Raw genomic sequence first — 72089 nt, forward strand, 5'->3', positions numbered from 1 at the left:
CTTGTAGAGCCTATGTACACTCACAAACACATTAGTCTCTTAACCTATACGTCTTCAATACATCAAAATCACTAAGGGGCACTATATACACTTACAATCTCCCCCTTTTTTGTGATTGATGACTAATAGGTTAAGTTTTTAACGGGGATAATTATATGAAGTGTAACTAGAGTGTTTGAGGAATTTGATTGCAAGATATAGACAAACTCCCCCTAAAGAAGTGCATATTAATACGTCCATTTTGCATCATGTTTTGGTACTGTTATTTATAGTGTTTTTATGCATTAGATCACTTTATGGAGTAATTATAATGCATGTTCTCTCATAATATGCAAGGTATGCACAAAGAGGGAGAATGCCTACACATGGAATTCTCGACCTGAAAAAGCTACTTGAGAGATACTTATTCTGCACATCTCCAAATGTGCTGAAACTTCACGGTGAATATTTTTAAAATAAATAAAAAGACTAGTAGAAAGAAGTATTAGAGGGGAGTTGCAAGGTGCCCACTAGGCACCAGGGTGCGCAAGCCCCCTCGCATGCCTTGGTGGGTAGTGGGCCTGTTGGTGAACGTTTCGTGGGAAACAAAAATTTTCCTACGCACACGCAAGACCCATCCATGGTGATGATCATCTATGAGAGGAGAGTTCTGATCCACATACCCATGTAGATTGCTAAGAGGAAGCGTATATAACGCACTTGATGTAGTGTAACATCTTCGCGTTCCAAATCGCAGCCGATCACGCGATCATATCACGATCTGTCCCGCGATCCCATCATGATCCATCCCGATCTAGTGCCGAACGGATGATACCTCCGCGTTTAGCACACGTATGGCTCGATGATGATCACCGCCTTCTTGATCCAGCAAGAGGGGCAGAGAGGTAGATGAGTTCTCCAGCACGACGGCGTGGTGGTGGTGAACTAATCCAGCAGGGCTTCACCAAGCTTCTGCGGAAGTAATATATAGGATTAAACGATCTAGAGGGAGAGAGGGTAGCATGTGGGTAATTAGGATTGGGGCTGCCCTCAAATCCTCTAGTATATATAAGAGGGAGGGAGGGGAGTAGGCAGCCAAAAGGCTCCTCCTTGGTTCGGCCAAAATAAGTGGAGGTGGAAGAGTCCACCTCCAATCCTACTCCAAGTAGGACCCCTCCTACTTGGAAACCTCCCATCCTTTTGGGGTTTTTTACCTCCCCCACCTCTTGGCCGCATGGGCCCCTTGGGGCTGGCTCGGACATCCCACTAAGGGCTCGTGTGCACCCCTAAGGCCTATATAGCCTCCCGACATGGGTGACCCCTCCCGATAGCCCTCCCGGCATTCCGAGTACCCTATCAAAAATACCCGAAACTATTATGGTGATCAAAATGGGACTTCCTATATATCAGCCTTTACCTCCGAACCATACCGGAGCTCCTCGTTACGTCCAGGATCTCATCCTGGACTCCAAACAACTTTCGGTTACCAACACACACAACTCAGTAATATCGAGACATCACTGAACCTTAAATGTGTAGACCGTGCGGGTTCGAGAACTATGCAGACATGACCTAAGACACTCTCTGGTCAATAACTAATAGCGGGATCTGGATGTCCATATTGTTTCATACATATAATAAGAAGATCTTTATCGATTTAACCTCTGTGTCAAGGATTCAGTTAATCTCGTATGTTGTTCCTTTTGTCCATCTGTATGTTACTTTCCCGAGATTCGATCGTCGGTATCTCTATACCTAGTTCAATCTTGTTATTGGAAAGTCTCTTTAGTTGTTCCATAATACCAGACCTCGTGACTAACTCTTTAGTCACATTGCTTATAAGGCTTGTTATGATGTTGTATTACCGAGTGGGCCCCGAGATACCTCTCCGTCACACGGAGAGACAAATCCCAGTCCTGATTCAGGCCAACCCAACAGACACCTTCATTACTACTTTGTATCTTTTGGCATTAATATTATGAACATGTGTATAACTAGAGATCGAGATTTAATAAACCATTTATATTAGGTGCATGACTATTGAAGGTTTTATTCAAGTGAAGAGAGTAACCATTATTCTCGTTAAATGAATAACCGCATTGCAAAAACACGATCCAATCATGTTCATGTTCAACGCAAACACCAATAAACATTTAGGTCAAACACTAATCTCGAAGGTAGAGGGAGCGTGCGATGGTGATCACATCAACCATGGAAACATTTCCAACATACATCGTCACCTCGCCTTTACCTAGTCTCCATTTATTCTATAGCTTTTATTTCGAGTTACTAACACTTAGCAACCGAACCGGTATCTAATACCCCGATGCTACTAGGAGTACGAATAAAGTACACATCAATATCATGTATATCCAATATACTTTTTTTGACTTTGCCAGCCTTCTCATCTACGATGTAACTAGGGTAGTTCTGCTTGAGTGACCGTTCCCCTCATAATAGAAGCACTTAGTCTCGGGTTTGGGTTCAAACTTGAGTTTCTTAACTAGAGTGGTAATTGGTTTGCCATTTCATGAAGTACCGCTTTTAAGCCTTGCTCTTCTCATAACTTTCAGATCTGAACACTAATCTCAAAGTAGTAGTGAGAGAGGTTTTTGGTCAATGGGTCTGAACCTTTCAGATCCGTGTGTGCTTTAACAATATCTATGTTATCCTGTAGATGCTCCTACCACGTGCCATTTGGAACTATTCCAAATGACTGCTCCACTAGACGAATCCGGTTTACTACTCAGAGTCATCGGGATTAGTGTCAAAGCTTGCATCGATGTTACTCACCAGGACGAACTCTTTTATCACCTCCGTAATCATGAAAAATTCCATAGTCCACTAGTTACTAAGGATAAATTTTGACCGCTGTCCAGTAATCCATTCCTAGATCACTTTTGTACCCCTACAAATATTCATGGCAAGGCACACATCAGGTGCGGTACAGAGCATATCATACTATAGAGCCTACGACTAATGCACAGGGGACGACCTTCGTCCTTTCTCTTTCTTCTGACATGGTTGGACTTTGAGTCTTAATCAAATTCACACCTTACAACGCAGCCAATAACTCATTCTTTGCCGATCTATTTTGAACTCCTTCAAAAACTTGTCAAGGCATTCATTTCATTGAAAGTTTTATCAAGTGTCTTGATCTATCTCTATAGATCTTGATGCTCATTGTTCAAGTAGCTTAATCTAGGTTTTCCTTTGAAAACACTTTTTCAGACAACCCTATATATTTTCCATAAATTCTACATTATTCCCGATCAACAATATGTCAACTACATATATTTATCAGAAATACTATAGTGCTCTGATACGTCTCAAACGTATCTATAATTTTTGATAGTTTCACGCTGTTATCTTGTCTTCTTTGGTTGTTTTATGTACCTTTTATATCTTTTTTGGGACTAACTTATTAATTCAATGCCAAGTGCGAGTTCCTGTTTTTTCCGTGTTTTTGACTCTTTTCTGTTCTGTTTTTGGAACGGAGTCCAAACAGAAGAAAAACCCCGAAATGATTTTTTCCCGAACGAAAGAAGATCAGGGGGCTTTTAGGCCAAGCTAGGTGGGCTCCAGGGAGCCCACAAGCCCCCATTCCGCCATCAGGGGGAGGCGGCGGTGGGCAGGCTTGTGGCCTCCCTGGCCTCCCCCTGAGCTAGGTCTTTTGCCTATAAATTACCAAATATTCCGCAAAAAATCACGGGAGCCTCGAAAATACTTTTCCGCCGCCGCAAGCTTCCGTTTCCGCGAGATCTCATCTGGAGACCCTTCCCGGCGCCCTGCCGGAGGGGACTTTGGAGTTGGAGGGCTTCTTCATCATCATCATCGCCCCTCCAATGACTTGTGAGTAGTTCACTTCAGACCTACACGTCCGTAGTTAGTAGCTAGATGGCTTCCTCTCTCTCTCTTGGGTCTTCAATACAAAGTTCTCCATGATCTTCATGGAGATCTATCCGATGTAATCTTCTTTGGCGGTGTGTTTGTCGAGATCCGATGAATTGTGGATTTGTGATCAGATTATCTATAATATATATTTGAGTCCTTGCTGATTTCTTATATGCATGATTTGATATCCTTGTAAGTCTCTCCGAGTCTTGGGTTTTGTTTGGCCAACTAGATCTATGACTCTTGCAATGGGAGAAATTCTTGGTTTTGGGTTCTACCATGTGGTGACCTTTCCCAGTTACAGTAGGGGCAGCAAGGCACGCATCAAGTAGTTTCCATCAAGGGTAAAAATATGGGGTTTTTATCATTGTTTTGAGATTATCCCTCTACATCATGTCATATTGCTTAAGGCGTTACTCTGTTCTTATGGACTTAATACACTAGATGCATGCTGGATAGTGGTCAACGTGTGGAGTAATAGTAGTAGATGCAGAAAGTATCGTTCTACTTGTTTTGGAGGTGATGCCTATAGATATAATCATTGCGTAGATATCGACATGACTTTGCGCAGTTCTATCAATTGCTCGACAGTAATTTGTTCACCCACCGTCTACTTGCTTTCATGAGAGAAGCCACTAGTAAACACTACGGCCCCGGGTCTATTCAGATCCATCGTTTACACCTCCGCTTTTACTTTGCTTTGTTACTTTGTTGCTTTCAGTTCTGACTTGGCTAACAATCTATAAGGGATTGACAACCCCTTCATAGCGTTGGGAGCAAGCTTTTGTGTTTGTGCTGGAGCTTGAGATACTCCTCCGCCGGATTGATACCTTGGTTCTCAAACTGAGGGAAATACTTACCACCGCTGTGCTACATCACCCTTTCCGCTTCGAGGGAACACCAACACAAGGCTCCAAGTCCACGGGGGAAATACTTTGCGTACTTGCCTAGGAAGTCCCTTAAGGCGTATCCGCAGCTGAAGGATTCCTGGTGCCGGCGACACGACTATTTCTGGTGCCGTTGGAGGGGATACACAACAAACATCAGAAGTATTTCTGGCGCCGTTGCCTGGAATCTTTTTGAGGTAGCATGCTCCCGCTCACTTCCCTTGAAATACAAGTTTCTCATAAACTTTGTATAAACCCAAAAGCTTTGATCATCTCATCAAAGCCCACATTCCAACTCTGAGATGCTTACTCCAGTCCTTAGATGGATCGCTGGAGTTTGCATACTTGTTAGCATCCTTGGGATCGACAAAACCTTCTGGTTGTATCACATACAACCTTTTGTCAAGGAAGCCGTCGAGGAAATAATGTTTTGGCATCCATCTACAAGATTTCACAATTGAAAAATGCAGCAAATCCTAACATAATTCAAACAAACTTTTAGCATCGCTACGAGTGAGAAAGTCTCATCGTAGTCAACTCCTTGAACTTGTCGAAAACCTCTTTGCAACAAGCCGAGCTATCTAAATGGTGACTTTCACCATCATTGTATGTTTTCCTTTTAAAGATCCATGTGTACTTAACAGTATTACGGCCATCAAGTAGTTCTTCCAAATCCACACTTTGTTTTCATACATGAATCCTCTCTCGTCTTTCATGGCCTCGAGCCATTTGTCGGAATCCGGGCTCACCATCGCTTCTCCATAGCTCATAGGTTCATTGTTGTCCAGGAACATGGCCTCCGAGACATGATTACTATACCACTTTGGAGTAGTATGGGTCCTTGTCGACCTACGAGGTTTTGGTAGTGACTTGATCTGAAGCTTCATGATCACCATGATCAGCTTCCACTTCAATTGGTGTAGGCTCCACACAAACAATTTCCTGCGCCCTTCTATTCTCTGGTTGAAGTGTTGGTTCAATAATCTCATCAAGTTCCACCATCCTCCCACTCACTTCTTTCGAGAGAAACTCTCTCTCGATAAAGGACCCATTTTCTAAAACAAACACTTTGCTTTCGGATCTGAGATAGGAGCGATACCTAACTATTTTGGGTATCCTATGAAGATGCATTTATCCGCTTTGGGTTCGATCTTATTAGGGAGAAGTCTTTTGACATAAGCATTGTAGCCCCAAACTTTATAAGAAACGAGAACTTAGGTTTCTCCAAACCATAGTTCATACGGTGTCATCTCAATGGAATTATGTGGTGCTCTATTTAAAGTGAATGTGGCTGTCTCGAATGCTTAACCCCAAAACGATAGTGGTAATTTGATAAGAGACGTCACCGTATGCACCATATCTAATAGGGAATGGCTATGACATTCGGACACACCATCACACTATGGTGTTCCAGGTGGCATGAGTTGTGAAACAATTTTCACATTTGTCTTAAATGTTTACCAAACTCGCTACTCAGATTTATATTTACCTCCATGATCACATCGTAGACATATTATCCTCTTGTCACGATGATCGTCACTCTGAAATTGCTTGAAATTTGCAATATTTCAGACTTCTAATTCATCAAGCAAATACACATGTATCTACTCAAATCATCAGTGAAGTAAGAACATAACGATATCCACTGCGTGCCTCAGCACTCATTCGACTGCATACATCAAAATGTATTTAATTCGAATGAGTTACTTTCTCATTCCATCTCACTGGAAAACGAATCCTTTAGTCATCTTGCTCACGTGGTATAATTTGCATGTATCAAGAGATTGAAAATCAAGTGACTCCAAACGATCCATCTGCATGGAGTTTCTTCATGCATTTTACACCAATAGGCATGGTTCGCATGTCTCAAACGTTTGAAAAATGAGTGAGTCCACAGATCCATTAGCATGGAGCTTCTTTATGCATTTTATACCAATATTACTCAAGTGGAAGTGCCACAAGTAAGTGGTACTATCATTACTACTTTGTATCTTTTGGCATTAATGTTATGAACATGTGTATCACTAGATCCCTGGTGGGTTATGCTCCCATCGGAGCTCCCCTCAGGTATGTTCCTGGCCCACTGAATGTCTTCTGGCCCAAAAAAATCCACAAAAGGTTTCGATGCGTTTGGACTCTATTTGGTATTGATTTCCTGCGATGTAAAAAAACATGCAAAAAACAGCAACTGGCACTGGGCACTATGTCAATAGGTTAGTACCAAAAAATAATATAAAATGATTTTAAAACATCCAAGAATGATAACATAACAACATAGAACAATCAAAAATTATATATACATTGGAGATGTATCAGCTACTTATGTTGATCTCCCTAAAAAGAAATGGTTTAAATATCATCCACCTACTAAAGAAATAGTTGAGGAACGAGTTAAAGTTGAAAATGAAACTATCATTTACAATGTTGACCTAGTTGTGCCCACTACTTATATCGACAAACCACCTTTTACTGTTAGGATAAAGGAACATGATAAAGCTTCAACCGTGGTTAACAAAATTTATGTTAGAGTAACTAAACCCTCTGAGAAAATCAAATTAGAACATAGTATTTCTATGGTTAAAAATCTCTTGGTCGATAATATTGATGGGATGTTATTTATTTCTGTGGTGAAGATCCTAGAATTGCCAAACCCGATACTAAAGATAAAAATAAACATATTGTTGGCATGTATGTCGTATCAGTTAAAATAGAAGATCATTGTTATCATGGTTTATGTGATATGGGTGCTAGTGTTAGTGCTATTCGTGTGACCTTATATCAAGAAATTATGCATGAGATAGCACCCCGCTTAAATGGAATACATAGATGTTACTATTGAACTTGCTAATAGAGACACCATCATATCACTTGGGATTGTCAAAGATGTTGAAGTCTAGTGTGCAAAGGTAAAATACCCTACTGAGTTTCTAATTCTTGGTTCACCACAAGATGATTTTTGTCCCATAATATTTGGTAGGCCCTTCGTGAACACTTTCAATGCTAAAATAGATTGCAAAAGGGAAATTGTCACTGTTAATTTTTGTGGTATGTCTCATGAGTTTAATTTCTCTAAGTTTAGTAAGCAATCCCATGATAAAGAATTGCCTAGTAAAGATGAAATAATTGGTTTTGCTTCTATTGCCATTCCTAGTATTGATCCATTAGAACAATATTTGCTAGACCATGAAAATGATATGCATATGCATGAAAGAAATGAAATAGATTAAATGTTCTTTGAACAACAACCTAACCTTAAACACAAGTTGCATGTTGAAACTCTAGGAGGTCCTCCTCCACCAAAGGGTGATCCTGTGTTTGAATTAAAACAATTACCTCACACTTTGAAATATGTTTATCTTGATAAAAATAAGATATATCATGTTATTATCAGTGCTAACCATACAAAGCATGAAGAAAAGAGATTGTTGAAAACTCTAAGGAAGCACCGAGATGCTATTGAGTATACTCTTGATGATCTTAAGGGAATTAATCCCACTCTTTGTTAGCACAAGATTAATATGGTACCAGATGCTAAACCAGTTATTGATTACCAACAAAGACTGAATCCCAAAATGAAAGAAGTTGTAAGAAATAAAATATTAAAGCTTCTCGAAGCAGGTATAATTTATCCTATAGCTGATAGTAGATGGGTAAGTCCCGTTCATTGTGTTCCTAAGAAAGGAGTTATTATTGTTGTTTCTAGTTATAAAAATGAAGTCATTCGACAAAAAATGTGACTAGCTATAGAATGGTAATTGATTTTAGAAAATTAAATAAAGCTACTAGAATATTTCATTGCCCTCTACCTTTCATAGATCAAATGCTAGAAAGATTATCGAAGCACACACACTTTTGCTTTCTAGATGGACATTCTGGTTTCTCTCAAATACGTGTGTCACAACCTAATCAAGATAAAACCACTTTTACTTGGACTTTTGTAATTTATGTTTATAGACATATGCTTTTTTGTTTATGCAATGCACCTTCTACCTTTCAAAGATGTATGACTGCTATATTCCCTGATTTTTGTGAAAACAATTCTGAGGTTTTCAGGGGTGATTTCTCCGTTTATGGAACTTCTATTGATGATTTCTTAAGGAACCTTGATCGAGTTTTTAGAGATGAGCCACTTTATGGTAAATGAAGGTATTGTCTTGGGTTATAAAGTTTTCGAGTGAGGTATTGAGGTGCACAAAGGTAAAGTTGATGCAATTGAGAAGATGCCATGTCCTAAAGAGATAAAAGGTATCCATAGTTTCCTTGGTCATGCTTGTTTCTGTAGAATGTTTATTAAAGACTTCTCTAAAATTTCTAGGCCTCTTACCAATTTATTATAGAAAGATGTTCCTTTTGTTTTTGATGATGATTGTGTAGAAGCCTTTGAAACACTTAAGAAAGCCTTAACTTCAGGACCTATGGTTCAACCACCTGAATGGAACTTGGCTTTTCAAATTATGTGTGATGCTAGTGACTATGTTGTTGGTACTGTTCTGGGACAAAGAGTTGATAAGAAAATAATATTAGTCATTATGCTAGTTAAACTCTAGACAGTTCCCAGAGAAATTATGCTACCACCAAAAAGGAATTTTTAGCTGTTGTGTTTGCTTGTGATAAATTCAGATCTTACATTGTTGATTCTAAAGTAATTATTCACACTAATCATGTTGTTATTAAATATATTATGGAAAGGAAAGATGCTAAACCTAGACTCATTAGGTCGGTTCTTTTGGTACAAGAATTTCACTTGCATATCATTGATAGGAAGGGAGCTGAGAACCCCGTAACTCATAACTTGTCTAGGTTAGAAAATAATCTTGATGACCCACTATCTATCGATGACGGTTACCCTAATGAAAAACTAGCTATGGTCAATGTTTCTCATAACATCCCGTGGTTTCATGATTATGCTAATTACATTGTTGCTAAATACATACCACCTAGTTTCACATATCAACAAAAGAAAAAAAATCTTATTTGATTTAAGACATTACTTTTGGAATGATCCACATCTTCATAAAGAGGGAGTAGATGGTATTATTATACATTGTATTCCTCAGCATGATCAGGAACAAATCCTTTGGAAGTGTCACTCCGAGGCGTATGGAGGACATCATGCGGGAGATAGAACTGCACACAGGCTATTACAGTCTTGATTTTATTGGCCTAATCTTTTCAAAGATGGTCGTAAGTTTGTCCTTCCTTGTGATGAATGTCAAAGAATTGGTAATATTAGTAGACATCAAGAAATGCCTATGAACTATTCACTTGTTATTGAACCATTTGATGTTTGGGGGTTTGATTTTATGGCACCCTTTCCTTCCTCTAATGGGTATACACACATTTTGGTTGTTGTTGATTATGTCACTAAGTGGGTAGAAGTTATACCAACTAGTAGTGCTGATCATAGCACCTCTATTAAAATGCTTAAGGACGTTAATTACTCATGGTGGTTCACATATTCTTCATGGTGCTTTTTGTCAGTTACTTGCTAGGGATGAGATTAAACATAGAATTGCATTGTGTACAAGATTTTGATAAGGACCTTATATAGATTTTTTGATGGTGATTTTTTGCAGGAAAGCTTCTCTCCAAATCGGAAGGACCTTATATCATCAAATAAGTTTATCAGTCTGGAGCTATTAAGATAAATAATCCCGAAGGCACTAACCCGAAGGTTGTCAATGGACAAATAATAAAGCGCTATATTTCACACACACCCATTAATGCTGAAACAAATATTATTCAAACCATGACACCACGGGAATACATAAAAGACACCTTCCACGACACTCGAGAACCCTGAAAAGGAAGAGGTATGTGATACGGTAAGTAAACGGACTCCGAAAAATTTGCAAAAATATTTTTTGTTAGTTTTGGAATATTATAAAATAGGAAATTAATAAACACACGGGAAGGCAACCGAGGTGCCCACTAGGCACGAGGGCTGGCGCGCCCTCTGGGTAGTGGGCCCCTCGGGCACCTTCCTGACTCCATTTTCTTGTGGGACACGTATTTCCTTGTATAAAAGTTCTTTATATATACTACCAGATGATTTCACCTTTGTATCATGGAGAAATCTGCTATTCTTGTTTCATGTTGTTTTTCTCGCAGATCTGAAAATATGTCGTCTCAAGATTCGGAGGGAGAGAGCTATGTTCCTGATTACCTCGCAAAATCTAAGGCCTATGGAGAGGTGGATCACTATGGTTGGACCAAGGAGGAGGAGGAAGACGAATACATGAAGGAAGAAATGGAGGATAGCTCCGAGGAAGAGTAAGATCCACTACCTCAACCGAGAGATGTGCATGTGGAATTCAAGAAGTCAACCCTCCCTAACAAAGGGAACAATCCAAGGTCCAATTTATACCTTCCCGTTTTCTATAGTAGAGCAAGGCGACATTATGCAAAAAGGTATTAAAGCTGGAATTGGAGAATGAGGATCTGAGGGAGGATGATTTTAGCTTGAGATGCAAGTTGGAGAAGAAAAATGCTACACCACCATCATCATCTTCCCCACCAAAGGAGACTTGAGTACAAGGGTATGGGCACCCCCTTGGCTTGTGCCAAGGTTGGGGGAGGTGCCCCGGTGTCGTAACACCATCACCATTTTATTATGTTTTTCCATCTTAGTTCGATCCTAGGTTATTTCATGATTTAGTCAAATAAAAATTTAGCTCGATCCATCTTTTGAGTGCTAGTTTCTTGATCTATCCATCTATGTAATCGAGTGAGAGTTATATAATAAAGTTTAGTTTGAGTTTTTGTCCTCTTTACTTTCTTGTTGCAATAAAAATAAAAGAAAATAATGAAAAAGATCATATCCTAATCTTATAGTAAGTAGTGACATTACATATTGAAAAGTATAAGTGGTAAAATTTGTTGAGGGTTGACAAACATAGTAGTGGTCAATGTTGCAACACATGAAAGAATTAAAAAGGGAAGAGAAGATTTACATACAAATACACTATAATTGACAACTTTTATGATTGTGATCCCCCATTAATTATAATATGCCAAAATTGTTGATGTTGGACAAGAAGATAACATAATGATTTATGTTTGTTCACATTCACATAGAAGTTATATTGTTTTATATCCTGTAACATGTGGTGCTTTCCAAATATCTTTGCTAGCTAAAATTCGGCACTTAGTAGAGATACTGCGTGTGTATCCAAAACCTTAAACCTAAATCCATGTTTTAATAGTCGACCCTACCTACCAATGGATTGAGTAAGATCCTTCAAGTAAATTCTCATCGGTGCAAAAAGGCAATCGAAATTGCTTCTAAACGTGTTTGATCATTTAGTGTAAGGGAACTTAAGCATTGTATGAACTTGTGATAGTGATTATAAAATCGACATACCACATCATAAAGGTTGCTATCATAAGGGGCAATATAACGTAACATTCCTTTGCACTAAGGGATTTGGCATATAACAAAAAAGTGAATGACAAGTGTTGTGGGAATGACCCTGACAATAGTACATAGGGGTAAGAACGAAGGGGCAAAGTCTAACTAGGCGCAACGAATACACTCGGCTATACGAGTTTAGGCCCCACTCGAAAGTGGTAATAGCCCTACGTCTCGAGCCCTAAGGCTGATGTTTTCTTATGGGGTATGAAAGATTACAAGGTGTTGAACCCTTGAGCTGGAGCCCGGGAGTGGCTTATATAGTACATGCCACGACCGGCCGAGATTCATTACAAGGCGAGTTAATGCTAATAAATAGGGAAGTTACTAGAAATGGCAACTATAACTCTTGGCCTTACTGGTAACGTGGGTCTTCACTGCACTTCATTTGATGGATTGAGTCCTTACACATTGCAGCCTCTTCGGTGCCTTCACCTTGCTATGGTCCGAGTGCCAGGATGCATCCGACTGATACAAGGTCATCTGAGTGAGTCCACGCAGGCCGAGTAACGGTATGCTGTACCGAGTGAGGTCGAGACTACACCCATTACTTTAAGGACACTGATGTCTATAAGGGGTCCTAGCTAGGTCTAGGGAAGCAGGTCAGTAGGCCTACCCCTAATGTACAACCCCATCAGTAGCCCCCGAATCGGTTGAGGTTTTGCAGACCAAGTGAATAACTTCCTTCAATGTCTGTGGCGTTGTGGAGATTGTTGGGCTGTAGCTCGGGGCTGCATCATTCGGACTCTCGCAAACCTCCACGTATTCAAGAGTGACGAATTCTGACTACTTGGCCATACAGGTATGCCTCTAGTCGGTAGTTGTCGACTATCTTTCAGGAAGGTAGATTCCATGAGTTGGGCGAACGAGACCTCTGAACTCTGCATGCTCAATCGATGAGTTGGGATGGATCCCCACTTGCATTGAGGCAAGGACGATAAGTTCGTCCTCACTGGTTTTCCCAAATTATTGGGGTCCCGCGGGGGGATGAGCGAACAGAACATTCGGCTCACCTCATCACACTCCATGGATACGGAATCCATTCGGGATATGATGTCGGGTTGTTTCTCGCAGCTTTTGAATTGAGGGAGCTCGCGCGGGGGTGGCGGTTTTGGTGGAGACGCGGGTAGTGGAAGTAGTGGGGTGTCGCCCTGATTTCCGTGCCTGTGATGTCGCTAACATGCTACATTGCGCGCCATCCTCGGGATACTATAGATCTTCCTTGGGCCAGCGATATACTTGATGGGGAATCTCCCCGTTGGGTATTTAAGGTGCGAGGTGGAAGGGAGGGGAAGTCGTGCCTCAGAATCAGGTCCTTTCCATCTCCATTTCCTCCTCTTGCCACCAAAGCAAAGAACCGCTGACTGCCACCGATGATTCCCAGCCCCGACTTCTCCGCCGCCTAGCATGGTGAAGGGAGTGACGACGAAGGCTGAGTGGTCCGAGAAAGGGTCGTGTGGATCTTCTTTGAGTGCCGGAGCATTCTCACGAGGATGGATCCAGGGCGACTGGATGTCATTCCGAGTCTCGGAAGGGCAGCGGGTGGAGCTGGAGGGTGAAGGCCTGGTCGCCGAGGAGAGCTCGCGACTGCCCGAAGATGGCGAGCTACAACCAACGCCTTGGAACGACGAGCGAGTGCTCCTGGTCACCGACATCGAGAGAGGTTTTTCTTTGCCTCCACATCCTTTTTTCCTTGTGTTTCTCGGTTTCTTAGGGGCTCAGCTCCACTACCTCCCCCCCAATGTTGTCTCGTATCTAGCACATTTGTGTGTGTGTGCGAGAATTTCCTCAGGTATCACCCGCATTGGGGGTTGTTCAAGCGCATGTTCACGTGTTGACTGATCACCGTGAAGAAATCCTCCTTGTCGGGGGGGGGGGACCAATGTGGCGCAGCTTTATGGTGGCTTAGGCATTTAGCTGAGGGGCAAGAGTAGCTTCCCCCATATGAGTTTCCCACACTCGATGAAGAACTGGCAGGATTCTAGGTTTTATTGCCGAGACGTCCTATTCGGCGAGGGTAATTCGGGCCTGCCGCCCTATACTATTGATAGGATCCACCTGGCTCCTACCTTGACCTTGTCCAAGGAGGAGAAGACCGGCGCACATATCTTGATGATAGCGGTGGTTGCCTTGATCCAGAAGGGTTTGAAAGGTATGGACCTCATGGAGGTCTTGGATCCAGCCTCTTTAGGCCAGAGTCCATCCAATGTGGAAATATGAAGGGCCGGATGATCTGACTCGAGTCCATCCTGAGGCGCTGGAGAATAAACTCAAGGCCATTACCCTAGTGAGATATAACCCCAGGGGCTCCAGGCAGGTGCCTCCTTTCTCTGTGGATCATCACCCGAATGAGGTGAGCTATCGAGAATCTGTACCGAGTGAATTTCTTTGTTGTTTCAACTCCCATTTGTGATTTTGCTTCCCTCATTCGGCAGGATTTTACAGGGCTAGTATGTTCCATACCGGCGGTTGACCGCTCGCCCATTGACATGGAGAGTGACACTCAAAACCAAGATATCGAGCACTCGGAGGGTTCGGAGGACTACAAAATGAAGGAGACGATGAGCAGACGAAGGAGAGCAAGGAGGAGCATGGAGACAAGGCGAAATCTTCTCCGTTTGATGAAGTTCTCGTCGAGGCCCGTTCCAAGGTGCACCACGACCCCGGAGTCCGGCAAGCGCCACAAAAACTCCAACGATGGCGAAGCCAAGTGCGTCAGCAATGTCGACTCACAGCTCTAAGCAAGGTCGGAGCAAGCCCGAGGCACTGCCAGAGCAGGCCGCAAAGCCACCCAAGGTCACGAGCTCGAAACCTCGTAAAGCCGTTCTGCCACGCATCAAGGTCAACGTGCTTGTGGCTTCGGCGTAAGTACCTTTACTGAGTGGTTCATCCCAGTTTGAGCAATGTCTTCCGAGTGATGATCGGGTTGTAGTTGTTGGAAATATGCCCTAGAGGCAATAATAAAATGGTTATTATCACATTTCCTTGTTCATGATAATCGTCTATTGTTCATGCTATAATTGTATTAACAGGAAACAGTAATACATGTGTGAATAAATAGATCACAATGTGTCCCTAGCAATCCTCTAGTTAGCTAGCTCGTTAGTCAATAGATGATCATGGTTTCCTGATCCTGGGCATTAGATGTCATCGATGACAGGATCACATCATTGGAGAATGATGTGATGGACAAGACCTAATCCTAAGCATAGCACTAGATCGTATTGTTCGTATGCTAAAGCTTTTCTAATGTCAAGTGTATTTTCCTTCGACCGTGAGATTGTGCAACTCCCGGATACCGTAGGAGTGCTTTGGTTGTATCAAACGTCACAACGTAACTGGGTGACTATAAAGGTGCACTACGGGTATCTCTGAAAGTGTGTGTTGAGTTGGTACGAATCGAGATCGGGATTTGTCACTCCGTGTGACAGAGAGGTATCTCTAGGCCCACTCGGTAGAACATCATCATGAGCTCAATGTGACTAAGGAGTTAGTCACACGATGACGTGCTACGGAACGAGTAAAGAGACTTACCGGTAACGAGATTGAACAAGGTATAGGTATACCGATGATCGAATCTCGGGCAAGTTCTATACCGACAGACAAAGGGAATCGTATACGGGATTGATTGAATCCTTGACATCGTGGTTCATCCGATGAGATCATCGTGGAGCAAGTGGGGTCCACCATGGGTATCCAGACCCAGCTGATGGTTATTGGCCGGAGAGGCGTCTCGGTCATGTCTGCCTGTCTCCCGAACCCATAGGGTCTACACACTTAAGGTTCAATGACACTAGGGTTATAGGGCATTGTTATACGAGTTTACCAAAAGTTGTTCGGAGTCCTGGATGAGATCCTGGACGTCACGAGAAGCTCCGGAATGGTCCGGAGGTAAAGATTGATATATAGGTCGAATGGTTTTGGACACCGGAAGTGTTCCGGGCGTCACCGGTAACGTACCGGGACCACCGGGACCACCGGAGGTGGCCCCGGGGGTCCACCGAAGGTGGGCAACGACCCCAAAAGGCTAGATGGGCCTAGTGCGGGAGGGAACCAGTCCCTAGGTGGGCTGGTGCGCCTCTCACACCAAGCCCAATGCGCAAGTGGTGGGGAGAGGGGGCAACCCTAGGCGTAGGTGGGCCTTAGGCCCACCAGGTGGTGCGCCACCCCCTCCCACCCTAGCCGCCGCCCCCCTTTCCCATCTGGTGGCTGCCGCACCACCTAGGGGGGAACCCTAGGGGTGGCGCACCCCCCTCCCCCTCCTCCTATAAATAGAGAGGTGTTTTGGCCCTTGGGAGACAGACTTCTCCCTCAACCTCGGCGCAGCCCTGCTCTTCTTCCTCCTCTTCTCTGCCGGTGCTTGGCGAAGCCCTGCCGGGAGACCTCATCTCTCCATCGACACCACACCGTCGTGCTGCTGGAGTTCTTCCCCAACCTCTCCCTCCTCCTTGCTGGATCAAGGTGCCGGAGACGTCACCGGGCTGCACGTGTGTTGAACGCGGAGGTGCCATAATTCGGCACTAGATCGGAATCGCTGCGAGTACGACTCCATCAACCGCGTTCTAGCAACGCTTCCGCTTAGCGGTCTTCAAAGGTATGAAGATGCACTCACCCCTCTCTCGTTGCTGGTCTCTCCAGAGGAAGATCTGAATATGCGTAGGAAAATTTTGAATTTATGCTACGTAACCCAACAATAGTTGTTTCTGTTGTAGGCATGATACTTCGACTTCTTCAGTGGATCCCAAGGCCTCTGACAAAGGTAGGGCCGACGTTGATGTCTCTTCATCTAAGGGTAACCATTGAGCTTTTCCGGTGATTCATTCAAAATTCAGGCTTTGGACATACGAGTGTCCATTTCATTGTCTTGTGGACATGTACAGAGCCGCAAGACATGGTTGAACTCGATGCCGACGTCCCCTCCGAAGTTGGAGAAGTGTTGAAGCCAGCTCTGACTCCTAGCTGAGTGAGCATCAAGGCCAAGACACCCGTGGTGCGGGAGGCCACCTTGGCTGGGGAGTCACTCGGACTTTATCCACTGACCACTTCGTCGTCTGTCCCCAAGGACCACAACATCTTCCAGCTCCACCATACCCCATAGGACAAGGAGGGGGCTGATACGTCTCAAACGTATCTATAATTTTTGATGGTTTCACGCAGTTATCTTGTCTTCTTTGGATGTTTTATGTACTTTTTATATCTTTTTTGGGACTAACTTATTAATTTAGTGCCAAGTGCTTGTTCCTATGTTTGGAACGGAGTCCAAACGGAATAAAAACCACGAAATGATTTTTTCCCGAACGGAAGAAGATCAGGGGGCCTCTGGGCCAATCCAGGTGGGCTCCAGGGAGCCCACAAGCTCCCACTCCGCCACCAGGGGGAGGCGGCGGTGTCAGGGCTTGTGGCCTCCCTAGCCCCCCCTGACCTAGATCCTTGGCCTATATATTCCCAAAAATTCAGCAAAAAATAAGGGGAGCCTCCAAAGTACTTTTCCGCCGCCGCAAGCTTCCGTTTCCGCGAGATCTCATCTGGAGACCCTTCCCGGCGCCCTGCCGGAGGGGACTTTGGAGTTGGAGGGCTTCTTCATCATCATCATCGCCCCTCCAATGACTTGTGAGTAGTTCACTTTAGACCTACGGGTCCGTAGTTAGTAGCTAGATGGCTTCTTCTCTCTCTTGGATCTTCAATACAAAGTTCTCCATGATCTTCATGGAGATCTATCCGATGTAATCTTCTTTGGCGGTGTCTTTGTCGAGATCCGATGAATTGTGGATTTTTGATTATATTATCTTTGGTATATATTTGAGTCTTTGCTGATTTCTTATATGCATGATTTGATATCCTTGTAAGTCTCTCCGAGTCTTGGGTTTTGTTTGGCCAACTAGATCTATGATTCTTGCAATGGGAGAAGTGTTTGGTTTTGGGTTCTACCATGTGGTGACCTTTCCCAGTGACAGTAGGGGTAGCAAGGCAGACATTAAGAAGTTGCCATCAAGGGTAAAAAGATGGGGTTTTCATCATTGGTTTGAGATTATCCCTCTACATCATGTCATCTTGCTTAAGGCGTTACTCTGTTCTTATGGACTTAATACACTAGATGCATGCTGGATAGCGGTCGACGTGTGGAGTAATAGTAGTAGATGCAGAAAGTATCGGCCTACTTGTTTTGGACGTGATGCTTATAGATATAATCATTGCCATAGATATCGTCACGACTTTGCGCGGTTCTATCAATTGCTCGACAGTAATTTGTTCACCCACCGTCTACTTGCTTTCATGAGAGAAGCCACTAGTAAACACTACGGCCCCCGGGTCTATTCACATCCATCGTATACACCTCCGCTTTTACTTTGCTTTGTTACTTTGTTGCTTTCAGTTCTCACTTGGCAAACAATCTATAAGGGATTCACAACCCCTTCATAGCGTTGGGAGCAAGCTTTTTGTGTTTGTGCAGGCTCTTGTGATACTCCTCCACTCGATCGATACCTTGGTTCTCAAACTAAGGGAAATACTTACCACCGCTACGCTACATCACCCTTTCCGCTTCGAGGGAACACCAACGCAAGGCTCCAAGGCCACGGGGGAAATCCTTTGCATACTTTCCTAGGAAGTCCCTTAAGGCGTAGCCGCAGCAGAAGGATCAAGTCAAGTATTCCCTCGTCAACGTGCCTATTTTTGGCGCCATTGGGAGGTCTTTTGTTGCAGTAGCAGAAGTATTTATGGGGCATGCAAGGAGGCCTTGGCTCACCTAGACGTGATGGTTGGGCTATTGACGGAGGCATACGACGAGAGTGAAGCCATGGAAAAGAACATTCAGGTAAGTCTTTACACACGTATTTGTTTCTGAGTCTGTTGTTTAGCAGGAATCCCGAGTGGGCATGCCTAGTGGCACACCCGCTAGGTGTTTGCTTTAAGTGGGAACGCGCTGAGCACACCCACTGGGTGTAGTCCCCGAGGCTACCCTCGATTATGTCAGCCGGCGGTAGTCTTTTTTTCTTTGTATGTTCGACAAAGTCCAGTAGGGTGCGGAGCCCTTTTCTTTCTTCCATCTTTCCAGTGGGGGCGTGCTGAGCGCACCCACTAGGTGTAGTTCTCGAGGCTACTTTCGACTAGAGCAAACAAAAATAGTATCGGTTTCTTTGTTTTGATTGATAGAGGTCGGTTGGGTACGGATCCCTTATCATGTGTCAATCCAATGGGGGCACGCTGAGCGCACCCACTGGGTGTAGTCCCCGAGGCTACCGTTGACTGTGTCAGTCGGCGGTAGTCTTATTCGCAACAAAATGTTATGTCATACTTGTATTTGTTGACTGCAAACTGCTTGTGGTCCGTGGGCCACGATGATGCCATGGAGAAAGAGTTGCAGGAACTCCGACTGGGCCTCGATGCTGAGAAAGCCAAGAACAAGCGACTCATGCACGAAAAGAGAACAGCTAAAGGTATGCCCTCGCCATCCGACTGATGCTCCATTAGGTTATCTTTTCTTATCTGATTGAGGCTATCTTGTTAGATCGCCTTGCTGAGAGGCTGAAGAATTCCATTTCTATAGTGACCATCAAGGAAGCCCTCAAGAAAAGGGATGGAGAACTTGCATCCTCTAGGAAAGATGCCAAGCAGAAGACCCACGGGGCTGAGGCCAAGCTCAAAACGGGTGGTACTTTGGAGGAAGAGAATCGGCTTCTGAAGCCAGTGCGGAGAAGACCGCGGCAGAGCTTGCCAAGCTTAAGAAGCATTACGTCGAGTAGGAAACCAACCTCGAGAAAGCAACTGCCAAGAAAACTGAGCTAAAGAAGTTCGTCGAGGACTTCAGCATGGATCTCTGTGAGAAGCTCAAAGGTATGTCGAGCATCCAAAACCTTCCCCATGATCATTCTGAAATTTCCGAGTGATGTTTCTCATCCTCTGTTTCTGTTGAGTGTAGCCTTTGCTGCCGATGTTGAAGAAGAGACGACGCGATTAGAGAATGAGCTTGATCCCAAGAGAGGGCTTTTCAAGGACAGCGTGATAACCCACAAGTATAGGGGATCTATCGTAGGCCTTTCGATAACTAAGAGTGTCGAACCCAACGAGGAGCAGAAGGATCTGACAAGTGGTTTTCAGCAAGGTAAAATCAAGAGGCACTGAAATTATCCGTAACAAGTAGTTGTGTGGTGAGATGATTCGTAGCAAGCAACAAGTAACAACAGTAGAAACGGTGCAGCAAAGTGGCCCAATCCCTTTTGTAGCAAGGGACAAGCCTGGACAAAGTCCTATAGGAGGGAATATGCTCCCGAGGACACACGGGAATTTCTGCCATGCCAGTTTGTATCATGTTAATATGATTCACGTTTGTTACTTTGATAGTTTGATATGTGGGTGGACCGGCGTTTGGGTACTGCCCTTACTTGGACAAGCATCCCACTTATGATTAACCCCTCTCGCAAGCATCCGCAACTACGAAGAAGAATTAAGACAAAGTCTAACCGTAGCATTAAACTAGTGGATCCAAATCAGCCCCTTACGAAGCAACACATAAACTAGGGTTTAAGCTTCTGTCACTCTAGCAACCCATCATCTACTTACTACTTCCCAATGCCTTCCTCTAGGCCCAAATAATGGTGAAGTGTTATGTAGTCGACATTAACATAACACGACTAGAGGAAAAACAACATACAACACATCAAAATATCGAACGAATACCAAATTCACATGACTACTATTAGCATGACTTATCCCATGTCCTCAGGAACAAAAGTAACTACTCACAAAGCATAATCATATTCTTGACCAGAGAGGTAATGAGTAGCATCAAGGATCTGAACATAAACTCTTCCACCAAATAATCCAACTAGCATCAACTACAAAGAGTAATTAACACTACTTGCAACCTTACAAGTACCAATCGGAGTCGTGAGACGGAGATTGGTTACAAGTGACGAACTAGGGTTTGGAGATGAGATGGTGCTGATGAAGATGTTGATGGCGATGAGTCCCCTCCGACGCGAGGAGTGTTGGTGATGACGATGGCGACGATTTCCCCCTCCAGGAGGGAAGTTTCCCCTGCAGGATCGTCCTGCCGGAGCTCTAGATGGGTTGTGCTCAAGTTCCGCTTCACGGCGCCGGCGAATCCTCCGAAAAGATCCCTTCTGATTTTTTTCCGGATGAAACCCTTCATATAGCAAAATATGAGCACCGGAGGGGCAACAGGGGGCCCACAAGCCCCCCAGGCCCGGCCAGGCGGGTAGGCCGGGCCTGGCAGGCTTGTGGCCTCCAGGTGGCGCCCCTCTAGTACTTCTTCCGCCCAGTATTTTTTATATATTCCCAAAAAATTCCATGTTGATTTTCACGGCTATTGGAGTTGCGCATAATAGGCATCTCAAACTTGCTCCTTTTTCAGGCCAGAATTCCAGCTGCCGGCATTCTCCCTCTTCATGTAAACCTTGCATAATAAGAGAGAAAAGGCATAAGTATTGTACCTCGAAGTGTAATAACAGCCGAAAAAGCAACAAATATTTAGATGAAAGCCTGATGCAAAATGGACATATCAACCCCCCAAGTTTAGATCTCGTTTGTCCTCAAGCGAAAGCCTAGATCAATAAACATGACCACATGTTTAAGGAGAGAGGTGTCGACAAAACAAGATACGAACATGCATGCATCATGATCATGATTAGAACAGCAATACCATCATATAATCTCTCATGCTAAAGTGACAATTCCTTCAGAAAGTAAAGTATGGATCAAGAACCTTACTGAGAAGTAACAACCGATAGCCTTTAGTCATTAAAGCAATTGCAATTTATCACAACATCAGAAAGAGTCATATTTTCGTTGCTACAACTCACGTGGTACTCATGAGATCAAAGTTTCAGCTGGACACAGAGAAAGATAGGGGCTTATAGTTTTGCCTCCCAACTGCTTACCTCAAGGGTAATGTCAACTATAATAATTCATGAATACTTACCACCAAGTTGCCATATGAATATGGATCTTTCCCTAGCATATGACGTTAGCCAAGATAAAGGCGAAACAAGGAATTGGTGAAGACCACCATGACTCTTTCAAGGGCAAAAAGTAAAGGTACAAGATAGGCCCTACGCAGAGGGAAGCAGAGGTTGTCATGCGCTTTTGAGGTTTGGATGCGTGTCCTCTTAGTGCGGAGGAACGTCACTTTATATTGCTTCCTGTGATAAAGAACTTTATTATGCTGTCTGTCTCTTTTATGTCTTCCTCATCACAGGTTCGTACAAAGCTTATTTTCCACACACTAATAGATCATACATATTAGGGAGCAATTTTTAGTGCTTGTACCGATGACAACTTACTTGAGGGATCTTATTCAATCCATAGGTAGTTATGGTGGACACTCATGGCAAAACTGGGTTAAAGGTTTATGGATGCACAAGTAGTATCTCTACTTGGTGCGGGAGTTTTGGCTAATATGAGGTGGAAGCAATCTCACATGCTAAGGGATCTCTAATCATATAACATTGTTCGGAACCAAGCAAACAGAATTCATTATGTTGTCTTCCTTGTCCAACATCTACTTCTAGGCATGCAATAGTTTAGTGAGTGTTCACAATCATAGATGGTGTCAAGAATGATATATTTATATGTGAACCTCTCCTTCTTTATCACTTCCTATTAATTGAAACAATGACCAAGGTCTACGTTTGTCTACCCTCAACAAGTTTCAATCATCATCCTTTTTATATGTGAAGCCATCACTTCCCATAAGATCACTACATGATCTTTCATGCTTTTGTTCATTCTTGATCTTTTGATCATGGCAAGAGGCAAAGCCCTTCAACTAAGATACTCTTTATTATATGGCTCACGAGCTCGAATACATCGGGGGTGACACAAAGCAAAACTCAAGCCTAAAACACTAAGACTTTTATTCTCCTAGAGAAAGCGAAAACTGAAAAGGAACAAACTAAAACAAATGTAAAGGCAAAAGATATGATGGTGATACGATATTGGGGCAACTCCCCCAAGCTTGGCGCAAGCCAAAGGGATTGCCCATACCCATGCCCAGTTGTCTTCCTTTGGAGGTGATGGTGGTGGAGGTGTTGCAATCTTTGATTCCAAAAGGGCCATTAATCTTTGTTTTATACCTTGGAGATGTGTGATATGTTTCTCCAGAAAAACAACTTCACGAGTGATATAAGTATTGCGAGCACAAGTGGTTTCACAAAACATCAAGAGTTCAATCAAGGATGGAGACAGTAGGTGGAGGTAGGGTTGGAGGAAATCCACTTCTTCAACTTCTTCCTTATTGAGCACAGATTGCACTTCGTCCCATGCCTGACTCTTCTCCTTAGTTTTGCCCTTGGTTCCTTTAGGTAGCCTTTCCCTGACCTCCATGAGTTCTATCCTTTTTAGATCAGCATATACTTCTCCATAGACTTGAGGGAGATTGTTCTCCCCCATAGATTCCTGAGACGACATCTTGCTCTAAATCTGCAGCAAAGAACAAGCTCGAAACGAAAACAGAGGAAATCTGCGTGATACAAAGGTCAGACCTTTCGAGAGAATATATAATGAATTTTTTCAGACCAGAAGGAGTATTCCACACGAAAACGGAGTCCGGGAGGCGCACGAGGTGTCCACAAGCCCTCCAGGCCCGACCAGGGGGGTAGGCCGGGCCTAGCAGGCTTGTCGCCTCCTCGTGCACTTTCCGGACTACTTTAAATTTTTCTATTTTTTCAAATATTCCAAAACGGAGGAAAATTGGTACGGGAAAAGTTTTGGAGTCGGTTTACTTTCCGAATCACATACCTCTTTGTGTTCGGAGTCTGAAACAGGAAGATAAATATCCCTTATGTATTCCTCCGGAGTTCTGGTATTGATAATATTGCTTTCAACATTTATGGGAGTACCCGAGATGTAATTCTTGATTCTCTGCCCATTTACATCTCTCGGACAATTACCTTTCGTGTTTTTGATCTTGATAGCACCGAAACGATATACTTCCTCAACAATATAGGGACCTTCCCATTTAGAAAGAAGCTTGCGTGCAAAAAATCTTAAAAGAGAATTATATAGCAAGACATAATCACCTACATTGAACTCACGCTTTTGTATCCTCTTATCATGCCACCTATTTACCTTTTCTTTGAACAACTTGGCATTTTCATATGCCTGAGTTCTCCATTCATCAAGCGAGCTAATGTCAAATTACCTCTTCTCACCAGCGAGTTTGAAATCAAAGTTGAGCTCTTTGATTGCCCAATAAGCTTTATGCTCTAGCTCAAGAGGTAGATGACATGCTTTACCGTACACCATTTTGTACGGAGACATGCCCATGGGATTCTTATAGGCAGTTCTATAAGCCCACAGTGCATCATCGAGCTTCTTAGACCAATTCTTTCTAGACCTGTTGATAGTATTTTGCAGAATCAGTTTAATCTCTCTATTTCTTAGCTCTACTTGACCACTGGACTGAGGCTGATAGGGAGACGCAATTGTATGGTTGACATCGTACTTAGCAAGCGTTTTACGGAAAGCATCATGAATGAAATGTGAACCACCGTCAGTCATTAGATATCTAGGGACTCCAAATCTAGGGAAGATAACTTCCTTAAGCATCCTGATAGAGGTGTTGTGATCAGCACTACTTGTGGAGATAGCTTCTACCCACTTAGTGACGTAATCAACAACAACTAGGATATGAGTATACCCGTTGGATTTCGGAAAAGGTCCCATATAATCAAAGCCCCAAACATCAAATGGTTCAATGACAAGTGAATAGTTCATAGGCATTTCCTGGCGTTTACTAATATTACCTATTCGTTAACATTCGTCACAAGACAAGACAATCTTAAGGGCATCCTTGAAGAGAGTGGTCCAATAGAAACCTGATTGCAATACCTTGTGTGCAGTTCTATCTCCCGCATGGTGTCCTCCGTAGGCCTCGGAGTGACACTTCTGTCGGATCTGTCCATGTTCATGTTCAGGTACACAACGTCTAATAACACCATATACTCCTTCCTTATAAAGGTGAGGATCATCCCAAAAGTTATGTCTCAAGTCAAAGAAGAATTTCTTCTTTTGCTGGTACGTGAAACTAGGTGGTATCTATTTGGCAACGATATAGTTTGCATAATCAGCATACCACGATGCACTACGTGAAGCATTGATGGCATTCAATTGCTCATCAGGAAAGCTATCATCAATAGGTTGTGGGTCATCAAGAACGTTCTCCAACCTAGGCAAGTTATCTGCTACGGGGTTATTAGCACCCTTCCTGTCGACAACGTGCAAATCAAACTCTTGTAGCAAGAGAACCCATCTGATAAGTATAGGTTTAGCGTCCTTCTTCTCCATGAGGTACTTAATAGGAGCGTGATCAGTGTGAATAGTGACTTTGGAATCAACTATGTAAGACCTGAACTTTTCACATGCAAACACGACTGCTAAAAATTCCTTTTCCGTAGTAGCATAGTTTCTTTGGGCACTGTCTAGAGTTTTACTAGCATAGTGAATAATGTTCAACTTCTTATCAACTCTTTGCCCTAGGACACCACCAACAGCATAATCGCTAGCATCACACATGATTTCGAAAGGTAAGTTCCAATCAGGTGGTTGAACAATAGGTGCAGTTATCAAAGCCCTCTTAAGTATTTCGAAGGCTTCCTCACAATCATCGTCAAAAACAAAAGGAATATCCTTTTGCAAGAGATTGGTAAGAGGCCTAGAAATCTTAGATAAGTCTTTAATGAACCTTCTATAGAAACCAACATGACCAAGGAAACTTCTTATACCTTTGATATCTATGGGGTATGACATTTTCTTGATTGCATCAACCTTAGCCTTATCGACTTCAATACCTCTTTCGGAAATTTTATGTCCTAAGACGATGCCTTCATTAACCATAAAGTGGCACTTCTCCCAATTCAAGACAAGATTGGTCTCTTTACATCTCTGCAAGACTCGAACAAGGTTGCTGAGGCAATCATCAAAAGAAGACACGGAAACGGAGAAGTCATCCATGAAAACCTCAACAATCTTTTCACAAAAGTCAGAGAATATAGCCATCATACATCTTTGAAAGGTGGCAGGTGCATTACATAAGCCAAAAGGCATATGTCTATAAGCAAAGGTACCGAAAGGGCAGGTGAAAGAGGTTTTCTCCTGATCAGATTGTGCAACTGGTATTTGGGAGAAACCAGAATAACCGTCTAGAAAGCAGAAGTGTGTGTGTTTAGACAGTCTTTCTACCATTTGGTCGATAAAAGGCAAAGGGTAATGATCTTTCCTAGTGGCTTTATTCAATTTCCAAAAATCGATCACCATCCTATAGCTAGTAATAATCCTCTACGGGATCAATTCATCCTTATCATTAGGGACAACGGTAACGCATCCCTTCTTAGGGACAAAATGCACCGGACTCACCCAATCACTATGAGCAACAGGATAGATAATACCTGCCTCCAGGAGCTTTAGTATTTCTTTTCCTACTACCTCTTTCATCTTAGGATTTAATCTCCTTTGATGATCAGCAACTGGTTTGGAATCAGGATCAATTTTAATCTTGTGCTGGCATAGAGTGGGACTAATGCCCTTAAGATCATCAAGAGTATATCCAATAGCAGCATGGTGCTTCCTCGGGATTTTTAGTAATTTCTTTTCTTCATGCTCTGAGAGGCTAGCACTAATTATAACAGGATATATCTAGTTTTCATCAATATAAGCACACTTAAGAGTATCAGGCAACTGTTTAAGCTCGAACACAGGATCACCCTTTGGTGGGGGTGGATCCCCAAGTAGTTCAATAGGCAGATTATTCTTAATGATAGGATTTTGTTCTAAGACAACTCTATCTATGTCATCCCTTTCATCCATATGCATATCATTTTCATGCTCAAGCAAGTATTGCTCTAAGGGATCAATAGGAGGCACGGCAATAGAAGCTAAGGAAATAGTTTCATCCTTACTAGCCAACTCCTTTTTATGAGGTTGTCTACCAAACTTGGAGAAATTGAACTGATGTGACACACCTTGAAAACCAACAGTGACAATCTGCTTCTCACAGCCAATATGAGCATTGACGGTATTGAGGAAGGGTCTGCCAAATATGATGGGGCAAAAGCTATCTTGGGTGGTAGCAAGAACGAGGAAATCAGCAGGATACTTTGTTTTACCACACAAGACTTCAACATCCCAAACAATTCCCATAGGGCAGATAGTATCTCTATTGGCAAGCTGAATAGTGACATCAATAGGTGCAATATCATCTTTGATTTCATCATATAAGGATTGAGGTATTGGACTAACACTAGCACCCACGTCACATAAACCATGATAGCAGTGATCTCCATCTTAACAGAAACAACAGGCGTGCCAACAACATGCCTATGTTTGTCTCTAGCGTGAGGTTGAGCAATTCTAGCAGCATCTTCACAGAAGTGAATGCTATGTCCCTCAACATCGTCGGACAGAAGATCTTTGATAATAGCAATGCTAGGTTCAACTCTAATTTTCTCAGGGGGTGTAGGTGTTCTAATGTAGCCTCTACGTATCACAGTTGAAGCTTTAGAATGATCCTTTATCCTAACAGGGAAAGGTGGTTTCTCAATGTAAGCACTGGGAACAACAGGATCATTATAGGCAATGACTCTTTCTTAAACTGGATTATGTTTAACTACATTGCCTTCTAACGGATGATAATATTTAAACCACTTCTCTTTGGGGAGATCAACATGAGCAGCAAATGATTCACACAATGAAGCTACTATCTCAGAGTGAAGTCCATACTTAGCGCTAAAGTCACAAAAGTATTTGTTTGAATAAAGGATTTAACGCAATCAAACTGGAAATTCATACCTGACTCCTTACCTTCTTCAAGCTCCCAATATTCAGAGTTGCGTTTAATTCTCTCCAATAAATTCCATTTGAAGTCAATATCTCTCTTCATAAAAGAACCGGTACAAGAAGTGTCAAGCATGGTGCGATCATCATGAGAAAGCCGACCATAGAAGTTCTGAATGATAATTTCTCTCGAGATCTCATGGTTGGGGCATGAAAATAACATTGATTTAAGCCTCCCCCAAGCTTGAGCAATGCTTTCTCTGTCACGAGGCCAAAAATTATAAATATAATTCCGATCACGATGTACTAAATGCATAGGATAAAACTTTTGATGAAATTCCAATTTCAACCGATTGTAGTCCCATGATCCAGTATCATCACATAGCCTATACCACGCCAACGCCTTATCCTTCAAAGATAAAGGAAAGACCTTCTTCTTGACCTCATCCTCGGGCAAACCTGCAAGCTTAAATAAATCACAAACATCATCTACATAGATTAGATGCAAGTTTGGATGTGATGTTCCATCTCCTGTAAAAGGATTAGCGAGCAGTATCTCAAGCACACCCGAAGGAAATTCAAAGCAAATATTTTCAGTAGGTGCAGCAGGTTGAGGAACAACTCTTTGTGCCTCCGTTCGAGGTGAAGATACCCCAAACAAGTGCCTCAAAGTATTAGTATCCATAGTGACAAGTGACAATAAATTTCAGCACACTATATGAATGTCTCCTTACCAAGTTCCACTTACCAAAGGCGCTTCACTCCCCGCCAAGGGCGCAAGAAAAAACTCTTGATGACCCACAAGTATAGGGGATCTATCGTAGTCCTTTCGATAAGTAAGAGTGTCGAACCCAACAAGGAGCAGAAGGATCTGACAAGTGGTTTTCAGAAGGTAAAATCTGCAAGCACTGAAATTATCGGTAACAAGTAGTTGTGTGGTGAGATGATTCGTAGCAAGCAATAAGTAACAAAAGTAGCAACGGTGCAGCAAAGTGGCCCAATCCCTTTTGTAGCTAGGGAAAAGCCTGGACAAAGTCTTATAGAAGGGAAAACGCCCCCGAGGACACATGGGAATTTCTGTCATGCTAGTTTTCACCATGTTCATATGATTCACATTCGTTACTTTGATAGTTTGATATGTGGGTGGACCGGTGCTGGTGGCTACGCCTATAGGGATTTCCTTGGCAAATATGCAAAGGATTCTCCCACGGCCTTGGAGCCTTGCATTGGTGTTCCCTTGAAGAGGAAAGGGTGATGTAGCACAGTGACGGTAAGTATTTCCCTTAGTTTGAGAACCAAGGTATCAATCCAGTAGGAGGATCGCGTCAAGTCACAAGTACCTGCACAAACACAAAGAGCTTGCACCCAACCCTATGAAGGGGTTGTCAATCCCTTATAGATTGTTTGCAAAGTGAGAACTGAAAGCAAAAAGTAAACAAAGCAAAGTAAAAGTAAAAGCTGAGATGATAGTTGTGAATAGACCCAGGGGCCATAGTGTTCACTAGTGGCTTCTCTCATGAAAGCAAGTAGACGGTGGGTGAACGAATTACTGTCGAGCAATTGATAGAACCGCGCAAAGTCATGACGTTATCTATGGCAATGATCATACATATAGGCATCACATCCAAAACAAGTAGACCGATACTTTCTGCATCTACTACTATTACTCCACACGTCGACCGCTATCAAGCATCCATCTAGTGTATTGAGTTCATAAGAACATAGTAATGCCTTAAGCAAGATGACATGATGTAGATGGACAATCTCAAATATATGATGAAATCCCATCTTGTTACCCTTGATGGCAACAACATGATGTGTGCCTTGCTGCCCCTTCTGTCACTGGGAAAGGTCAACGCACGGTATGAACCCAAAACCAAGCACTTCTCCCATTGCAAGAATCATAGATCTAGTTGTCCAAACAAAACCCAAGACTCGGAGAGACTTACAAGGATATAAAATCATGCATATAAGAAATCAGCAAAGACTCAAATATAATTCATAGATAATCTGATCACAAATCCACAATTCATCGGATCTCGACAAACACATCGCCAAAGAGGATTACATCTGATAGATCTCCATGAAGATCATGGAGAACTTTGTATTGAAGATCCAAGAGAGAGAAGAAGCCATCTAGCTACTAACTACGGACCCGTAGGTCTGTAGTAGACTACTCACGAGTCATTGGAGAGGCAATGATGTTGATGTAGAAGCCCTCCATCTCCAAAGTCCCCTCCGGCAAGGCACCGCGAAGGGTCTCCAGATGAGATCTCACGGAAAAGGAAGCTTGCGGCGGCAGAAAAGTGGTTTCGTGGACGCGCTGATTTTTGCTGGGATTTTAGGGAATATATAGGCCAAAGAGCTAGGGCAGGGAAGCTACAGGGAGGCCAGAACCCTGGTAGCCGCGGCCCCCCTGGCCACGGCTACAGGGCTTGTGGGCTCCCTGTGGGCCTCCTGCCTTGGCCCTCAAGTCCAGCGATCTTCTTCTGTTCTGGAAAAATTCATTTCGGGGATTTTATTCCGTTTGGACTCCATTCCAAAATCAGATCTAAAAAGAGTCAAAAAAATAGAAAAAACAGGAACTGGCACTTGGCACTGATTTAATAAGCTAGTCCCAAAAAAGATATAAAAGGTATATAAAACATCCAAAGTTGACAAGATAAGAGCATGAAACCATCAAAAATTATAGATACGTTTGAGACGTATCAAGCATCCCCAAGCTTAACTCCTGGTCGTCCTCGAGTAGGGAAGTGATAAAGAATGAATTTTGGATGCTTTCATGCTACCTAGCATAGATGTCCTTTGTAACTCCTCTTATGTGACATGAATGCTCAGATCCGTTAGATTCAAAACAATAGTTTGCTATTAACATGGAGACAATAATACTTCAAGCAAACTAACAAGGTAATCATGAACTTACAAAATAACAAGGCCAAAAGAATGTTATCGCTACAAAATCATATAGTCTGGCTATGCTCTATCATCCTTGCACAACGAATTTAAATCATGCACAACCTCGGTATTGGCCAAGTAATTGTTTTCACACCTTTACTTTCTCAAACTTTTTCAACTCTCACGCAATACATGAGCGTGAGCCATGGTTCTAGCACTATAAATGGAATGGAGTGTGGTGGAGGTTGCAAGGCAAACAAGGAGAAGATTGTCACATTGACTAGGCATATCAATGAGCTACGGAGATGCTCATCAATAGATATCAATGTGGTTGCCGTACAAATGATGCACTAGAGCTAAGAGTAAGTGAAAGCTCTTAAAGAAAACTAGTGGGTGTGCATCCAACTTGCTTGCTCACGAAGACCTAAGGTAATTTTGAGGAAGCCCATCATTGGAATATACAAGCCAAGTTATATAATGAAAATTTCCCACTAGCTATATGGTGGTGAAAAAACGAGAGACTCTCAATCATGAAGATCATGGTGCTTAATATGAAGCACAAGTGTGGAAAGGAGATAGTAGCATTGTCCCTTCTCTCTTTTTCTCTCATTTTTTGGTGGGCTCTTTGGCCTCTTTTTTTGTGGGCATCTTTGGCCTCTTTGTGTAAATGGGCTTCGCTGGCCTCTTTTATTTCCTCACATTGGACAATGCTCCATCAATGATGATCATCACACTTACAACTCAAAACTTAGAGCAATGATGACTCTATATGAAATGCCTTCGGTAGTGTACCATGACATTGATCTAGCATGGCATAGACATCAATGGAAACATCATGCTAGCGATCTTATGATCATGCAATCGCAATGTAGAAGTGGTGGCACATGTCATGGTGGTAGTTGCATGGCAATATATCTCGGAATGGCTTTGAAAAAGGCATAGTAGGTAGGTATGGTGGCTGTTTTGAGGGAGGCTAATGGTGGGTTTTATGCACCGGCGCAAGTTGGATGACACTAAAGAAGATAGTGATGGTGGAAGGTGAAAGTGCATCTAAGCCATAGACTTAACATGAGTCATGAAGAACTCATATACTTGTTGCAAAATTTTAAGTAGTAATCGACACAAAGCATTCAACGCATACTCCTAGGGGAAGGGTTGGTAGGTATAAACCATCACGCGATCCCGACCGCTACACAAAGGATGACACAAAATAAACTAATCATGCTCAGACTTCATCACATAGCGGTTCACCATACGTGCATGCTACGAGAATCACTAACTTCAACACAAGTATTTCTAGATCCACAACACCTTACTAGTATAACTTCAATATTACCACAACCACAACTCAAAGCTAATTGAGATGAATCAAGCTTCTCTAACTACTCAATGCACATGAAGGTGGAAGTTTTCATATCCCTTTGGATAAGTACCCCTTTTGAGACTACTTTCACAGCATAGATCAACTACCAGGCCACGCACTGACGTGCTCCGAAAGATAGAAGTGAAGCACATAGAGCAAAATCAACGAGCTCAAAAGATATAAGTGAAACACATGTGAGCTGAATTGCCTAACCAAAGGATATAAGTGAAGCTCGACAAAATCACTGTGAGTGCATGTATCTCTCTCTAGGTGTGCAGCAAGGAAGATCGTGACACAAAAAAAATAAAAGACTCCTACGATACAAGACGCTCCAAGCAAAACACATAACATGTGGTGAATAAAAATATAGTCCCAAGTAACGTTACCGATGGATTGAAGACGAAAGAGGGGATGCCTTCCCGGGGCATCCCCAAGTTTAGGCTTTTTAGGCATCCTTGAATCAACTTGGAGTGCCTTGGGCATCCCCAAGCTTGAGCTCTTGCCACTCTTTATCTCTTTGTCCACAAGAACTTCACCCAAAACTTCAAAACTTTACGGCACGAAACTTAAACAGAAACTCGTGATAACATTAGTATAAGAAAGCAAATCACCACATCCTTAGGTACTGTAGCAAACTTAAATTCTACTTATGTTGATGTTGGGTTGCTGTAATTTCAATCTTCCATGGCTAATACCCCCCGATACTATCCATAGTTTCATCAAAATAAGCAACCAACTCAACAAAAATAGAATCTGTTAACAATAGACCAGTCTGGAGCAATCTGTATGCTTCGTATACTTATGGTACTTCAAAAATTCTGAAAAATTACGATAGTCTTTTCCAGCATGATCAAACGATCATCCCCAAGACTAATCATAACGGTTTCACTTGGCACAAATGCAAAAGAAACACAAAAAACACAATCATAACAGAATTATGAAAGTGTGGAAAACACAAAACAGAAAGAAAAAGGATAGATTCGTTGGGTTGCCTCCCAACAAGTGCTATTGTTTAATGCCCTTAGCTAGGCATAAGGTGATGGAATCACGTATAGTCATCATTGGTGCTCAAACCATAAGTAGCCCTCATCATAGATTCATAAGGCAATCTTATTTTCTTTCTAGGAAAATGCTCCGTGCCCTTCTTTAGAGGAAATTGAAATCTAATATTCCCTTCCTTCATATCGATGATAGCACCAATAGTCCTTAGGAAAGGTCTACCAAGAATAATGGAACATTAAGGATTGCAATCTATGTCAAGTACAATGAAATCCACGGGTACATAGTTCTTATTTGCAACAATAAGAACATCATTTATCCTTCCCATGGGTTTCTTGACAGTAGAATTCGCAAGATGCAAATTAAGAGAACACTCTTCAATCTCATGAAAACCAAGAATATCACATAAAGACTTTGGAATCGCGGAAACACTAGCACCCAAATCACACAAAGCATTGCATTCATAGTTTTGATTTTGATTTTGATAGTAGGTTCCCACTCATCATGAAGTTTTCTAGGTATAGTGACTTCTAATTCGAGTTTCTCTTCAACATATTTCATCATAGCATCTACGATATGAGCGGTAAAGGCTTTGCATTGGCTATAAGCATGTGTTGAGTTTGCATTGGATTGCATAAAGGAAATGCATTCAAACAAGGAGCAACTATCATAATTGAATTCCTTGAAATCCAAAGTGGGAGTTTCATTACTACCCAATATTTTGATTTCTTCTACTCCACTCTCCACACGTTTCTCATCAAGATAGGTGGACTCCGAATCATTGGGGCGTTTTTCAACCAAAGTAGATTCATATCCAGCCCCTTCATCAATAGGTTTGACACGCAAAAACAAGGATTCAAGAGGAGTCACACCAAGCACTTTAAGATCTTCGTGATTTGCATCACTAGAACGCACCCTTTTAAACCATTCATGCTTAGCGCGAATTTGGGCGGTTCTTTCTTTGCTCTCATTCATGGAGACACGCATAGCTTTTAAAGTTTCATCCAAGTTAACCTTGGGAGGAGCACATCTAACTTTGAAAGCATCAATATCACAAGACATCCTATCAATACTCTTAGCCAAATCGTCTATTTTGAGTAGTTTTTCCACTATGGACGCATTGAAAATATTTTGAGAGTTGATGAACTCTTTGATATTACTCTCTAAATCAGAGGGTAATTTGTTATGGCTTCCATAAGTGTTGTTGTAGGAATTGCCATAGTTGTTAGAGGAGTTACTAGGAAAAGGCCAGTTTCCTCTAAAAGCATTGTTGTTTCCAAAATTTTTCCTACCAACAAAATTAACGTCCAAACTAGCGTTGCTACTCTGAATCAAGGAAGATAGTGGCATGTCATTAGGATCTAAAGGAGCATTTCTACTAGCAACCAAATTCATCAAGTCGTCCATCTTAGCACTAAGCGAGTTAATTTCTTCTATAGCGTGTACCTTTTTGCTAGCAGGTGACCTTTCAGTGTGCCACTGAGAGTAGTTGGTCATGATATTGTCTAGGACTTTTGTAGCTTCTCCTAACGTGATTTCCATGAACATTCCACCTGAGGCGGAGTCCAAGATATTCCTAGAAGCAAAATTCAAACCAACGTAAAAGATTTGTATAATCATCCACAAACTCTAGCCATGAGCGGGACAATTTCTAATCATTAACTTCATCCTCTCCCAAGATTGTGCAACGTGTTCATGATCAAGTTGCTTGAAACTCATGATATCGTTACGGAGAGAGATAAGCTTAGCCGGCGGAAAATACTTGGATATGTAAGCATCTTTGCACTTATTCCGAGAATCTATACTATTTTTAGGCAAAGAAGAAAACCAAGATTTTGCACGATCTCGCAAAGAGAATGGAAAAAGCTTCAATTTAACAACATCATCATCCACATCTTTCTTCTTTTGCATATCGCAAAGTTCAATGAAAGTATTAAGATGGGATGCGGCATCTTCACTAGGAAGGCCGGAAAATTGCTCTTTCATAACAAGGTTCAGCAAGGCAGCGTTGAATTCATAAGATTCTGCACTAGTGGTGGGAGCAATCGGAGTACTAATAAAATCATTATTATTAGTATTCGAGAAGTCCCAAAGTTTGGTGTTTTCGGCCATGATGACTTCAACAAACAAACAAGAACACAAGCAAGCAAGAAAACTGGCAAAGGAAAACGGCAAAAGGCAAATGAAAATGGCAAAGGAGAAAGGCAAATGAAAACGGCAAATATGAAGTGGGGGAGAGGAAAACAAGAGGCAACTGGCAAAAAAGGTAAATGCAAGAGATGAGTTTGCGACACTTACTTGGACAGATCTTGACTTGATCTCTCCCCGTCAACGGCGCCAGAAATCCTTCTGCTGCTCGCTACGCCTATAGGGATTTCCTTGGCAAATATGCAAAGGATTCCCCCGCGGCCTTGGAGCCTTGCGTTGGTGTTCCCTTGAAGAGGAAAGGGTGATGTAGCACAACGGTGGTAAGTACTTCCCTCAGTTTGAGAACCAAGGTAGCAATCTAGTAGGAGGAGCGCGTCAAGTTACAAGTACCTGCACAAACACAAAGAGCTTGCACCCAATGCTATGAACGGGTTGTTAATCCCTTATAGGTTGTTTGCAAAGTGAGAACTGAAAGCAAAAGGTAAACAAAGCAAAGTAAAAGTAAAAGCTGAGATGATAGTTGTGAATAGACCCGGGGGCCGTAATGTTCACTAGTGGCTTCTCTCATGAAAGCAAGTAGACGATAGGTGAACGAATTATTGTCGAGCAATTGATAGAACCACGCAAAGTCATGACGTTATCTATGGCAATGATCATACATATAGGCATCACGTCCAAAACAAGTAGACCGATACTTTCTACATCTACTACAATTACTCCACACGTCGACCGCTATCCAACATGCATCTAGTGTATTGAGTTCATAAGAACAAAGTAACGCCTTAAGCAAGATGACATGATGTAGATGGACAATCTCAAATCTATGATGAAAGCCCGTCTTGTTACCCTTGATGGCAACAACACGATGCGTGCCTTGCTGCCCCTTTTGTCACTAGGAAAGGTCACCGCATGGTATGAACCCAAAACCAAGCACTTTTCCCATTGCAATAATCATAGATCTAGTTGGCCAAACAAAACCCAAGACTCGGAGAGACTTACAAGGATATCAAATCATGCATATAAGAAATCAGCAAAGACTCAAATATAATTCATAGATAATCTGATAACAAATCCACAATTCATCGGATCTCGACAAACACACCGCCAAAGAGGATTACATCTGATAGATCTCCATGAAGATCATGAAGAACTTTGTATTGAAGATTCAAGAGAGAGAAGAAGCCATTTAGCTACTAACTACGGACCCGTAGGTCTGAAGTAGAATACTCACGAGTCATTAGAGAGGCAGTGATGTTGATGTATAAGCCCTCCAGCTCCAAAGTCCCCTCCGGCAGGGCACCGGGAAGGGTCTCCAGATGAGATCTCACGGAAACGGAAGCTTGCGGCGGCGGAAAAGTGGTTTCGTGGACGCGCTGATTGTTTTTGGGATTTTAGGGAATATATAGGCCAAAGAGCTAGGGCAGGGGAGCTCCAAGGAGGCCACAAGCCTGGTAGCCGCGGCTCCCCTGGTCACGGCTACATGGCTTGTGGGCTCCGTGTGGGCCTCGTGCCTGGGCCCTGAAGTCCCCCGATCTTCTTCTGTTCTCGAAAAATTCATTTCAGGGATTTTATTCCATTTGGACTCCGTTCCAAAATCAGATCTGAAAAGAGTCAAAAACACAGAAAAAATAGGAACTGGCACTTGGCACTGAATTAATAAGTTAGTCCCAAAAAGATATAAAAGGTATATAAAACATCCAAAGTTGACAAGATAACAGCATGAAACCATCAAAAATTATAGATACGTTTGTGACGTATCAACCGACGCTTGGGTACTCCCCTTACTTGGACAAGCATCCCACTTATGATTAACCCCTCTCGCAAGCATCCGCAACTACGAAAGAAGAATTAAGACAAAGTCTAACCTAGCATTAAACTAGTGGATCCAAATCAGTCCCTTACGAAGCAACACATAACTAGGGTTTAAGCTCCTGTCACTCTAGCAACCCATCATCTACTTACTACTTCCCAGTGCCTTCCTCTAGGACCAAATAAAGGTGAAGTGTTATGTAGTCGACATTCACATAACACCACTAGAGGAAAAACAACATACAACACATCAAAATATCGAACGAATACCAAATTCACATGACAATTATTAACATGACTTATCCCATGTCCTCACGAACAAAAGTAACTACTCACAAAGCATAATCATATTCATGACCAGAGAGGTAATGAGTAGCATCAAGGGTCTGAACATACACTCTTTCACCAAATAATCCAACTAGCATCAACTACAAAGAGTGATTAACACTACTAGCAACTTTACAAGTACCAATCGGAGTCGTGAGACGGAGATTGGTTACAAGTGATGAACTAGGGTTTGGAGATGAGATGGTGCGGATGAAGATGTTGATGGTGATGAGTCGCCTCCGACGAGAGGAGTGTTTGTGATGACGATGGCGATGATTTCCCCCTCCGGGTGGGAAGTTTCCCCGAAAGGATCATCCTGCCGTAGCTCTAGATTGGTTCTGCTCAAGTTCCGCCTCGTGGCGGCGGCGAATCCTCTGAAAAGCTCCCTTCTGATTTTTTTTCAGAAGAAACCCTTCATATAGCAAAAGATGAGCGTCGAAGGGGCAACAGGGGGCCCACAAGCCCCTAGGCCCGGCTAGGGGGGGTAGGCCGGGCCTGGCAGGCTTGTGGCCTCCACGTGGCGCCCCTCTGGTACTTCTTCCACCCAGTATTTCTTATATATTCCCAAAAAATTCCACGTTGATTTTCATGGCTTTTGGAGTTGCGCAGAATAGGCCTCTCAAACTTGCTCCTTTTTCAGGCCAGAATTCCAGGTGCCGGCATTCTCCCTCTTCATGTAAACCTTGCAAAATAAGAGAGAAAAGACATAAGTATTGTACCTCGAAGTGTAATAACAGCCCAAAAAGCAATAAATATCAACATGAAAGCTTGATGCAAAATGGACGTATCACAGCGCTGCTTTGTCTCTCCTCAGGCTGGAGGATCGCGTCGGTTATGTACTGGCTTGCTTCAAGTTGCTTCAGTCAGCCGTTAGGGAGATTGACCAGGAGAAAGCGCCTGAATACGCTCCTATGAAGGATGCCCAGTCCATTTGAACCATGTGGGGGCCATTCCCAATGAACTCAAGTCATGGAAGAAGTCGTCAACAAAGGCTGGAGATGACGTTGACCTTTCGCCCGTCCGCATCTATTGCAAGAGGGTGGATGAAGAGAAGCTGAAGAATCTTCATGTCGGCAACCGCAAGAGCGCCAAGTGTGAAGTCTTCATGGAGATGTTCATGGCAACCGCCACAAGGATCACACAGGGAATCGATCTTGACACCTTCGTGGAATCACTGGAATCTTTGGCCTCCAAGTGATGCTCGGAGGAAAAACACTTAAGCTTTAATTTGCCTCGGGATGCCGAGTTTTTTATGTAACCCCAAACTTCGAGTGGGCTCTGGGCCCTATCTTTTGCATACCGTTAGATGAACTTGATCCCATTTATCCATATTTGATTTTGGATCTTATTTTCTTAGTCTTCTTTATTTGGGGTTATTTATACTCGGCCGAAAACTGGTTCACCTCCGAATCCCCAAGTGTGAAAGTTGTCCCCACTCGGGATTGTTTTTGACTTAGGCGAAAGTTGATTCGCGGCTAAGTCCCCGAGTGAGGAGATTGTCCTCACTCGGGAATATTCGTGACTTAGGCGAAAGTTGATTTGTGTCTAATCCCCCGAGTGAGGAGACTGTCCTCACTCGGGAATATTCGTGACTTAGGCGAAAGCCGATTCACATCTAAGCCTCGGAGCGAGGAGTTTGTCCTTACTCAGGATCGTTTGTGACTTAGGCGAAAACTCGGTCATGCCTAAGCCCGAGAGTGTGGATATTGTCCACAATCAAGATCGTTTCTTCCTAGGAAAAAGCAGAATCGCGACTAGGAATGATTGTCCTGTTCATATTGGCGTCCGAATGAAGATCTTTCCTTCATTCGAAACTGCTTTAACTTAGGCGATGGCTGATTCACAACTAATCCCCCGAGGGTGGAGGCTGTCCTCACTCGGTGAAGGGTTTACATTAGGCGAAACAGGTTCTCTACCAAGAAATGTTTGTTTTGTTCATCTTGGCGTCCGACTGAAGATCTTGCCTTCATTCAGAACCGCTTTAACTTAGGTGAAGGCTGGTTCGCAGCTTAGCCCCCGAGTGTGGGGGTTGTCCTCACTCAGGGAAGGGTTTAACTTAGGCAAAACAGGCCTGCTATGAAGAAATGTTTGTTTTGTTCATCTCGACATCCGAATGAAGATCTCGCCTTCATTCGGAACCGCTTTAACTTAGGCGAAGGCTGGTTCGCAGCTAAGCCCCCGAGTGTGGAGGCTTCCACGATCACTTAGGGAAGGGTATACCTTAGGCGAAATAGGTTCGCTACCAATAAGGTTTTGTTCTTGCGAACATGTTGATGGTGTGTCCATCTTGGTGTCCGGACGAGGATCTTGTCTTCACTCGGAACCATTTTAGCTTAGGCGAAAGCTGGTTCGCAGCTAAGCCCCCGTGTGAGGAGATTGTCCGCACTCGAGGCATGTTTTACCTTAAGCGAAAACAGGTTCGCAGTTAAGGATTTTCCACCCACTAGGGGTGTGTCTCACCAGAGTGAAGTGTTTGTGGGTAATTTAATAAAGTAGGCACTTTATTCTTCTAATCATTCGAATTCATTACCGGAATGAAAAAAAAGTTCAATATGTAGAACTAGCGGAACAAGTCCACGTTCCAAGTTATGGGTTCCTCCACATTGTTATTGATGTTGTACAATCGATAAGCTCCATTGTGCAGGACTTTGGAGATGGCGAATGGCCCGTGCCATGGGGGTGCGAGCTTGTGGGGTTTCTGTTGGTCCAGTCGGAGGACCAGACCCCCCTCTTGAAACGCTCGGCCCCTCACTTATTATTGCTGGTACGTCATGGACCGAATGAGGGCTAGCCCGATCTCTTCCTCCAAGAGATCCAGATTTCCTTTGCGTGCTGCTTTGGCTTCAGCTTCGTTGTATTGCTCCACTCGGGGAGAGTTGTGACATAAGTCACTCGACAGAACGGCTTCTTTCCCATACACCATGAAGAATGGAGTACGTCTGGTTGAACGATTTGGAGTCGTTCGCATACCCCACTGGACAGATGGTAATTGTTTGACACATGCGCCAGTGACATATTTGAGGTCTCTCATTAGCCGGGGATTCAGTCCTTGAAGTTGTTGGGGAACGTTGCATGGGAAACAAAACTTTTCTACGCACATGAAGACCTACCATGGTGATGATCATCTACTAGGGGGAGATCGGATCCACATACCCTTGTAGATTGCTAAGCGGGAAGTGTTAATAAATGTGGATGACGTGGTGGTACGCCTTCTCGATTTTAATCGCCGTCCCACGAACAGCCCCGATCAAGTACCGATTGGTCGTCACCTCCGCGTTCAGCACACGTACAGCTTGATGACGATCTCCGCCTTCTTGATCTAGTAAGACATATGGGGAAGTAGATGAGTTCTCCGGCAGCGTGACGGCGTGCCGGTGGTGCTGGTGATCTATTCCTGCAGGGCTTTGCCTAAGCACCGCAGAAATCCGATCTAGAGGAAGAACTACGAACTAGAGGTTAGGGTTGCACATGGAAAAGTTGTGTCTCAAAAACCCTAAAACCTCTAGTATATATAGGAGGAACCAAGGGTTGGAGGCTTGCCTCCTACTCCAAGTAGGAGGGGTCAACCGAGCTAGGAGGAACGAATCCTCCTCCAATTCGGTTTGGAAGGAGGAGTCCCTTCTTTCCTTCCCTACTCCTCTTTTTTCCTTCTTTTCTTTTGTTGTCTTCTTGGCCAAAATAGCCCTATTGGGCTGGCCTCATCAGACCACTAAGGGATGGTGCACCACCCATGCGCCTAGTAGGTTCTCTGCCGGGTGGGTGGCCCCTCCCGGTAAAACCCGGGAACCCATTCGTCACTCCCGGTACTTTACCGGTAATGCCCGAAATCTTTCTGGAAGCCAAATGCAACAATCTTATATATCAATCTTCGTCTCCGGACCATTCTAGAACTCCTCGTGACGTCCAGGCTCTCATCCGGGACTCCGAACAAAACTTCGGTTACCAGCACCTATAACTCAACTCTACCGAAATGTCACCGAACCTTAAGTGTGCAGACCTTGCGGGTTCGAGAACTATGTAGACATGACCCGAGACACCTCTTGGTCAATATCAATAGCGGGACCTTGATGCCCATATTGGATCCTACATATTCTACGATAATGTTATCGGTTGAACCTCTATGTCAAGGATTCATATAATCTCGTATACCATTCCCTTTATCCTTCGGTATGTTACTTTCCCGAGATTTGATCGTCGGTATCCAATACCTATTTCAATCTCGTTACCGGCAAGTCTCTTTACTCGTTCCGTAATACAAGATCTCGTGGGTAACTCCTTATTCACATTGCTTGCAAGGCTTGTTTGTGATGTTGTATTACCGAGTGGGCCCCGAGATACCTCTCCGTCACACGGAGTGACAAATCCCAGTCTCGATCCATGCTAATTCAACGGACACCTTTGGAGATACCTGTAGTGCACCTTTATAGTCGCCGAGTAATGTTGCAACGTTTGATACACACAAAGCATTCCTCTGGTGTCAGTGAATTACGTGATCTCATGGTCATAGGAATATATACTTGACATGCAGAAAACAATAGCAACAAAATGACACGATCACATGCTACGTTATTAGTTTAGGTCTTTGTCCGTCACATCATTCTCCTAATGATGTGATCCTGTTACAAGTGACAACACTTGTCCATGGCTAGGAAACCTTAGCCATCTTTGATCAACGAGCTAGTCAACTAGGGGCTCACTAGGGACATTGTTTTGTCTATACATCCACACTTGTATTTATGTTTCCATTCAATACAATTATAGCATGGATAATAAACGATTATCTTGTAACAGGAAATATAATAATAACTATTTTATTATTGCCTCTGGGGCATATTTCAAACAATCTTCCACTTGCACTAGAGTCAATAATCTAGCATCACATCTCTGTGTGATTTTACAATGTAACAAATTTAACACCCAAACGGTTCTGGTGTCGGTCATGTTTGGCTCGTGGAAGAGGTTTAGTCAACTTATCTACAATGATAAGATCCGTGTGAACTTTGCAAATATTTATGTCCTCTCCTTCCACATAGTTGCGGATGACGTTGAAGCATCATTTGATGTGTCTGGTCCTCTTGTGAAACCTTGGTTCCTTGGCTAGAGCAATGGCACCAGTGTTGTCATAGAACATATTTATTGGATCGAGTGCGCGTGGCACAACTGCTTCATCCAGACACCCTCCTTAGCCGCCTCCGAGGATGCTATATACTCTGCTTCACATGTAGAATCAGCTACGACGCTTTGCTTGGAACTGCACTAGCTTACCGCACCCCCATTAAGAATATATACGTATACGGTTTGTGACTTAGAGTCATCCGGATCAGTGTCGAAGCTTGCATCGACGTAACCCTTTACGACGATCTCTTCGTCACCTCCATAAACGAGAAACATTTCTTTAGTCCTTTTCAGGGACTTCAGAATATTCTTGACCGCTGTCTAGTGATCCACTCCTGGATTACTTTGAAACCTGCCTGCCATACTTATGGCAAGGCTGTCATCCGGTCGTGTGCACAGAATTGCATACATGATAGACCCGATGGCTGAAGCATAGGGGACGACACTCATCGTTTTTCTATTTTCCGCAGTTACTGGGCATTGAGTCTTACTCAACTTTATACCTTGTAACACAGGCAAGAACCCCTTCTTGGACTGTTCCATTTTGAACTTCTTCAAAACTTTATCAAGGTATGTTCTTTGTGAATGTCCTATCAGGCGCCTCGATCTATCCTTATAGATCTAAATGCCCAATATGTAAGTAGCTTCTCCTAGATCCTTCATTGAAAAAATCTTGTTCAAGTAATCCTTTACGCTTTTCAAAAGTTCTATATTGTTTCCAATCAGCAATATGTCATCCACATATAATATTAGAGATGACACAGAGCTCCTACTCACTTTCTTATAAATACAAGCTTCTCCTACAACTTGTATAAACCCAAACGCCTTGATCACCTCATCAAAGCGCTTATTCCAACTCCGAGATGCTTGCACCAGTCCATAAATGGATAGCTAGAGCTTGCACACTTTGTCAGCATTCTTTGGATCGACAAAACCCTCGGGTTGCATCATATACAACTCTTCCTTAAGAAACCCGTTAAGGAACGCCGTTTTGACATCCATCTGGCATATTTCATAATAGAAATACTCATCAATTGCTAACATGATTCGGACAGACTTAAGCATCACTACGGGTGAGAAAGTCTCATCGTAGTCAACTCCTTTAACTTGTGAAAGCCCCTTTGCCACAAGTCGAGCTTTATAGATGGTCACATTACCGTCCGCATCCTTCTTATTCTTAAAGATCCATTTGTTCTGAATAGCATTTCGGCCTTGAGATTATACTTCCAAAGTCCATACTTTATTTTCATACATAGATCCTATCTCGGATTTCATGGCCTCTAACAATTTGTTCGAATCCGGGCCCACCATTGCTTCTTCATAATTCGTAGGCTCATTGTTGTCCAACAACAAGATTGAAAAGACAGGATTTCCATACCACTCTGGAGCAGAACGTACTCTTGTCGACCTACAAGGTTCGACAGCAACTTGATCTGAAGTCTCACGATCTTTATCATTAGCTTCCTCTTCAACTGGTGAAGTCCCGACAGAAACTTCTTTCTGTCCTGCGCCAGAGGTATCTTGAAGTAAAGGTTCCTCAACATCATCAAGTTCTATCTTCCTCACACTCAATTATTTCGAGAGAAACTCTTTCTCAAGAAAAGCTCTGTTCTTAGCGACAAACACTTTGCCCTCGGATTTGAGATAGTGTCACACCCTGTGTTTGCTATCACTTGTGTGTATTGTGAAATTCTGAGCTTGTTAAAACTTTTTCAAAACTAATGTTGAGAGTGCCATGATTGACATTGTATGCTTGTATGCTTGATCATGTGAGGATTAAAACCCTAAAGTCTTTGGTATTATACTGATTTCCAAAAACCCTTGCTTATTTCTGACCAAGGTAAAACCTACCTTAAATTGCACTACATGTCCTTGATAGCAAGTAGTGCTTCTACTCATATTTGGTAATCTGATTTTAACCTATCTTTATATTTCAAAACCAAAAAAATAATTATTTTTGTGATTGTTTTCCTAATTAAATAACCTGTCCATTTCTAAGGCCAGAATTGGTATTCCAACATAGAAAAATACTTTTCTCCTTTAGAAAAATCTGATTAAAATTAGAGATGATCAGAAGGACATATATTTTCCATACATAGGGTTTTAAACCCCATTTTATATTATATTTATTGATTAAAACTATAAAGGATATTTCTGTCTCTTTTGGCATTTTGAAATATTTCCAAAGGAAATATTCTCAATAAATTCCTAGAAAATTCCAATGATATCCCTAAGCCTTGTTCGGTGTCCACATAAAGTTTCACCTTGATCAAAGGTGAATAAGGACCCCAAATAACCCAAAAACCGTGTCTATCCAGAATCAAGTTAGAGCAACTACATAGCAAAGTTTGTCCAATGATGCTAAAACTTTGAAGGAGTGCCTAATACCTCAAATGAGGGTTCCACACCAAAAATGAGATTTGTGGGACTTAATTTGCCCACACTCCCTTTGGAAGGGACATATCTGGTCATATTGGAGTGTTTTCAAGTTTACAAAGCTAAACTTGTCCTTTGGGGCTCAAAATTGGTGAAACTCCATGGTTTACCACCAAACCCAAACATGTTAAGTTGCAACACGAGTGGTGGGGTGCAACCCCCTTAAGCCACTGTCGAACACCTTCTGACAGATAGGAAAAAGCCACCTTAGCCACAGCTAAACCAAACCCCTTTGCTTCAAACTCATAGATTAAGTGGCCAGCACCTGTGTTTAACCCCAGTCAACTTGCCCCTCACTGGTTCAAAGTGGAAAGGCCAAAAACTCCAATTTACATCTCAGTTCATGACTGACAGCACCAGTATTTCTTGCCTCCCTTGACCAGTCGAAGCTCCCACAAGAACCAGACGACTAGCCACACCCCCAGCCAGTGCCAGGACATGCTAGACACGTCCAAAGTGCCTCAGAGCGCACCAGCATGCTCTGGCATGCCAAAACTGCGCTCTGGGTGCGCTACAAGGAGTCACCGAGGTGGGGGCGACGCCCTCGGCCAGTTCCAGCCTCCCCCGAGATGTCCAACCTCTTCCCCGACAACCCTTTTCCGTCGAGCAAGCCTCAGGGCCCCTCCTCTCTCGCGCTAGAGCTCGAGCGACGTGTGCTCGCGCGCACCAGAACCGGCCAAGGTTGCGCGGCCACAAATGCTCGACTGCCCTCTCTCTCTCTCTGCTGCAGAGGGTTCGGGTAGTCCAAAACCACGTCCTGAGACCGTGGTTTCGACCCCAGCCTCTCTCTGCTCCCCCATGCGCGCCACGGTGAGTCACTGGCGCTTCCGAATATGCTCACCGCCGCGGCCCTATAAATACCCCTCCCCCTCGCTCCAGCACCCCTGAGATAGCTTCACCACGATCACTAGTACCTCCCTAGCCACCCCAACAAACCAGCAGAGCCCCGATGCTCGAGATCGACCGAGGCCCCTCTGCCTTGGAGCTCCAGTCGATCTCCGGCTACACGACGGCTAACCTTCTCAATTCCAGGAAGCTTTCCCCCAACTCGCCCGAGTTTTTCCGTGTCTCTAGCCTCCCCCTCGACCACCTCCTGAAACTCCTCCGCCACGGCCTCCTCGTCATCGGTGAACCCCTGCCTCCCTGTCGTTGTTTTGACCACCAACAGGTAGGCGACAGTAAGGCGAACCCATTCCTGTGCTCGTTGGGGCATGAGCGCGTCAGCAACCTCGTCGGTGTCCTCCTCCTCCTCTTTGGCCAGAGGTAGGATTCGACCCCGATAGGTGTGCCCCACCTGTCGGTGGCCCAGCCTCCTCCCCCGCGCTGACCTCGGCCGTTGACCGCAGGGCCCCGCACGTCAGGTTCAAACCTGATGGCGCGCACGCCTGGGCAGGCTGTCGACTGGCCATGGGCTAGCCCAGCTCTGGGCCGAGCCAGGCCGGCAGTTAGCCTGTTTTTCTTTTACTTTTAAACCCTGGTTTCTAAGATTTTCATAAAAACATTTAACCAATGTAAAAATATGATTCTTCCACTGTTATTCTTCTAAAAACGTGTAGTATTTAATAATATGTTCAGACTCGTCGCTTAACCGCAGAAGAGTACACGGAACTCTTCGCTACCTCGCCAACCAAGAGACGTCGAGATGGTCGACTTCCTTCCCCTACTCCCTCAAGGAAGGGAAGCACTAATGAAGATGAAGATAGAGAGGAAGATGAAGACGAAGATCCCACAGAGCCGGCTTATGAGACCGCGCAGTCGATCGCTTAGCAGCATAGGATGTACCGAGCGTAGGAGTTCTTGTATCAGGATTTTATGACCCCGGACATTGTGTGAACATGTTGGATGCAAGTCGCATTCTGCCTTATGCAGCTTGTGAGCGACTACATCACTTGTTTTAAATTTAATGCAGTAGTTCTTTTCAAAACCATTGTCAAAAAAATCTTGCACACTAGGACGACACCAGACCCCCTCTTTACTAGAACGTCATCCCTTTCGAGTACAACTAGTTCGGAAAAAATTGACATGTCTGCTCCCCCTGACAGGATGGTGAATGCAACTCGCAACAGCACCTTCGGCAACCCCGGCTCTGCCTCTTCAGGACAGCAGCAGGGAACCGGAGGGGAAGCTCAAGCTGGACATCACCACGCGCAGCAAGACGATGTTCCACTGCCACCACCTCCCCCTGAAAGATTGACCATGGTTCAGTTCCTTCAAGCTCTTCGAGAGGAGCGTCAAGCCAACAACGCCGCTATCCGGCAGCTGGCCCAAACCTTGTTGAAGCACCCGCCGCAGAACGGGAATGGCAACGTTCGCTCAACTCTCTCTGAGTTTATGCGGACTACGCCACCCATATTCATGGAGACGACTCAACCCTTGGATGCCGATGAATGGATCCGCACTATTGAAGACGTTGTCGCGCTGGTCAAGTGCACCGATGACAACAAGAAAGTCCTCTATGCAACCCACTGTCTCGGACGCACAGCCAGAGCCTGGTGGGATGGATTTCAGATCATGCGAGTCGGGCAAGTCATCACTTGGGCCGTGTTCAAGGATGGATTCCGCGCCGCTCACATTCCTCCAGGAATGATGACCATTAAGAAGCGGGAATTCCAAGCCTTAAGGCAAGGCAGTGGATCTATCAAGGAGTATTTACAGAAGTTCAACCTCCTATCAAGATACGCACCTGAAGACGTCAGCACCGAGGCTGCCAAAGTGGAACGCTTTATGGAAGGACTGCATCAGTCACTCCAGTAATAGCTGGTTGTTTGTGAATGCCAGACCTTCGGTGACCTGGTTAATAAGGCTCTTATGTTGGAAGACAAGTGTCGTGCAATGGACGACACCCGTAAGTGCAAGCTAATGGGTAGTGGAGCACCGATTAGCTTGAAACCACGACCATGGCAGTCAACCCCGACAAGACCCAACTATCTGCAGCAACAATACAAGCATCCGACATTTCGCCAGAATTACCAACCTCAGCAGCAAGTCAACGCCAAGCCAGCAAGCACTCCGCCAAACAACAGTGGGGCAAGGCCAACCTTCCAGCGCAAGTTACCTGTTTCGGGTGTGGACAAACAGGGCACTATTCCAGGCAGTGCCCCAACAAGAAACCCGATGCTCCACACCCCAATGCGCCAAATCCATGCCAAGGAGCACCAGGCAGGAACCAGGCTCCCCGCAATCAGCAGTATCACAACAAGGGGCGGATTATTCATATTTCCGCAGAAGAGGCACAGGAAGACACGGACTGCATTCTAGGTACGTTCCTCGTGAACTCTACCCCAGCAACAGTATTGTTTGATTGTGGTGCTTCGCATTCCTTTGTTACGCAAAAGTTGCGGAAAAGTGTGGTCTAGAACCTATCTTGCTTCGTGGGCATATGGCAATTCAAACCCCGAGAGCAGTTTTGAGGACCAACGTAGGGTGTAGGAAGGTCGGGATAGTTATCAATGGGACGAGCTTCTTAGCGGATCTCATTGTGCTTAAGTCGCAAGACCTAGAAGTAATTCTAGGCATGGACTGGTTGGTCAAAATCAAAGTATCTTGGACTCTGCTAACAGGGCCATTACCATGACAAGTGACCAAGGGGTCAAAGTCAAGTATGTCTCTGAGCCAGTACCCAATCGAGTGCCACGAGTTAACAGCCTATCAGAGGAAGAACTCGACCGAGTGCCGATAGTCTGTGAATACCCGGACGTCTTTCCCCATGAGTGATACGTCTCCACCGTATCTATAATTTTTGATTGTTTCAAGCCAATATTCTACAACTTACATATACTTTTGGCAAATTTTTATACTATTTTTGGGACTAACATTTTGATCCAGTTCCCAGTGCTAGTTCCTGTTTGTTGCATGTTTTTTGTTTCACAGAATATCCATACCAAACGAAGTCCAAACGTAATAAAAACTTACGGGGATTTTTTTTGGAATATTTATGATTTTTGCGAAGAAGAATCAACGCGAGGCGATGCACGGAGGGCCCACAAGACGTGTAGCCGCCACCTGGAGGTACAGAGGCTGGCAGGCTTGTGGCCACTCCTTAAGGCGGTTGGAGCCCTTCTTCCGCTGCAAGAAAGATAATATCCGTAAGAAAATTGTGATAAAATTTCAGCCCAATCGGAGTTACGGATCTCCAGGAATTTAAGAAATGGTGAAACGCAGAATCTGGGAGCGTAGAAAGAGAAGGACACAAAGAGATAGATCCAATCTAGGAGGGGTTCTCGCCCCTCCACCGCCATGGAGACCATGGACCATATGGGAAACCCTTCTCCCATCTAGGGAGGAGGTCAAGGAAGAAGAAGAAGAGGGAGGGCTCTCTCCCCCTCTCCGCCCGGGGCATCATCGTGTGACGGCGATCTACACCAACACCTCCGTCATCTTCACCAACATCTCCATCATCTTCCCCCATCTATATTCAGCGGTTCACTCTCCCGCAACCCGTTGTACCCTCTACTTTAACATGGTGCTTTATGCTACATATTATTATCTAATGATCTGTTGCTATCCTATGATGTCTGAGTAGATTATCGTTGTCCTATCGGTGATTAATGAATTTCTATGGTTGGTCTAATTTGCTTGTGGTTATGTTGCTGTCCTTTGGTGCCCATCATATGATGGCGCGCATGGATCACGCCATAGGGTAAGTTGTATGTTGATAGGACTATGTATTGGCAGGCTAGAGTGACAGAAGCTTCAAACCTAGCATAGAAATTGATGCATATGGAATTGAAGGGGGACCAATATATCTTATTGCTATGGTTGGGTTTTACCTTAATGAACGTTAGTAGTTGCGGATGCTTGCTAATAGTTCCAATCATACGTGCATAGAATTCCATGTAAGGGATGACATGCTAGCAGAGGCCTCTCCCACATGATACTTGTCGTCGATCTAGTAACGTAGTCAATTGCTTAGGGGCAATTCCGCAACTCCTACCACGACTTTTCCACACTCGTTAGACACTTGTATTTGTTTCTTTTTCTAACTAGCCCCTAGTTTTATTTACGTGTTCTTTACTTTCTCGCAAGCCTATCCTATCCCTCCTACAAAGTACTTCTAGTTTCATACTTGTTCTAGGTAAAGCGAACGTAAAGTGTTCGTAGAGTTGTATCGGTGGTCGATAGAACTTGAGGGAATATTTGTCCTGCCTTTAGCTCCTCGTTGGGTTCGACATCTTACTTATCGAGAAAGGCTACAATTGATCCCCTATACTTGTGGGTTATCAAGACCTTTTTCTGGCGCCGTTGCCGGGGAGCAATAGCGTGGGGTGAATATCCTTGTGTGTGCTTGTTTGCTTTATCACTAAGTAGATTTATTTGTTGTTCTAATTTGTTCTCTATCTTTAGTTATGGATATGGAACACGAAATACCAAAAACATTAGGTGTACTTGCTACTCATGGAGATGGGGAACCTCCTAAAGCCCTCAAGGCTCGTTATGTGGAAAATATTATGTACTTCTTTAATAATCCTGAGAAAGCCCCATTCAATTATATAATGGGATACACGTTGGATCAACGTGAATACTTTAGGGATTATCGCTTGACTCAAAAAGGGGAACTTTTATGGGATCAAACCCATTTGTTGAAATGGTATGCTTGGGAACTATGCAAGAGATATGGTGTTACTTGTTGCTCTAGGATGAAGGCTCCACACCTTCCCTTTTCTTGTGAGTTTAATGATCATAGAACCTTGGCTTATTATGCTAATGGTATATATGATTACTATGATGTGGATCAAATAGAAGAGTTTGTTGCTTTTATGGGTGCTTATGAAATTGAGGCTCTGTTTAAAAGGTGTGATGATAATGATGATGCTCCTTACCGATCTGAAAATTTGGCTATGCTTCGTTATTGTTATACTAATTGTGAATATAAGGCCCATACTGAATGATTTAAGGAAAAATTCTCCGCTGCCCAAGAAGAGGCAAATATTTTGCAGGAAACTATGGAAGCAGAAAATGATGAAACTGTGAGCTCATTAGATCGAAAAGATGACGAGGAGAGCGAAGAACAAAAGGAGGAAGAGCGGACTAGCTACCCATGCCCACCTTCTAATGAGAGTAACTCTTCAACTCATACATTGTTTAATTTCCCTTCGTTCTTACCGAAGGATGAATGCTATGTTGATTGCTATGATCCCTTGGATTCATTTGAAATATCCCTCTTTGATGAACTTGATGCATGCTATGCTTGTGGCCATGTTGCCAATATGAATGATGCTTATGAAGATGAGCTAGCTATAGTTCCTTATGTTACACATGATGATTTTGATGAATATAATATGCATGTGCTTGCTGCTCCTACTTGCAATTATTATGAGAGAGGAACTACATCTCCACCTCTCTATGTTTCCAATACGATAAAATTGCAAGAAACTGCTTATGCTATGTATTGGCCTTTACTTGGTGTGCATGAATTGTTCTTTTATGACATGCCAATGCATAGGAAGAGAGTTAGACTTCATCATTGCATGGTATATATTACCTTGTGCTCACTACTAAATTTCAAATCATTGCTAACTAAAATTGGCTTTGATATACCTTGGGATCCGGGTGGATCCATTACTTGAGCACTTTATACCTAGCTTAATGGCTTTAAAGAAAGTGTTGCGTGGGAGACAACCCGGAAGTTTTAGAGAGTCATTTATTTCTGTTGAGTTCTTTTATTTAGTTTAAAAACAAAAAAAATATAGAGGGGAACTTAGAACTTTTTCAAAAAGAGAAGCGATTGAAGGTGATGCATTGCGGAAGTGAGGGTCGACCTTGAACACTTGTGTTCATGCTCATGGAAACAATGTACAATTTTTCATGGAAGTTTCTTACAAAAATAATTATCCCCTTGTACAATTCCTTTGTGTTTTTAAAAATAATGTGCCAAGCAAAGCCTTTACGATTAGTTTGGGTGATAGTTGTTTGATCACGCTGAGAAAAGACAGAAACTTTCTGCTCACAAAATTAATTTTCATTTTTCTTCTGGAAGAGCTTTTGAGCCAGACGTTCTTAATTTTTCTGATTTTTTGAGATATCAGAGGTATACGGAATATACAGATTGCTACAGACTGTTCTGTTTTGACAGATTCTGTTTTCTATGCATTGTTCTCTTATTTTGATGAATCTATGGGTAGTATCGGGGGGTATGAACCATGGTGAAGTTGGATTACAGTAGATATAATGCTAATATGAATTTAGAATGAGTTCACAACAGTACTTGAAGTGGTGATTTATTTTATTATACTAACGGATCTCACGAAGTTTTGTTGAGTTTTGTGTGATTGAAGTTTTCAAGTTTTGGGTGAGAGCGCGATGGATGAAGGAATAAGGAGAGGAAAGAGCCTAAGCTTGGGGATGCCCGAGGCACCCCAAGGTAATATTCAAGGAAGACTCAAGCGTCTAAGCTTGGGGATGCCCCGGAAGGCATCCCCTCTTTCGTCTACAATCTATCGGTAATTTTACTCAGAGCTATATTTTAATTCGTCACATGATATGTGCAAATGCTTGGAGCGTCTTTTGTGTTTATTTTCCCTTCTTCTTTTATGCACCATGCTGGTATGAGATAGTCCTTGGTTGGCTTTATAGAATGCTTCTTGTACTGCACTTATATCTTTTGAAGTTTGGATTGCCTGTTTCCCTACACATAGAAAACCGCCATTTGTAGAATGCTCTTTTGCTTCACTTATATTTGTTAGAGCGGGGCATACCTTTTGTAGAAAGAATTAAACTGTCATGTTTCACTTATACCTATTTAGAGAGTTAACAAGAGTTGGCCATTCACATGGTTAGTCATAAAATCCTACATAAAACTTGTAGATCACTGAATATGATATGTTTGATTCCTTGCAATAGTTTTGCTTCATGAATATGTGATATTAGAGTCATGCTAGTGAGTAATTGTGTATTTTTAGAAATACTTGTGTTAAGGTTTGTGATTCCCGTAGCATGCACGTATGGTGAACCGTTATGTGATGAAGTCGGAGCATGATTTATTTATTGATTGTCATCCTTTGTGTGGAGGTCGGGATCGCGCGATGGTTAACTCCTACCAATCTTTCCCCTAGGAGCATGCGTGCAGTACCTTGTTTCGATGACTAATAGACTTTTGCAATAAGTATGTGAGTTTTTTATGACTAATGTTGAGTCCATGGATTATACGCACTCTCACCCTTCCACCATTCCTAGCCTCTCTAGTACCGCACAACTTTCGCCGGTGCATTACACCCACCATACAGCCTCCCTCAAAATAGCCACCATACCTACCTATTATGGCATTTTCATAGCCATTCCGAGATATATTGCCATGCAAGTACCACCGTTCCGTCTCATGACATGTGCCACCACTTCCATATTGCCATTGCATGATCGTAAGATAGCTAGCATGATGTTTCCATGGCTTGTCCGTTTTTTGATGTCATTGCTATGCTAGGTCATTGTCACGGTACACTACCAAAGGCATTTCATATAGAGTCATCATTGCTCTAAGTATTGAGTTGTAAGTGTGATGATCATTATTAATAGAGCATTGTCCCATGTGAGGAAATAAAAGAGGCCAGTGAAGCCCATTTGCAAAAAAGAGGCCAAAGATGCCCACCAAAATAATAAAATAATAAAAAAATGATAAATAAAAAAGAGGTCAAAGAGCCCTCAAAAAAAGAGAGAAAAGAGAGAAGTGACAATTGCTACTATCCTCTTTCCACACTTGTGCTTCAAATAGCACTATGATCTTCATGATAGAGAGTCTCCTATGTTGTCACTTCCATATACTAGTGGGAAATTTTCATTTTATAACTTAGCTTGTATATTCCAATGATGGGCTTCCTCAAAATTTCCCTAGGTCTTTGTGAGCAAGCAAGTTGGGTGCACACCCACTAGTTTCTTTAGTGAGCTTTCATACACTTATAAGCTCTAGTGCATCCGTTGCGTGGCAATCCCTACTCACTCACATTGATATCTATTGATGGGCATCTCCATAGCCGGTTGATACGGCTAGTTGATGTGAGACTATCTCCTTTTTTGTCTTCTCCACGACCACCATATTCTATTTCACCTATAGTGATATGTCCATGGCTCACGCTCATGTATTGTGTGAAAGTTGAAAAGGTTTGAGAACACTAAAGTATGAAACAATTGCTTGGCTAAAACCGGGGTTGCGCATGATTTAAATACGTTGTGTGGGGAAGATGGAGCATAGCCAGACTATATGATTTTGTAGGGATAACTTTCTTTGGCCATCATATTTTGAGAATACATGATTTCTTTGTTAGTATGCTTGAAATATTCTTGTCTTTATGTCAAATGATAGACTATTGCTTCGAATCACTCGTGTTTTAGTATTCATGCCATGACTAGATTATATGATCAAGATTATGCTAGGTAGCATTCCACATCAAAAATTATATTTTTTATCATTTACCTACTCGAGGACGAGCAGGAATTAAGCTTGGGGATGCTGATACGTCTCCATCGTATCTATAATTTTTGATTGTTTCATGCCAATATTCTACAACTTTCATATACTTTTGGCAACTTTTTATACTATTTTTGGGACTAACATATTGATCCAGTGCCCAGGGCTAGTTCCTCTTTGTTGCATGTTTTTTGTTTCACAGAATATCCATACCAAATGAAGTCCAAACGTAATAAAAACTTACGGGGATTTTTTTTGGAATATTTATGATTTTTGGGAAGAAGAATATATGCGAGGCGATGCACGGAGGGGCCACACGCCTTGTAGCCGCCACCAGGAGGAACGGCGGCGGCTGGCAGGCTTGTGGTCACTCCTTAAGACGGTTGGAGCCCTTCTATCGCTGCAATAAAGATAATATCCAGAAGAAATTCTTGTTAAAATTTCACCCCAATAGGAGTTACGGATCTCCGGGAATTTAAGAAACGGTGAAACGCAGAATCTGGGAGCGCACAAACAGAAGGACACAGAGAGAGAGATCCATTCTAGGAGGGGCTCTCGCCCCTCCGCCACCATGGAGACCATGGACCAGATGGGAAACCCTTCTCCCATCTAGGGAGGAGGTCAAGGAAGAAGAAGAAGGAGGGGGGCTCTCTCCCCTTCTCTCCCGGCGGCGCCGGAACGCCGCCCGGGACATCATCGTGTGATGGCGATCTACACCAACACCTCCGTCATCTTCACCAACATCTCCATCATCTTTCCCCATCTATATTCAGCGGTTCACTCTCCCGCAACCCGCTGTACCATCTACTTTAACATGGTGCTTTATGCTACATATTATTATCCAATGATGTGTCGCTATCCTATGATGTCTAAGTAGATTATCGTTGTCCTATCGGTGATTAAGGAATTGCTATGGTCTGTTTAATTTGCTTGTGGTTATGTTGATGTCCTTTGGTGCCCATCATATGATAGCGCGCGTGGATCACACCATAGGGTAAGTTGTATGTTGATATGACTATGTATTGGCAGGCTAGAGTGACAGAAGCTTCAAACCTAGCATAGAAATTGATGCATATGGGATTGAAGGGGGACCAATATATCTTATTGCTATGGTTGGGTTTTACCTTAATGAACGTTAGTAGTTGCAGATGCTTGCTAATAGTTCCAATCATAAGTGCATAGAATTCCACGTAAGGGATGACATGCTAGTAGATGCCTCTCCCACATGATACTTGCTATCGATCTAGTAACGAAGTCAATTGCTTAGGGACAATTTCGCAACTCCTACCACCACTTTTCCACACTTGTTAGACACTCGTATTTGTTTCTTTTTCTAACCAGCCCCTAGTTTTATTTACATGTTCTTTACTTTCTCGCAATCCTATCCTATCCCTCCTACAAAGTACTTCTAGTTTCATACTTGTTCTAGGTAAAGCGAACGTAAAGTGTGCGTAGAGTTGTATCGGTGGTCGATAGAACTTGAGGGAATATTTTTCCTGCCTTTAGCTCCTCATTGGGTTCGACACTCTTACTTATCGTGAAAGGCTACAATTGATCCCCTATACTTGTGGGTTATCAATGAGCTACCAGGGATGCCTCCTGACCGAGACATCGAGTTCATCATCGAACTCATGCCCGGATGAAGGCCTATCTATAAGACACCTTACAGGATGGGATTCGAAGAGCTAGCGGAGTTGAAGAAGCAACTACATGAGCAACTCAGGAAAGGGTTATTCGTCTGAGTGCGTCACCTTCGGGATCACCTGTTCTCTTTGTGTCCAAGAAGGATGGGACAATCCGACTTTGCGTCGATTACCGTTCTCTCAATGAGGTCACGATCAAGAACAAGTACCCACTCCCCAAGATCGAAGACTTGTTCGACCAGCTAAATGGAGCTAAGGTATTCTCCAAGATCGACCTCCAATCTGGATATTACCAACTAAAGATTTGACCCGAAGACATACCGAAGACGACATTTGTGACCCGCTACGGTCTGTACGAATGCACTGTCATGTCCTTTGGATTGACGAATGCCCCAGCTTACTTCATGTACCTCATGAATAAGGTCTTCATGGAATACCTGGACAAGTTTGTCATCGTATTCATTGATGACATATTAATCTTTTCCAAGTCTGAAGAAGAGCATGAGCAACACTTGAGGTTAGTATTGGAGAAGCTTCGAGAGCACCAACTGTATGCCAAGTTCAGCAAATGCTAGTTTTGGCTGAACCAAGTTGGATTCCTGGGTGATACCATGACAACAAGTGGATTGGCAGTTGATTCCTCTAAGATTATCACGGTAACCAACTGGAAATCGCCAATCGACGTGAAGGAAGTCAGGAGCTTCCTCGGACTCGCGGGATATTACCGCAAGTTCGTGGAAGGATTCTCCCACATCACGCGACCTATGACTCAGCTCTTGAAGAAAGGCAAGAAGTTCGAATGGACACCACAATGTGAAGCAAGCTTCCAAGAGTTGAAGAAGAGGCTAACCACCGCCTCGGTATTGGCCAATCCAGATATCAGCAAGGAGTTCGTGATATATTGCGATGCCTCAAGGATCGGGCTAGGTGGGGTTCTAATGCAGGATGGCAGAGTCGTGGCATACTTGTCCCGGCAACTGCGCCCGCATGAGGAAAAGTATGCCACCCATGATCTCGAGTTGGCAGCAGTAGTGCATGCTCTGAAGACATGGCGACATTACCTTCTGGGGAAGCGATCTGAAATATACACCGACCACAAGAGTCTAAAGTATATCTTCACCCAAAGGGAATTGAATATGAGGCAACGGAGATGGTTGGAGTTAATCAAGGACTACGACCTCAGCATTCAACATCACCCCGACAAGGCTAACGTAGTGGCTGATGCCTTGAGCCGGAAGACCAACACCTTAAACGTCATGCTTAAGGAAAGGCAGCCTGCCTTATATGAAGAATTGGAGAACTTCGGGTTGGAACTAGTGGAATCTGCATTCCTAGATAACCTCGAAGTCAAACCAACGCTAGAAGACGACATCAAGGGAGCCCAGAAGGGTCACTAGAGCATTTAAGGTATCAAGAAGAAGATACAAGAAGGCAAGGCCCCATGATTCTTGGAGGATGATCAAGGAGTTGTGTGGTTTGGGAAACGTTTATGCGTACCCAACAAGGCAGAACTCAAGGATTTAATCCTACGGGAAGCACATGATACACCCTACTCCATTCACCCCGGTGGTACCAAGATGTATCAAGATCTCCGAGGAAGATTCTGGTGGCACGGCATGAAGAGGGAGATCGCGACGTATGTGGCCAGGTGCGTTGTGTGCCAGCAAGTTAAGGCTGAGCATCAGCGACCTGCAGGGCTACTACAACCTCTCAAGGTGCCGGAATGGAAGTGGGACAAGCTAGGGATGGATTTTATTACCGGCTTACCAAGGTCTAGCAAGGGCCATAACTCGATATGGGTTGTTGTCGACCATTTGACCAAAGTGGCCCATTTCATCCTTGTCAACACCACATATGACGGGAACAAGTTGGCTAGTCTCTATATCGAGCGCATAGTAAGCCTTCACGGAGTTCCCAGGGAGATTGTATCTGACCGGGGCACGCAGTTCACCTCAAGGTTTGGGAGGAAACTTCAAGAGGCCCTCTGTACCAAGCTCTCTTTTAGCACCGCCTTTCACCCGCAAACGGGAGGACAGATGGAAAGGGTGAATCAGATACTCGAAGATATGCTCCGCGCATGCGTCCTAGCGCACGGAGCCAAATGGGAAGACTGTCTGTCGTTCGCTGAGTTTTCATACAACAACAGCTACCAGTCCAGTCTCCAGATGGCCCCGTTAGAAGTACTGTACGGATGGAAATGCCGCACACTGCTCAACTGGCCTGAAACCGGAGACGGGCTGATTTTTGGACCAGAAGTTTTGCACAGGGCAGAAGAGAAGGTGCAACTAGTCCAAGAAAATCTGAAAGCAGCCAAGTCACGACAAAAGAGTTATGTGGACTCTCGCCCCAGGAATGTAGAGTTCAATCCCGGAGACCTAGTGTACCTCCGTGTCACACCTCTCAAGGGAACCAAGTGTTTCCACGTTAAGGGGAAACTCACTCCAAGGTTCATTGGGCCATTTAAGATCACGGCGAGGCATGGAGAGGTCGCTTATCAGTTGGAGTTACCTCCAGAACTTTCGTGTGTGCACAACGTTTTCCACGTGTCACAACTTCGGAAGTGTCTCCAAGGGCCAAGTCGTTCCGATTCTTACAAGGACATTGATCACTAGGCCATTGACCTTTCGTGTGATCTCACCTACCGCGAGAGGCCCATTCACATACTGGACGAAGCGGAAAGCTGCACCAAGAGTAGCACTATCAAGTATTTAAAATTTCAATTGAGCAACCACACCGAAGCCGAAGCTTCATGGGAGCATGAAGACTATCTCCGATTTGAGTTTCCAGACCTTTTTAGAACCTAGCTTAGGAATCTCGGGGACAAGGTTCTTGTAAGGGGGATAGGTGTGTCACACCCTGTTTTTGCTATCATTTTTCTGTATTGTGAAAATCTGAGCTTGTTAAAACTTTTTTAAAACTAATGTTGAGAGTGCCATGATTGACATTGTATGCTTGATCATGTGAGGATTAAAACCCTAAAGTCTTTGGTATTATACTGATTTCCAAAAACCCTTGCTTATTTCTGACCAAGGTAAAACCTACCTTAAAATGCACTACATGTCCTTGATAGCAAGCAGTGCTTCTACTCATATCTCGTAATCTGATTTTAACCTATCTTTATATTTCAAAACCACAAAAATAATTATTTTTGTGATTATTTTCCTAATTAAATAACCTGTCCATTTCTAAGGCCAGAATTGGTATTCCAACATGGAAAAGTACTTCTCTGCTTTAGAAAAATCTGATTAAAATTAGAGATGATCAGAAGGACATATATTTTGCATACATAGGGTTTTAAACCCCATTTTATATTATATTTATTGATTAAAACTATAAAACATATTTCTGTCTCTTTTGGCATATTTAAATATTTCCAAAGGAAATTTTCTCAATTAATTCCTAGAAAATTCCAATGATATCCCTAAGCCTTGTTCCGTGTCCACATAAAGTTTCACCTTGATCAAAGGTGAATAAGGACCCCAAATAACCCAAAAACCCATGTCTGTCCAGAATCAAGTTAGAGCAACTCTACATAGCAAAGTTTGTCCAATGATGCTAAAACTTTGCAGCAGTGCCTAATACCTCAAATGAGGGTTCCACACCAAAAATGGGATTTGTGGGATATAGTTTGCCCACACTCCCTTTGGAAGGGACAGATCTGGTCATATTGGAGTGTTTTCAAGTTTACAAAGCTAAACTTGTCCTTTGGAGCTCAAAATTGGTGAAACTCCATGGTTTACCACCACACCCAAACCTGTAAAGTTGCAGCACCAGTGGTGGGGTGCAACACCCATAAGCCACTGTCAAACACCTTCTGACAGATAGGAAAAATCCACATTAGCCACAGCTAAACCAAACCCCTTTGCTTCAAACTCATAGATTAAGTGGCCATCACCTATGTCTAACCCCAGTCAACTGGCCCCTCACTGGTTCAAAGTGGAAAGCCCAAAAACCCCAATTTAGATCTCAGTTCATGACTGACAGCACCAGTATTTCTTGCCTCCCTTGACCAGCCGAAGCTCCCACAAGAACCAAACGGCTAGCCACACCCCCAGCCAGTGCCAGGACATGCTAGACACGTCCAAAGTGCTTCAGGGCGCACCAGCATGTCGTGGCATGCCAAAACTGCGCTCTGGGATCGCTACAGGGAGGCACCGAGGTGGGGGCGACGCCCTCGGCCAGTTCTAGCCTCCCCCGAGATGTCCAACCTCTTCCCGGACAACCCTTCTGTGTCGAGCAAGCCTCAGGGCCCCTCCTCTCCCGCGCTAGAGCTCGCGCAACGCGTGCTCGCGCACACTAGAACTGGCCAAGGTTGTGCGGCCATGAATGCTCGACTCCCCTCTCTCTCTCTCTGCTGCAGATGGTTCGGGCAGTCCAAAACCACGTCCTGAGACCGTGGTTTCGACCCCAGCCTCTCTCTGCAGCCCCATGCGCGCCACGGTGAGTCACGGGCGCTTCCGAATCTGCTCACTGTCGCGGGCCTATAAATAGCCCCCCCTCACTCCAGCACCCCTCAGATAGCTTCACCACGATCACTAGTACCTCCCTAGCCACCCCAGCAAACCAGCAGAGCCCCGGTGCTCGAGATCGACCGAGGCCCCTCTGCTACACGACGGCTGCTGCACCTCTCGATTCCACGAAGCATTCCCCCAACTCGCCCGAGCTTTTCCGTGTCTCTAGCCACCACCTCGATCTACTCCCGAAACTCCTCCGCCACGGCCTCCCCGTCGCCGGCGAACCCCTGCCTCCCCGTCATTGTTTCGACCACCAGCAGGTAGGCGACAGTAAGGCGGACCCATTCCTGTGCTCGTTGGGGCATGAGCGCGTCGGCAACCTCATCGGCGTCCTCCTCCTCCTCTCTGGCCAGAGGTAGGAGAAGACCCCGACAGGTGTGCCCCACCTGTCGGTGGCCCAGCCTCCTCCCCCGCGCTGACCTCGGCCCCTGACCGCAGGGCCCCGCGCGTTAGGTTCAAACCTGACGGCGCGTGCGCCTGGGTAGGCTGTCGGCTGGCCATGGGCCAGCCCAGCTCTGGGCCGAGCCAGGCAGGGAGTTAGCGTGTTTTTCTTTTATTTTTAAACCCCGGTTTCTCAGATTTTTATAAAAACATTTAACCAGTGTAAAAATATGATTCTTCCACTATTATTCTTCTAAAAACATGTAGTATTTAATAATATGTTTGGAGGAATTTTCCAACAACTATTCTATTTTATATTAATAAAAAGGATTAAATTGAAATAGTTTTGCTTCTGTTTGGTTGATTTGAAAAATATTCCTTCAAGGAAAATTAAGGCATATATTTTAAAATGATACCTTAGATTTATCACTAACAGAGAACATTTTTAAAATGACTTTGTGGACTGTTACTGTGTGAGCTATTTCTTATTTTCTGTTTTATCGATGGTAGAAAATCCGTGTGACGAGGGAATCGGAGCGGAAGACCTCGAAGACCCCGGATACTTAGCTGACCAAGGCAAGCAGCCCTTGGACCATGACTGAGCATATGTTACTTTGCATGTTAAAATAGCAAGTATTCCCATTGCATATGATCATAAGTGTCGGTAATCATTTGATATGATTTTACCGAAGGCTCCCCCGGAGCACCTGCATTGAGCTTGACTCTACCCCTTGAGGGTCCTGCTAATACCATGTTCACAAGTAAAAGTAGTATTATCATGAGCATGTTGTTGACATAAAGCAAGAGTTTATGAAAACCCCGTCTGGTGCCACTAATGCCCGAGGGTGATGATGAGATAGGTGGTCAGTTTTGGTGAAGTGATGCACCCGGTATTTGTGCGAGTATGGTTTCGGAAATGGGAATAGATTTATGATGTGTTGACCGTCCCGACCTTACCAGTATGACCACGTTACCCCTTATGGGATGGGGCTATGTTAATTACTCTGGTCGATGCTAGCAAAGAGCCACATTACTAGTGGCGGGAGTGATGTGAGGTCACTCTCGTGATGGGGTCATGCCGGGTAGGACGACTATGCCATTTTTATGAGTTCCAGTCACACCGTTGGTCCTGCATGGTTGGTACTGTCCAGAGTTGGTGCTCATAAGACTTACAACATGTGGGATGGGTACTAATCGAGTGGACCTCTTTGTCTAGTATCGTCAGGGGAACGACATTGATCGGGTACTTACCTCGGATATGTGATATACCACGAGTCCTGGATGACACGGAAGTTTCCCTGATCTCGTGGGTCTAGCGTACTACCTCTGCAGAGTGTAAACTATTTGAATAGTCGTGGCCACGGTTAAGAACAGTTGGGTAATCCTGCTTAAACTACGTCCAGTTGTTTCCGCATAAACCAAGTGTGAGTGTGTGTGTGGTGTTGAGAAAGACGTTGCTATGATAGCAATGATATGACCAAGTTCGGTGACTTGGCATATAGGGTGAACCCGGATGGTTCAGCCCTCGACAGATATATTGATATCTGTAACCTGTTCCTGGCACATTGGCTTGCCACTGGTTATGTTATTGGCCAGACATGGAAGGACCGGAGTTTGGAGATGAGTACGTCTTCGGAGATGCCCCTGCGAACTAGGACGCTTCCAAGTCAGAATGCCTGTCGGTGTAGGCTTGATGGCATGGGCACCCGCTAGCCCTTTGTTTTCCGCTATTAGTGTATCCGAGTGATTTGGCCTTAGGCCCTGTCTTGTGAACTTGACCCTTCGGTCATGTGTTGTAATAATCGATACTTGGATGTAAGACTCTTTTATTCGGTATCTGTGTTCGGTGAGAATTGATCTCTGGGATCACTGAGCACGGCGATTCTCGACTAGTAAGTCGGGGTCCCCACAGATAGAAGGTATACCCAACGATCTCTTTTGGGTATCATATGAAGAAGCATGTTTTTGCTTTGGGTTCCAGCTTTTTAGGATGAAGCTTTTCGACATAAGCATTAGATACCCAAACTTTAAGAAACGGCAACTTTGGCTTCTTGCCATACCACAACTCGTATGGTGTCGTCTCAACGGATTTTGATGGTGCCCTATTTAAAGTGAATGCAATTGTCTCCGATTCATAGCTCCAGAACGATAACATCCAATTAGTAAGAGACATCATAGAACACACCATATCTAATAAAGTACGATTACGACGTTCGGACACACCATTGCGCCGTGGTGTTCCAGGCGGTGTCAACTATGAAACAATTCCACATTGTCTTAAGTGAGCGCCAGACTAGAAACTCAAATATTCTCCTCCTCGATGAGATCGCAGGAACTTCATCTTCTTGTTACGATGATTTTCTACTTCACTCTAAAATTGCTTGAACTTTTCAAACGTTCCAGACTTGTGCTTCATCAAGTAAATATAGCCATATCTACTCAAATCATCAGTGAAGGTGAGAAAATAAGGATATCCGCCATGCGCCTCTATGCTCATTGGTCCGCACACATAGTATGTATGATCTCCAACAAGTCACTCGCATGCTCCATTGTTTCGAAGAACAGAGTCTTAGTCATCTTGCCCATGAGGCATGGTTCGCACATGTCAAGTGATTCAAAATCAACTGACTCCAAAAGCCATCAACATGGAGTTTCTTCATGTGCTTTACACCAATATGACCTAAGCGGTAGTGCCAGAAGAAATTGGTGCTATCATTATTAACTCAACATCTTTTGGCCTCAATGTTATGGACGTGAGTTTCATCACTCTCGAGATTCAATATGAACAAACCCCTCACGTTGGGTGCATGACCATAAAAGATATTACTCATAAAAATAGAACAACCATTATTCTCTGTCTTAAATGAATAACCATCTCACAATAAACAAGATCCAGATATAATGTTCATGCTCAACACACGCACTAAATAACAATTATTTAAGTTCATCACTAATCCCGATGGTAATTGAAGTGATACCGTGCCGATGGCGATCACATCAACCTTGGAACCATTCCTGGCGCGCATCGTCGCTTCATCCTTTGCGAGTCTTCGTTTATTCCGCAGTTCCTATTTCGAGTTGCAAATGTGAGCAAGAGAACCGGTATCAAATACCCAAGCACTACTACAAGAACTGGTAAGGTACACATCAATAACATGTATATCAAATATACCTTGTTTGTTGTTGTCCGCCTTATTATCGGCCAGATATTTGGGGCAGTTGCCCTTCCAGTGACCATATCCTTTGCAATAATAGCACTCAGTTTCTGACTTAGGTCCATCCTTGGGTTTCTTCGTCGGAGGGGCAACAACTTTGCCGCTCTTCTTGGAGTTACCCTTCTTGCCTTTGCCGTTTTTCTTGAAATTATTGGTCTTATTCACCATCAACACTTGATGCTCTTTCTGGATTTCTGACTCTGCGACCTTCAGCATCGCAAACAGCTCACCGAGTGATTTATTCATCCCTTGCATTTTATAGTTCAACACGAAGCCTTTATAGCTAGGCGGCAGTGATTGAAGAATTCTGTCAGTGATAGCTTCTTGTGGGAGTTCAATCCTCGTCCCAGCTAGATGGTTTGAATACTCGGACATTCTGAGCACATGTTCACTGACACACGAATTCTCCTCCATTTGGCAAGCATAGAACTTATCGGAGGTCTCATACCTCTCAATTTGGGCATTCTTCTCAACGATAAACTTCAACTCCTGGAACATCTCATATGCTCCATGACGTTCAAAACGTCTTTGAAGTCCCGATTCTAAGCCATACAAAACTGCACATTGAACTAGTGAGTAGTCATCCTTACGTGCTTGCCAAGTGTTCAAAACGTCTTGGTCAGCCGTAGCGGGTGGTGCATCTCCTAGCGCTGCATCAAGGACATAATTCTTTTGGCCGACAGTGAGGATAAGCCTCAGATTACGAGCCCAGATAATGAAGTTGTTGCCATCATCTTTCAACTTAGATTTCTCTAGGAACGTATTAAAATTCAGGGTTGCTACTGCGCGAGCCATTGATCTACAACATAAATTTTGCAAAGATTACTTAGACTATGTTCAAGATAATTGAGTTTAGATAATCATATTACTCATAAACTCCCACTCAAATAGACATCCCTCTAGTTATTCGAGTGACGCATGATCCAAATTCACTAACTCAAGTCCGATCATCACGTGAGTTGAGTTTAGTTTCAATGGTGAACATCTCCATGTTCATCATATCAACTATATGATTCATGCTCGACCTTTCGGTCTCTTGTGTTCTGAGGCCATGTCTGTACATGCTAGGCTCGTCAAGTTTAACCCGAGTGTTCCGCGTGTGCAACTGTTTTGCACCCGTTGTATGTGAACATTGAGTCTATCACACCTGATCATGACGTGGTGTCTCGAAATGACGAACATTCGCAATGGTGCATAGTCCAGGAGAACACAATTATATCTTGAAATTTTAGTGAGAGATCACCTTATAATGCTACCGTCGTTCTAAGAAAAATAAGGTGCATAAAAGGATTAACATCACATGCAAATCATAAGTGACATGATATGGCCATGAAGTTGTGCTTCTTGATCTCCATCACCAAAGCATTTGTATGATCTCCATCGTCACCAGTGCCGCACCATGATCTCCATCATCGTGCCGCCATCGTGGTTGTCGTGCTATCTATGCTATTACTACTAAAGCTACCACCTAGCAATATAGTAAACGCATCTGCAAGCACAAATGTTAGTTTAAAGACAACCCTATGGCTCCTGCTAGTTGCCGTAGCATCGACATGCAAGTCGATATTAACTATTACAACATGATCATGTCATACATCCAATATATCACATGATGTCTTTTGGCCATATCACATCACAAGCATACCCTCAAAAAACAAGTTAGACGTCCTCTAATTTGTTGTTGTAAATTTTACGCGGATGCTATGGGTATTGATGACCCACAAGTATAGGGGATCAATCTTAGTCCTTTCGATAAGTAAGAGTGTCGAACCCAACGAGGAGCAGAAGGCTCTGATAAATGGATTTCAGCAAGGTAATAACTGCAAGCATTGAAAGTAGCGGTAACAAGTGATTGTGTAGCGAGGTGAAACATAGCAAGCAAAGAGTAACAAGTAACAAGTAGTAGAAAGGGTGCAGCAAGTGCCCCAATCCCTTTTGTAGCAAGTGACAAGCCTGAACAAAGTCTTATAGGAGGAAAAACGCTCCCGAGGACACACAGGAATTTCTGTCATGCTAGTTTCATCATGTTCATATGATTCACGTTCGTTACTTTGATAGTTTGATATGTGGGTGGACCGGCGCTTGGGTACTGCACTTACTTGGACAAGCATCCCACTTATGATTAACCTCTCTCGCAAGCATCCGCAACTACAAAAGAAGAATTAATACAAAGTCTAACCATAGCATTAAACTAGTGGATCCAAATCAGCCCCTCACGAAGTAACGCATTGACTGGGGTTTAAGCTTCTCTCACTCCAGCAACCCATCATCTACTTACTGCTTCCCAATGCCTTCCTCTAGGCCCAAATATGGTGAAGTGTTATGTAGTTGACGTTCACATAACACCACTAGAGGAAAAGACAACATACAACATATCAAAATACCGAACGAATATCAAATTCACATGACTATTATTAACATGACTTATCCCATGTCCTCAGGAACAAAAGTAACTACTCACAAAGAATAATCATAATCATGACAGAGGTGTAATGAATAGCATCAAGGATCTGAACATAAACTTTTCCACCAAGTAATCCAACTAGCATCAACTACAAAGAGTAATCAACACTACTAGCAACCTTACAAGTACCAATCGGAGTTGCGAGACGGAGATTGGTTACAAGAGATGAACTAGGGATTGGAGAGGAGATGGTGTTGATGAAGATGTTGATGAAGATGCATCCCCTCCGACTAGAGGAGTGTTGGTGATGACGATGGCGACGATTCCCCCCTCCGGGAGGGAAGTTTCCCCGGCAGGATCGTCCTGTCGGAGCTCTAGATTGGATCTGCACAAGTTCCGCCTCGTGGCGGCGGCGAAACCACGAAAAAGCTCCCGATTGATTTTTTTCTGGACCAAGACGCTTCATATAGCAAAAGAGGGGAGCTAGTGGGTTGTCAGGCAGCCCACAAGCTTGCCTTGCGCCACCAAGGGGGGTGGTGGTGGTGGGCAAGCTTGTGGAGCCCTGGTGGCCCCCTCCGGTAGTTCTTTCGCCCAGTATTTTTTATATAATCCAGAAAAAATCCACGTAACTTTTGAGGGCATTTGGAGATGTGCAGAATAGTGGACTAGGAATTGCTCCTTTTCCAGTCCACTATCCGAGCTGCGTGAATTCTCCCTCTTCAAATAAACCTTGCAAAATAAGAGTGAAAAGGCATAAATATGGTACCACAAGTAATATAACAGCCCAAAAAGCAATAAATATCAACATGAAAGCATGATGCAAAATGGACGTATCAACTCCCCCAAGCTTAGACCTCGCTTGTCCTCAAGCGAAAACCAAGTTCCATAAACATGTCCACATGTTGAGGGACGAAGGTGTCGATAAAACATAATACGGACATGAGGGCATCATGATCACACATAGAACAACAATACATCATAACGATTCTTATGGGAAAGTATCAATTCCTTCACAAAGAAAAGAATGAAGCAAAAACCTTACCGAGAAGTAACCAACAATAGTCCATAGTCACTGAAGCAATTGCAATTTATCACAACATCAAAAAGAGTCAAATAAGAGCTTGTAAGGCAAACCCAAATACTCAATCATCTCTTTTGTTTTCCACAATTGTTACAACTCACGTGGTACTCATGGTGTCAAAGTTTCAGCTGGACACAGAGGAAGATAGGGGCTTATAGTTTTGCCTCCCAACCATTTACCTCAAGGGTAAAGTCAACAAAAATAAAGCATAAGTACTCAACTCCAAGTTGATTTATGAATATAGATCTTTCACAAACATGTGACGGTAGCCAAGACAAAGGCAAAAAGGGAATTGGTGAAGATCACCATAACACTTACAAGGGTAAAAAGTAAAGGTACACGATAGGCCCTTCGCAGAGGGAAGCAGAGGTTGTCATGCGCTTTTGAGGTTTGGATGTGTGTCCTATTAGTGTGGAGGAACGTCACTTTATATTGCCTCCTGTGATAAAGAACTTTATTATGCAGTGTGTCGCTTTTATGTCTTCCTCATCACAGGTTCGTACAAAGCTTATTTTCCACACACTAATAGATCATACATATTAGAGAGCAATTTTTTATTGCTTGCACCGATGACAACTTACTTGAAGGATCTTATTCAATCCATAGGTAGGTATGGTGGACTCTCATGGCAAAACTGGGTTGGAGGTTTATGGATGCACAAGTAGTATCTCTACTTGGTGCGGGAGTTTTGGCTAATATGAGGTGGAAGCAATCGTCACATGCTAAGGGATCTCTAATCATATAACATTGTTTGGAACCAAGCAAACACAATTCATTATGTTGTCTTGCTTGTCCAACATCTACTCCTAGGCATGTAATAGTTTGGCTAGTGCTCACAATTGTAAAAAGTGTCTAAGATGATATATTTATATGTGAACCTCTCTTTCCTTATTACTTCTTATTAATTGCAACAATGACTGAGGTCTATGTTGATTTATTCTCAACAAGTTTCAATCATCATACGTGTCATAAGTGAAGTTATCACTTTCCGTAAGATCGTCTCATGATCTTTCATGCTATCGTTCTTTTCATACTTTTGATCATGGCACAAATCAAAGCCCTTGACTAAGATACTATTTATTATATAGCTCGTAAGATCGAATACATCGGGGGAGAGACAAAAGCAAAAGACTCAAACTGAAAACTAAAGACTTATTCCTCTAAAAGAAGAAATAAAAATTGAAAAGGAAAGAACTAAAACAGAGGTAAAAGCAAAAGATATAAAGGTGATACGATACCAGGGCAACTCCCCCAAGCTTGGCAGAAGCCAAGGGGATTGCCCATACCAATGCTTAGTCGTCTTCCTTTGGTGGTGATGGTGGTGTTGTTGTCGCCTTTGATTCCAAGAGAGCTATCAATCTTTGATTTATACCTTTGAGATCTGTGACATGGTTTTCCAGCAAAACAATTTCACGAGAAAGAGAAATATTGCGAGCATGAGTTGTTTCGCAAAACCTCAAGAGTTCAATCAAGGATGGAGCAAGCACGTGGAGGAAGGGTTGGAGAAAATCTACTCCTTCAACGTCTTCAATGTTGAACATAGGTTGAACTTCCTCCCTAGCTTGGGTTTTCTCCTTAGCTGGGTCCCTGGCTTCCGTGACTTCTACTCTTTTCAGATCAGCATCTACTTCCTCATGAACTTGGTGAAGATCATTCTCCCCAACAGATTGCTGAGACATCTTTGCTCTAAATCTGCGGCAGACAACAAGCTCGAAACGAAAACAGAGGAAAATTGCGCGATACGGAGATCAAAACCTTCGGGCTACTATATATTGATTTTTTTCTGGGCCAGAAGGAGTCCTCCGCAAGAAAACGGGGTCCGGGAGGCACACGAGGTGCCCACAAGCTTGCCCTCCGCCACTAGGGGGGTAGGGGGCGGTGGCAGGGCTTGTGGCTGCCTCGTTCGCTCTCTGGACTGCTTTTTATTTTTCTAATTTTCCAAAAATTCCAAAACGGAAGAAGTTTCCTATTGGAAAAGTATCGGAGTCCAATTTCTTACCGAAACAAATACATCTTCGTTTTCAAGGTCTGAAACAGGATGATAAACATCCCTTATGTACTCCTCTGGAGTTATGACATTGATGATATTGGTCTCAACATTTATAGGAGTACGAGAGATGTAATGCTTGATTCTTTGCCCATTTACCACTCTAGGAAAATTTCCTTCCGTGTTATTGATTTTGATGGCACCGGAACGATATACTTCCTCGACAACATAGGGACCTTCCCATTTAGAGATAAGCTTGCCTGCAAAGAATCTCAAACAAGAATTGTATAGCAAGACATAATCACCTACATTGAACTCTCGTTTCTGTATTCGTTTGTCGTGCCATCTCTTAACCTTTTCCTTGAACAACCTAGCATTCTCATATGTCTGGGCTCTCCATTCATCTAACGAGCTAATATCAAACAACCGCTTCTCACCGGCAAGTTTGAAATCAAAGTTGAGCTCTTTGATTGCCCAATAAGCTTTGTGTACCAGCACAAGAGGTAAATGACGGGCCTTACCGTAAACCATTTTATACGGTGACATGCCCATGGGATTCTTATAAGCAGTCGTATAAGCCCATAGTGCATCGTCAATTTTGCTAGACCAGTTCTTTCGAGATCTATTGACGGTTTTTTGTAGGATCAACTTGATCTCCCTATTACTAAACTCCACTTGACCACTAGACTGAGGATGATAAGGAGATGCAACTCTATGGTTGACATCATACTTAGCTAGCATCTTGCAAAAAACACCATGAATGAAGTGTGAACCGCCATCACTCATCAAGTATCTAGGGACTCCAAATCTTGGGAATATGACTTCTTTAAGCATCTTAATACAGGTGTGGTGATCAGCATTTTTAGTGGGGATAGCTTCTACCCACTTAGTAACGTAATCCACAGCAACAAAGATGTGAGTGTGCCCATTGGAACTCGGGAAGGGTCCCATATAATCAAAGCCCCAGACATCAAATGGTTCAATGACAAGTGAATAGTTCATAGGCATTTCCTGACGCTTACTGATGTTCCCTATCCTTTGGCATTCGTCACAAGCAAGACAAACTTACGGGCATCCTTGAAGAGAGTGGGCCAATAGGAACCTGATTGCAATACCTTATGGGCAGTTCTATCTCCAGCATGGTGTCCTCCGTAGGTTCGGAATGACACTTCTGCAGGATCTGTCACTGTTCATGTTCAGGCAAACAACGTCTAATAACACCATATACTCCTTCCTTATAAAGGTGAGGATCATCCCAAAAGTAGTGTCTCAAATAAAATAAGAATTTCTTCTTTTGTTGATAGGTGAAACTGGGTGGTATGTATTTGGCTACGATATAGTTTGCATAATCGGCATACCACGGTGCACTATGTGAAGTGCGGATGACACTTAATTGCTCATCAGGAAAGCTGTCATCAATAGGTAGTGGGTCATCAAGGACATTCTCTAGCCTAGACAAGTTATATGCTACAGGGTTATCAGCACCCTTTCGGTCAACGACGTGCAAATCAAATTCCTGTAGCAGGAGAACCCATCTGATCAGCCTAGGCTTAGCGTCCTTCTTCTCCATGAGGTACTTAATAGCAGCATGATCAGAGTGAATAGTGACTTTGGAGTCAACTATCTAAGATCTGAACTTTTCACATGCAAACACGACTGCTAAAAATTCCTTTTCCGTAGTGGCATAGTTTCTTTGGGCACTGTCTAGAGTTTTAGTAGCGTAGTGAATAACATTCAACTTCTTATCAACTCTTTGTCCTAGAACAGCACCAACAACATAATCACTAATGTCGCACATGATTTCAAAGGGCAAGTTCCAGTCAGGTGGTTGAACAATAGGTGCGGTTATCAAAGCATTCTTAAGTATTTCAAAGGCTTCCTCATAATGCTCATAAAAAACAAAAGGAACATCCTTCTGCAAGAGGTTGGTAAGAGGCCTAGCAATCTTAGAGAAGTCTTTAATGAACCTTCTATAGAAACCAGCATGACCTAGGAAACTTCGTATGCCTCTGATATCTGTGGGGCAAGGCATTTTCTCAATTGCATCAACCTTAGCCTTATCAACTTCAATGCCTCTTTCAAAGATTTTGTGTCCTAAGACGATACCTTCATTAACCATAAAGTGGCACTTCTCCCAATTTAAGACGAGGTTGGTTTCTTCGCATCTCTGTAAGACCCGATCAAGGTTGCTAAGGCAATCATCAAAGGAAGACCCGTAAACGGAGAAGTCATCCATGAAAACCTCGACGATCTTTTCACAAAAGTCAGAGAATATAGCCATCATACATCTTTGGAAGGTGGCAGGTGCATTACAGAAGCCAAAAGGCATACGTCTATAGGCAAAGGTACCAAAAGGGCAGGTGAGAGTGGTTTTCTCTTGATCAGATTCTGCAAGAGGTATCTGCGAGAAACCTG

The sequence above is a fragment of the Hordeum vulgare genome, chromosome 4H (genome assembly GCF_904849725.1).
Source record: "Hordeum vulgare subsp. vulgare chromosome 4H, MorexV3_pseudomolecules_assembly, whole genome shotgun sequence".
NCBI lineage: Eukaryota > Viridiplantae > Streptophyta > Magnoliopsida > Poales > Poaceae > Hordeum > Hordeum vulgare.